The sequence below is a fragment of the Panthera tigris genome, chromosome F2 (assembly GCF_018350195.1).
Source record: "Panthera tigris isolate Pti1 chromosome F2, P.tigris_Pti1_mat1.1, whole genome shotgun sequence".
Lineage (NCBI taxonomy): Eukaryota > Metazoa > Chordata > Mammalia > Carnivora > Felidae > Panthera > Panthera tigris.
The window spans coordinates 46,314,526-46,386,450 of record NC_056676.1 but is presented as its reverse complement, the minus strand read 5'-3'; the positions used below and the strand labels follow the sequence as shown (position 1 = coordinate 46,386,450).

Genomic DNA, 71,925 nt, shown 5'->3' with positions numbered 1-71,925 from the left:
CAAATTATTACCTTGTCCTCATATGCCCCAGTCAGCATACAAAAAGCAAACAGATACTTGTTATAGCGAGTGGCCTTGAGATTACCCCCGGCCAATGGCTGGTTTTCTATAGTCAGAGACCTTGACCTGCGTAATCACATTTCTTTCAGACCTGAGCCATGGGACTTGAGAAATGTCAGGTGTGAAACACCCTCAGCCTCATGGCTTTCCTCAGCACAATTTCCTTCCACTTTCTTGCGCATTTCGGCTGGAGGTGAGGACTTTCCTCTCTCCCACCCAACTATGGACCTCAGGGGCTCAGCTCTTCATTCTAGGTGAGTCACAGCAGCATTGGGAACACACCTTCGCAGAGTCTGTCCCCCCACCCCAGCGTGAAGAGGCTTCCAGAACCATCCAACGAATGGCGCCTCTCCCTGAAGTCACTCCTATCACGTGAGAGCAAGATGGCTCAACAGGCAGACCGGCAGCATGAAGGCTGGGGCAGCAGCAGAAGGGATGGAAAACGAACACAGGAGAGAGAAACTTTTTAGGGAAGGGAATTTTTTAGAAATAATTTGACATTCGATTAATTTCTTAAAGCATCAAAGTGTAAAACAAATAGCCGTGAGTCCATACTGGTACAAATAAATAACTGAAAAAAAATAAATACATGTAGGAGGAAGGACATATCCCCCTTATAAAAAAATTCCTTGTAATCCGTAGAAAGAACGAAGAGAATCGAAAATAACTGTTAGAACACCACGGTAATCATTGCTGCAGGCAATCCACTGATGGATGCTAAAATTAGGCAGAAGTCTGAGGAGAAACAGGAGAAATGCGTAGTCTCAAAGTAGTTTTCTCATCATATTTATTAAATACAAAAAAGAGTCACTTCACAGTCGGGAAATCCAGCAGACACTACCCTATCCAAGTGACCAAGGTTCACGTCACCAGTAAGGCACATCGACACCCATGTACCCCCTGACATTTTGCACCGGGAAAAGTTTTCTTGCCAAAAATGCGCAATTTTAACTCAACCACGAGAAAACATTGAACAACCACCAATTGAGGGGCGTTCAACAATACAACGGATCAGTGTTTCAAAACTGCCGAGGTCGTGAGAGACAAGGAAAGACAAGGACCGTCAGAGATTGGACCCAACTACACCTGGTGACTAAATGCAGCATGGGATTGTCTGGATTGGGTAATGGAATGGGAGGGGGACACTTGTGGAAAACTGGTGAAATCTGAACAAAGTCAGTAGTTTAGGTAATAACATTGTGCTTGTTTTAATTTCTGAATTTTGATCATTATACAGTGGTTATTGCTAGATGTTAACATTCAGGGAAGCCTCGGGGAGAAGCACATAGGGGAAGGCTGTGTATTATTGTGCAACTTCTAAGTCAAACATTATGTCAACATTTTTTTTTTCTTTGAAGCATAAAGTAACAGGACTGTTGTAGGACCTCCTCACGTTGTTGAGTGCTTTGGTATTATATCTTTTTTTTTCTTTTTAAAATGTTTATTTATTTATTTTGAGAGAGAGAGAGAGAGGGAGAGAACATGTGAGCGAGTGGGAGCAGGGGAGGGGCAGAGAGAGAGGGAGAGAGAATTCCCAAGCAGGCTCTGCAGTGTCAGCACAGAGCCTGACTCGGGGCTCAGTCCTACGACCGTGAGCTCACTACCTGAGCTGAAGTCAAGAGCCGGATGCTTAACAGACTGAGCTGCCCAGGCACCCCCGTTTGATATTATTTCCATTGTGAGTTCCATCTTGGGGATGGGGGAGGAAAGATGAGGCACTAAGCTCATTTCTGGGCTCAAGGCCTGGAAATGCTGCTGTGGGCAAATTGATTTTTCCCCCAGAAAGTCACCAGGCAGTTCTATCCCTTACCCAAGCCCATTTCTTCCTTTCCTGGAGACTCAAAGAACTTAGAAACACCTGCTACTGTATTACCACACCCTCTTCCTGGATGGTTCTCAGGGTTTGGGCTCCTGACCCCAGGGCATGGCCATACTTTATGGTGTCAGTCAGGCAATCGCACCAGGATAGACCATTCAACCTTAATTCCAGAGACAGCATGCATACTTGGGGGCAGGGTCATTTCCTTGGAGTAATAATAGAACCTGTTTTGCAGGTTGTAGGAATTAGATGAGATAATCTATGGTACAGCACAGATGGACCTTGAAAGCATTATATTAAGTGAAATAAGCCAGACGCACAAGGATCAGTATTGTGTGATTTCACTTACATGAGGTACCTAAAAGGGGCAAATTCACAGTGGCAGAAAGAATAGTGGTTATCACCAGGGCCTGGGGGAAGGGAGAAATGAAGACTTACTGCTCAGCGGATACAGAGTTTCTCTTGGGATGGTGAAGCTCGGGAGAGGGAGAGCTCTGATGGTTGCACAACATTACGAATGTATGTACTGCGACTGAATTATACACTGAAAAATGGTGAAAGTGGTAATCTTTATGTTTCACGTACCTTACGTAATAAGCACTTTTTTTTTTTTTTTAATTGAAAGAATTAGCTGAGCTGAATGCAAAGCTCCCAGAAAGCCCCGGCCCAGAGTGGGCCCTCAGATACCATTCGTCTTCCTCCTTCACTGAAGTTTTTAAAAGAACTATTACATAGTTGTTCAATGTGATTTGTGACCATGGCGGTCACATACGATTTTTACAACTAACCGCATTCTTCACTCCACTATGGCCTGGTTTTCAAAATTTATTTTTTTACTCTAGGCAATTGAAAGAGGAATTTTTTTAAAAATAGTAGGTTCGAAAATCCTGTAAGAACGTTTCCGTTTAGAACAAAAGGTAAAGCTGAAGTGACCACGTGATTCACAGCGCTGCTATGGGGGCACGTGACCGCGGCTCTCAGTGCAACTTGACCACTATGTTTGCAGCTACACTGCAATTCTGTTGATGAATTAAATCATGTTCCTTCCAAGATTTGCCCGATCACTTCTAACCCTCTCCCCCCCTCCACTGCCACTGTCCCTGCCACCACTTGCAACCAAGGACACCTGAGCCCCCCGGGGAGGTAGTTTCATACCCAGGCTCACAGCCTAGGTTTGGCATTGCTTGTGTGGCCTCTGCAGCCGAACTTGAAAAGCACTCTTAGAGTTAGTGTTTTCATGACATCTTACTGCCGCTGAGCGTGTGGCCAAACTCCACTAATCCGCTGACACACGGCTGGCATTTCATTGCCCTTATCACTCAGCCCCGTTTTCTGACCAGGCTCCCCGCTGCCTGGTGAGACTTTAATGCTCAGCCTTTTGTTAAATGAGGCTTACGTGCAGGGTCCTGGCCTTGGAGGCTGGGGTGAGGCACCGTCTTGCAGAATAGTTCTGTTTTATGGTTTTCTGTGGTGGAAAATTGTATTGTTCCACATTTCAGCTTTGGTTTTGTAATCGCTGATTATATAATGAATTCTGATTCCGTGCCTGCAAAATCCGTCTGCACTGTTAAAGACACAGGAGAGAATATAGCTGCTTTGGAACACACAGAGATGGAGACTCTGCGCCTCCCACCCCTCCACCCTCCCTGTTAATCTCATGAAACATCAGTCTCACGTTGTACTACAGTTTGGGGGTGGGGGCACAGCATGACACCTCCTTCACTTTTGCACAAAGAGTAGCAGATTCCAGGGCGATCTGAAATTTGCCATTTTGTGAAACATACGTTACCTTTAGTCGGGCTCACTCGATCTGCCGAAGTCATCTCCAAGCACTTGAAAGTCTGTCCTTGACCTCAAGATTAGAGTTGCCAGATAAAATGCCCAGCTCCCAGCTAAATTCCAATCGCAGAAAAACAGTGAATCCCTTTTTAGTGTAAGTATGTCCCAGTTATTGTGTGGCACATACTTATGCTGAAAAATGATTCATTATTTATCTGAAATTCAAATTTAGCGAGGCATCCTCTTATTTTATTTGCTAAATCTGGCAACTCTACTTGAGATCAGACTCTCATCATCGTTCTATCCTCCAGGTCTGTCCTTGTGGGACTCTAGTAATTTGTTCTGCCAAGAAGCCTGAGACAGAATGAGGCAAAGGAAGAATCTTAATCACACTTGGCTTTTTGTTCTTATCTAGCTCCAAGTGTCACAGATCTGCATTAAATTCATAAATAAATGAAAACCGTTCACTTGGACAGCTGAGGTTTGGTTCATTTTTATCGTGAAACTTTAGCAAGATTGGATTCCACTGAGAAGGATAATGTGAAGAGGAGAGTGATCTAGAGATCAAGAGACATGGTCAGTTACCCCAGGCGAGTGGCCATGGTGTGGTACTCTCTCTTTAGACTGTTTGAAATCTTAAAGGATTAGATTAAATGACCTCTACGGTCCCTTCCAAGGCCAAAAATGCCATGACTCTAGCTTCAAAAAGTCTGAAACTTCTGAAGTATGTTACTGAAATCACAAGCGTAGACGGAAAAATGTTTAAACATCAGGAATTTTTATTTATGCTGAACATTTTTGTACGTTGCTTACCGAATATCCACCTGGGAAGAGTACAGATCTTGACATCCTCAGAACTCTTGCTATTACATTAAATATTTTGACCCAACTTTTTACTTAGTTAGTATCCAGGTATGAGATTTGCCTGTCAGGATACTCTAATAGAATTTTCCACGTGTCTCACGTCCTTAAATGATTTTGGTAAAACCCAACAAGCTAAATCAAAGCTTTAACATGAACTCAAGTCATTAGGAGTTACTATAAGGAGAGATAAATATGATCTTGGGTAGAAGGAAGACATTTTATGGAAATATTCTTAATATAGGCCCAAAATACATGCTGAGGAAAAAGGCACTTAGGTGAGCATACTATCTGTTCTTTCCAAGCAGACTCAACAAACATTGATTGCTTGGGTCATCCCATACAACCCCTCTGGCTTCCACCCCCGTGTATATGTTTATGGCGTCCAAATCACCATGTCCACATTTCATTTCTCTCCTAAGTTTCAGGATGAAATTTCCAACTCCCTACTAGAAATCTCCACCTAGATGTCTCAGAGGCACCTGAAACTCAGCAAACACAAACCAAAGTTCCTATTATCTTTGCCCCACGACCTGCTCTGTAGGTCTCCTCAAACTTGGTTAATGGTATTCTTATCTACCATCATTATTATTATTATTAGCACAAGCTAGAAATCTGGTAATTACCTCCACCCTGAGTCAACAGGCTACCAGTCTACTCAGTTCTATCTATTACGTGTCTCTGGAATCTATGTCCCCTCTACCCACTCCAAGGCTGTGGTCTAGTTCAAGCCCTCTTGTGTGGACGACTGGAGGTAGTGGTCCTCCGAACCTTTCCCACCCATCTGCACAGAGGCAGAGTGTCAGTTCTCAAGTATGGCTCCAACCATCCTGTCGTAAGATGGCCCCTGATCGTGACAACTGTTCACTGCCTGGAGAAGATGGTTCAACATGTGGCCTTTGGATCTGTGACCACAGCTGACTGCTCCAACTTCATTTCCCTTCTCAGTGCTCTAACACCCATTTGTCATTTCCCTGTACCATTATCTCCTTCTAAGCCTGTACTAATCTCTTTATGCAAATATTCCTCCTTCATCTTCTCCAGCTGGCAAATTCCTACTCATCCTTCGTGACCTTGTTCAAGTGTTACCTTACCTCTGGGCAGGCTCCTCTGCCTAGTCCCCTTCCTTGCTCCACCACACGCCCTGTTAATGACTCCTCTGTGAGAGGCCTCAGCACATTGTTTATACCTTAATTGTACTGCTAACTCTTTGCATTATAATTAGGTGCTTTTCATCTGCTTCCTCTACTCAACTAAGAACCTTTGAAGATGGGGCTGTGATTTATTTGGCTTTGTATCCCTAAAACCTAGCAAAGGGCCTGGTATGAGGCAAGTGCTCCATAAACATTAGTTTGGGGGCAGGGGGATGGAGAAATGAAATAAAGAAGTGGCATTTTTACATAAGTATTGTCCTAGGTGATTTATCTCATTTCTTTCTTAGGACAACTCTATAGAAAAAGATATTACTGTCGCTTTCATTTTATAGATTAAGAAACCAAGAATTTAAGTAACTTGCCAAATCTACATAGTCAGTAAGTGATACAGCCCACAAATGGCTTTTGTTCCTCTAGATTTCTTCCATTCTCAACTATGTGGGGGTATTAATGGGCAGAGGAGAGGTCAAATGTAAAGAGCCCTTAAAAGGCACTATAAGGAACAGGGAGATTCTACAGATTGGATAATCTGTTTCTCAGTTATTAGAAACTCATTATTAATGAAATATTCTGTAAATATTTAATTCCAGGCTTCCTGGTCTTTATTTTGACTTTTTACATTTTTTATTATGAAATATTTGGTATTACAGAAAAAAAAGTACATAAAACATGTATGGATTCAGAATAATCATTACATGTGTAACTTCCACCCATGTCAAGAAGTAGAATTGTAGAGGGACGACGGCTGGGGGTGGGGAGAAAAAAAAAAAAAAAAAAAAGAAGTAGAATTGTCAGGGCCTCTTGTCTGTCTCCCTGAGCACTGGGGAAACCATTATCCTGACTTTGTGAGAATTATTTCCTTGCTTTTATTTGTTGCTTTGCTACATAGATAAATATAGGTATGGATAAGGTATAGATAGGGGCACCTGGGTGACTCAGTTGGTTGAACGACCAATTTGGGCTCAGGTCACAATCTCACAGTTCGTGGGTTTGAGCCTTGCATCAGGCTCTGTGCTGATAGCTCAGAGCCTGGAGCCTGCTTTGGATTCTGTGTCTCCTCCTCTCCCTGTCTTTCTGCCCCTCCTCTGCTTGTGCTCTCTCTTTCTCTCTCAAAAATAAATAAATAAACATTAAAAAAAAGATATAGACATATAGTATATCTTTCAACAGTTCCCTATTGCTGCTATAACAAATTACCACAGATTTAGTGGCTTAAAATCATCTTAAGAGTTCTAGGAGTCCGAAGTCCAGGGGTCTGCAGGTCTGTGTTCCTTCTAGAGGCTCTAGGAAAGAATCTGTTATCTTGCCTTTTCCAACTTCTAGAGGTTGCCTGCATTGCTTGACTTGTAGCCCCTTCCTCTGCCTTCAAAGACAACAACATGGCATCTTTTCTCCTTTCTGCCCTCTGCCTCTGTTTTCATCTGTCTATGACTCTGTCTCTCCTACCTTCCTCTTAAAAAGGACCCTGTGGTTGCATTGGGCTCATTTGGATAATCCAGAATAATCTCCCTATCTCACGATTCTTAGTCACATTTACAAAGTTCCTTTTGCCATGTAAGGCAACATATTTTCAGGTTCCAAGAATTAGGATATGGACATTTTGGGGGGCCATTATTCAGCTTATCACAAACAACCCCTAAATAATTTCCTTTAGTTATGTCTGTTTTTTAACTTTATATGTATGGAATCATATGGTATATATTCCTTTGCTCAGTAATCCATTTACATTTAATATAATTATTTAAAGATTAGAATTTAAAACTGCCATCTCATTTATATTTGTCCCATTTATTATGTGTTGTCTTTTCTTTCTTCTTGGATTGGTAAAAATAAACAAAAACTTTAAGAGAATTATTCCATTCTTTTACTTCTACTAGTATGAAAATTATATACTATTTTTTAGCGATTATCCAATAAGTTAATATACATCCTTAACTTAAAGTCTGAAAATAATCAATACTTTTACCTTTCTCCCACATAATTTAAAGACATTTTTTAACGTTTATTATTTTTGAGAGACAGAGAGAACATAAGTGGGGGAGGGGCAGAGAGAGACGGAGACATAGAATCTGAACCAGGCCCCATGCTCTGAGCTGTCAGCACAGAGCTGACGGTGGGCTCAAACCCATGAACCATGAGATCATGACCTGAACTGAAGTCGGACACTTACCCAATGGAGCTACTCCTAAAGACTGTTAAACATTTTAATTCCATTCACCCTCCCAGATATGTTTTTGTTGTCAGATATTTTAATTCTATCTTGTTTTTATTAGAAGTTTTGTCCTTCCAGACATTATTATCATTATTTTATAAAGTTAATGTTTGCTTAGATATATCCATATGTTTACCATTTTTTTTTTGCTCTTTCCTTCTTCTTTTTCAGGTCTTCCCTTGAGATCACCTTCATTTTACCTAAAGGAAACATCTTAAATTAAAATGTGCTGGTGGCAAACTCTCTCAGCTTTTATCTGCCTAAAAATGACTCTATTTTGACCTATTTCTGAGACATTTTGCCTGGGTATAGAATTCTAGGTTGGCAATTATTTACATGCATTGATGGTTTCATTCCACTTGCTTTTGGCTTCCTTTGTTACTTCCTTTGTTACTACTGAGAAATCAGTTATTGTCTAGTTGCCACTACTTTGAAGATAATCTTTTTCTCTGGTTGATTTTAAGATCTTCTCTGTCTTTGGTTTATTAAAGCCTCACGATGAGTCTAGGTGTATATTTCATTTTATTTTTCATGATTCTTATTCTTGCACCTGTGGATTTATATCTTTGATCTGTTCTGAAAAATTCTGAGCAATTATTTCTTTAAACATTATCTTTATCCAAGCCCTTCTATCCTCTGCTTTTAGGGGTCTCATTAAATGAATGCTACATCTTTTCATTCTGTTCTTCATATCTCCTAATCTCTCTTTGTAAATTTGCTTTGTTGTGTCTCTATACTATATATACTCTTGAATAATTTCTTCTGATCCATATTTTAATTTTCTAATTCTCTCTTCAGTTGTGTCTAAACTGCTTGAGCATATCTGTTGAGGTTTTAACTTTGGTTATTATATTTTTTTACTTTGAGTTCTATTTATTTCTTTTTCAAATCTGCTAAGTCAGTTTATATTGTTTCCTTTTCTGCACATATATTTTCTTTCTTTTTTTTTTTTTAATTTAGTGAGCATAGTTGGTTTTATAGATTCTATCTAGTAATTCCAAAATCTGAAGTGATTAGAGGCCTCTTTATATCCAGTTTTTGTTCTTTGTGGCTTGTCCTTGTAGGCTTAGCTATTTTTGACTATATGCTGCTCATTGTCTTTCAAAATTTATTTCAGGGGGATTGTTTGAAGTCCAGGATGACACAAATTTTCTCCAGGGAAAAAAGGAAAACTTTCATTTGCCTTTAAACTAAATTTACAACTTGAGAGGGTTATATAATTTCTTTTTGTTTTTATTTATTTATTGGTAACCAGAGTGATAAGGACTTGGAAGGAGTAAAATTACTAACTTGCACTTGTTAGAGCATGTTCCCACCATTATCAACTATCCTGCTCTGATCATCATAAAGGCAACTTGTCCTGTGATCTCCTGAGCCTTAGTGGGGGAGTTACATTTACATTTAGCTTCACCCTGCTTCTGAGGGTTTGACCCTTATTAGTGAGGGGAAGGGCTGGCGCTGAGCTTTGATCCTGTCCCCCTTGTCCTGAGAAGCTCTCAAAACCTAAGTTCAAGTTTGCCTAAGTTGGCAAATGCCCTTAGTTCAAAAATAGCTTTAGGGTGCCACTTAACTTTCAGAGATCCTTTGATTTTGGATTTGAGTTTCTTATTAACTTGCCAGATCTTTGATGCTTTTAAACATTTTTTAAATTTGTTTTTTTTTTTTTCCAGTCAGCAGTTTGGGTTGTTTTCTAGTAGGAGGTTGGTTTCATTCCTATCCTGTCTTGTTTCTGCAATGAAAGTCCTTCCCTTATCTTCCTAGGCTTGGTTGAACTGCACGCTTAGAAACTAAAAAACTAACATGACCTGCTCTAAGACAGTTAACATATGGAAAAGCAACCATATGTTTTTTTAAGTCTTTTATACTTCAGGAAAAGAATCACTGCAAGGTTCCCTTAAATAGACTGTAAAAATTGAACTACATAAAATTCTTTGGGGACATATTTAAAATTTTCTAAGAAAAGTTTTCCCCCCAAAAAATTAAATTTTCACTACTAAATTATTTAAAAATTGCAACATTTTATCCAGAAGTTACTTTTCCAGCAAACAGCCACCCAAGAATCCAAGAGTAAATATAAAATGACTACATAGTTCAATTTATTCATCAGAAAGTCCTTAAGGCCTCATTCAGTGTTGATTAACTCTTATTTCCTACACAATTCAAAGAAACCTCATTCTCTGGATTTCTAGCCCATAAACTCTTAGAAGCAATAACTTGAAAGAAAACATTCATTTTGAAAGGTGGGCTCTTTATAAAAGCCAGGAATGGCATCTGATGGCTCCATGAGTAGAGAGTAGATAGGACTATAAAATGTGTCCAAAAGGTCAAGAAAAGGAACAATGGAGACATTTAGCCCAACATTCAACAACAGCTCGTGGGAGGCTCATTGAACCTCTTCACAGCGTTGTGAACAAACATCCATGTTCCCGGTGCTGATCCTGCTGATCCTCGTGAGTGCGAGCCCTGCATCGGACTCTGTGTTGACAGCTCAGAGCCTGCTTGGGATTCTCTGCCTCCCTCTCTCTCTGCCCCTTCCCACTCATTCTCCATCTCTCTCAAAAATAAATAAATAAACATTAAAAAAATCATCAGGGTTCAAAAGGTGCATAAGGAAGGGGAAGTGAAGGGAGTCAAAGGAAAGAAAATTCTCCCAGATGGTCTTGCTTTTGTTTACCTCCCTTTTAGCACAAATAATGCTGCCCTTGCCTCCTGATATTGAAGGCAGGGCTCTCAACTTACACATTGATTTTGGATCCTACTGAAATCCCTGTTTCTGTGGTGTATTAGAATCATTACTTAAAAGGTTTCAGACTTTGCTGATCCCATGAGATGAGAGCCTGAGTTTAGTATCATTTTCATTATTGTATCATTGGTATCATTCTAAGGTCTCAGAAGCTGGAAAACTCAGCTTTTTGCGAGATGCTGGCTACTTCATATCCTTCCAATGTTATTCCCTGTATTTTCCCTGAGTATTTATCATACCTTCTTGACTTTTGAAGTACTTGATTTATATTTGTGAGTTTTCTTTTTTTATTTCACAAAGGCGGTTAACAACTGAACTGTGGTAGAAAGGACTTGTACTTTGTTTAGAATTGGCCAAAAGTTTCATTTTGCAAGCCAATTTTGGTCAATTTGATGGAAGACCATGTGTGTGTGTTTTTTTAAGTTTATTTATTTATTCTGAGAGAGAGAATGTGTGTGTGTGTGTGTGTGTGTGAGTAGGGAAGGGACAGAGAAAGGAGAGAGAGAATCCCAAGCAGGCTCTGCACTGATGGTGCTTGGGGCTTGATCTCACAAACTGTGAGATCACGACCTGAACCAAAATAAAACAGTCAGCCACTTAACAAACTGAGCCACCCAGGTGCCCCTGGAAAACCATGTTTTTGTTTTTGTTTTCTTTTTAATTTTGTTTTTAATTTACATTCAAGTCAGCATATAGTACAACAGTGATTTCAGGAGTAGATAGATTCCTTAATGCCCCTTCCCCATTTAGCCCATCCCCCCTCCCACCACCCCTCCATTAACCCTCTGTTTGTTCTCCATATTTATGAGTCTCTTATGTTTTGTCCCCTCCCTGTTTTTATATTATTTTCATTTCCCTTCCCTTATGTTCATCTGTTTTGTCTCTTAAAGTACTCATATGAGTGAAATCATATGATATTTGTCTTTCTCTGACTGACTAATTTCGCTTAGCATAATACCTTCCAGTTCTATCCATGTAGTTGCAAATGGCAAGATTTCATTCTTTTTGATTGCCGAGTAATACTCCATTGTATATATATATACCACACCTTCTTTCTCCATTCATCCATCGATGGACATTTGGGCTCTTTCCATCCTTTGGCTATTGTTGATAGTGCTGCTATAAACATGGGGATGCATGTGCCCCTTTGAAATAGCACACCTGTATCCCTTGGATAAATACCTAATAGTGTAATTGCTGGGTCATAGGGTAGTTCTATTTTTAGTTTTTTGAGGAACCTCCATACTGTTTTCCAGAGTGGCTGCACCAGCTTGCATTCCCATGGAAAACCATGTTTTAAAGAACATTGAAACTGCTTCCAGGCCCAAGAGGAAAGAGCTCTAAGATCCATTATCAATGTCTGTTCCAACACAGGACAGAGGCTGAAACATGCCTGTCAAATATTTGTCATCCTTGGCTTAGTTCATCAAATATTCATTGAATGTAAGGTGCAGGTTCTTTATTTGTTTTCTATTGTCTTTTGTTTTCAATAAAGGAGACATGGTTTCTGACTTTACAAAGTTGTAATAAATGGCAGACACATGAACAAACAACGAAAAGACAGTGGGAAATAGCCAATAATGAAACTGTACCAGCGGGGAGAGAGGAAGAAGTGAGATGGGGGCATCAAGGGAGAGGTCTAAAGCAAGGTCAGATGTCAGCAGTTTCAGAAGACTGGATGGTCTCACTTTTGGTCTGGATGTACCCCTTCTTACCTCAGTCACTTCCAAATGGTAGACCACCAGGATATTGCCAGTTTCCGGCAAGTCTTCCAATAGACATTCTAATAAGTAGCCCACACAGTCTTCTCTGTGTTGTCCATAGCCTTCCTCTCATTATTACTGAATACTGGCCGAATGTCACAAGGCTATGCCCTGTGAGCATGTGAAGGAGTCAAGGTTGGACTGCACAGAGAGTACCCCAAAGAGCTCAAGCTGTTAAAGTACACATACTAACAATGACAGGTATGGCCCATAACCGAGAACAATTAACTTTATTATTTTTAATTTTTTATTGAAGTATAACTAACACACAGTGATATATTAGTTTCAGGTGTATGACATATTGACTCAACGATTCCGTATATTACTCAGTGCTCAACACAAGAAGGGTAGTCACCATCTGTAACCATACAATATTATTACAGTATATTGACTATATTCCCTATGCTGTACTTTTTACCTCCATGATTTATTTGTTTGATAACTGGAAGCTTGTAGCTCTTAATCCCTTCATCTATTTTGCCCATCCCCCTATCCACCTCCCCTCTGACAACCAACAGTTTGTTCCCTGTATTTAATTTTTTGTCTGTTCATTTTGTTTTGCTTTTTAGATTCCATATATAGGTGAAATCATATGGGAGTTGTCTTTCTCTGGCACTTGACATAATACCTTCTAGGTTCATCCATGTTGTCACAAATGGCAGGACCTCATTCCTTTTTATGGCTGAGTAATATTCCATTGTGTGTATATACACATCCACACATACCACATCTTCTTTATTCATTCACAAGAGAATAATTTTTAAAAGACACCTGCTTGGTGAGCAGTTCAGGAAGATTAAAATCCAGGATAATATGAGGTTTATGAGAAATGCTAAACAAAAGGCTTTTTACAAGCCATATTTAGATTAAAACCACCAACGAGATAAGACTGTGATCAATTCAGGCACCTGGGTGGCTCAGTTGGTTAAGCGTCCAACTCTTGATTTAGGCTCAGGCCATGATGTCACGGTGGTGAGACTGAGCTATGTGTCAAGCTCTGTGCTGAACCTGGAGTTTGCCTAAGATTCTCTCTCTCCCTCTTCTTCCACCCCTACCCCCTCTTAAGAAAAAAAAAAATACTACCATCACTTCTTGGGAGAGATATGTAACACTAACATATATAAGAACGTAAGAACATTGTATAAGACCATTACAAGAAAAATCATAATTACCGAATAACTTCCCATAATTTTTCACTATGTAAGGTGTTTCTACAAGGTGGTGCATCAGAATGTTTGTTAAAATGTGTACTCCCTGATCCCACCTTAGAGGTACTAAGCCTAAATCTCTGGGAACAGCCTGTGAATATGCATTTCCAATAGACCCTGCTTCCTCCAAGCCATTGTGATTATGCTCTAAAGATTTAAACCACTACTCTTATGGACAGAACGACAGCAGTTATAAGGAAATGACATCCAAGATAAATGAGGAGATGATAAGAGAGTACCAGCTGCCTCAAATGGGTTTAATTCTGTAAATCTGACGGAATTCATCTAGGATAATAAAATAACTTGCAGATGTGATCATACAAACATCAACATCAATCTTTAAGCAGTCCTAGAGAATGGCAGAATCACTAGAAACTTGGAGATAGGTAAATACTGGTTGCCATTAGGTGGCAAAAAGAGGGATTTAAGAAAATATAGAATTGTCAGTTTTATATGGATTCGCAGCAAAACTTTGGAAATAACAGTGTTATTAACAGTGTTTGTAAGCACTTAAAAATGCAGTGTTGATTATTAAGAGTCACCAGGAGTCACTACAAATGAATCTATATGTGGCCTTTTATTTTTAACTGCATCAATCCCTTGTTGAAAATAGTCAAGTTATAAATTATTAAAAAAACTACACATACTAAACTGGTCTATTTCCTTTTTCTTTTTTCTTTTCTTTTTCTTTCTTCCTTTCTTTCTTTCTTTCTTTCTTCTTTCTTTCTGAGTCTGCTAAAACAGTGGAATGATGAAGTTAGTTTATATTGAGTTTTTCCTAGGCATTTGGCAAAGTGTCTCATGATATGCATTGAGCAAGACTGAGAAATCTGAGAAAATTGATAGAATCATTATCATTTTTTGAGAGCCCACTATATGTCAGGAACTGTGCTAAGCATTTTGTGACTATTAATTCATTTAATACTCAACCCATCCCTATAAAGTAAAAAAAAAAAAAAAAAAACACATAAGGAAACTAAGCAGAGATTTATCAGGTAATTTTCTCAGGATCACGTAACTAGGGTTTAAGGGGTCTACTCTGAGATCAAAGCTTGGGCACCTAACAATTGCACTATATTTCAGAAGGGTGGACTTACAACTGGGTAAAATGCCTGTACAGAAAGAGTTGATCTGTATATTCACGCCAACCTGAGGGAATCACTAATGCCTGCCATGAATCTACAAAATTGTACCAGACTTGCTCAACATTTTTATTAATGACTTGGATAAAGGATAGAAGTTGTGCTTATCAAATTTACAGATGTCAGAAAGCTAGAGAGAAGATAGCTAATGCTGTAAATGAGAGAATCATGATCTAGAATGATCTTGGCAGATGGGAATAACAGGCCAGAGCCAGCAAGAGGAAATTTAATAAGGATCCTGGTAAAATCCTACATTCTGGCTACAAAGGTAAGTACAATGAGGAACACCCTGCTTAAGGGCATAATACAAAATGTGGAAAGCTAGGAAAATCATTAGATCCATTGATATAGTCAGTCTCCTACAGACTGAGTTCAATGTGATAAATATGCAACAATGGCCAAATGACCTCATGTACTTCTCTCACTGGCTCTCTGACCTCTACCTCTTCAAAGCTGAAACTAGCCTATTTCATCTAATCTGAGATGCCATTGATTACAAGATGCACCAGGACTTAGAACCACTGAGAAGTGTGGAGGGAATGCCATCAATAGAACTAGGACACAGTGCTTTCAGATCACCTCGCACTTTTATTTTATAATCATTGAAAGAACTTTTGAACTTTAATAGCTCTTTGAGGGAGATGTAGGGGGGTTGTTGCAGCTCCCGACTTACAGCTGTTAGCTCTTACCCAGGAACAGGCTTTTGGGGGTTTTGTTGTTGTTGTTGTTTGTTTGTTTTGTTTTTGTTTTTTTAATTCTCAAGTTCGTTAACGTACAGTGTAGTCTTGGCTTCAGGAGGTTTTTAAGGACACCAGAAAGACACCCATGGAGCCAGAGAGGGGGATTCATGGAATTAGAGTCTCACTAACCAGCCTCAACAGAAAGCCCCCTGCAGAAGTGTCAGCAGACTTGTTTGGAGGCGTAAAGGAAAAGAACCTCCAAGTGAAAGGACTTAGTCTTCCACCAAGACTCTTAGGATCACTACGAGAAAAATTCCTCATGCTGCAGGGTCTAGGACTTGGGATGATTTCCAGATGGGAATCCACAAGTGACCATGGACTTGGCTATTTCTTCCAAAATTGTTCAGCAGATTACTTCCATCAGTATAGAGCCAGGAATGCAGGTTGAAGTCACTATTGCTGATGCTGAAATTAGCTTTTTGAATTAGTTGATTATGAGTTACTAAGAAAGAGGCTTAATAGATTTTATCACATCAATTGTGCCTAGCACAGAAGGAAAATATAAGAGAAATAAATAGGTTAAACTGTTCTCCCAAATGTCTCCTTTGGAGTCCGATCTTCTGAAATGCGTTGCACTTCAAAGTTGGGGTATATATGTCTTGTTTTTCCAAGCACAATGGTCCTCTGTGCCACCAGGAACATCAGTGAGGCAGCATTTATTTAAACGGTTCCTTCAAGGATTTTCTTCAAGCCAATGGCTCCACCCTCTACCCCCCCATTTTAATACAGGTTCTTTATCTTTTTAGAAGGTGTCAGCAGAGGATTTCAGAAAACAACCGGGATTTTATTACTTCCTGAAACGGTCCTTAAATTGTTTGTTGAATGAAAAGTTGATGAGTTGCTGTTGTCCATTTGTGCCATTAGAAATACAAAGCAGGTTGGTACATGTGCAGGCAGCTGGTGCTACATCATGTCTGGTGCAGCAATTCTAGAATACCATGGATCAGAAGATGCATCTTAATTTCAGAGATGTTAAATGTGACAAGATGCGTATCTAAGAATCAATAAATTTCGGTAATTATGTTCTACCTGCAGGTTGGACCTCTTCCAAACTTTGGGATCTTTACTGTCCCATGACAAGGGAAATTCAAAAGACTCTTACATTCATGAATTTAATAGTCACAGTTATGCCTACTTGGTGCAACTTAATCTAATAACCCATCATTTTGCTAAGAGAAGAAGTTGAATCCTCAGCTTCGAGGCAGGGGCATAAGTCAGTTACCCAGGTGGAGAGTGACTTTGGGTGACAATCAGTAGCCCACCTCAGTGTTCCTTCCCAGTCCTTTGCACCTCACGGAATGGGCAGTAATCATCACATACTCAACGACGATCTTTCTTGAAATGTGTGGTGATGAAGCTGGGATTTCCAGATAACAGGATGCCTCTCATAAATATTACAGTGAAAAGCAAAAAAATTGAACTCAGGCTGACTTGGGTTCTATTCTGACACTTACTGGATGTATGATCTTGGCTGAGTTCATCTTGCTAAGCTTCAATGTCCCTGTTGGTACAATACCCCATTGGTATCATCATAATTATCATTATTAAATAAGGTAACATATGTAAAATGCTGCACGTTGTGCCTGGCACATACAGTGAATGAACAATAAGTGGTGTATCAGAATGAATTTCAGATGGATCAAAGATTTAAATGTAAAAAGTGAAATAATAAAAATAGTTGAAGATGATGTGGGAGATGGTTTTTATAATGTCGGAATGGAGAAGGCTTTTCTAAATAGGATATATGTGAAGGAGGAGAAGGAGCAGAAAAAAAGCCAAAAATGAAAAGATGGATACATTTGACCACTCAGAAAAGAAAACTTTCTACATAGAAAAATATACCACAAGCAGGGACACCTGGGTGGCTCAGTCGGTTAAGCATCCGGCTTCCGCTCAGGTCACCATCTCGTGGCTGGTGAGTTCAAGCCCCGTGTTGGGCTCTGTGCTGACAGCTTAGAGCCTGGAGCCTGCTTCGGATTCTGTGTCTCCCTCTCTCTCTGCCCCTCCCCCACCCTCTCTCTCAAAAACAAACATTAAAAAAAATTGTTTAAATACCATAAACAAAGGAAAGAGCCAAATGACCAACTGGAAAAAAGTAGTTGTACCATATAGCACAAAGGGTTAATTTCCTTAATATATAAAGATCTTCTAATTAAGTAGAAAAGTCAGAACTACAACAGGCTATTTGGTTTCTGCACCCTTCCTCTAATAGTGTGTTTTACTCACCTGCCAGGACCTCTGCCCACCACCAAGGACAGGTTCTTCCTCATACTGCTGCTCTTCACCTTGGACTCCCTTTCTTGCCTCCTTCTAGAAATCCCCACTGAATGTAAGCCCACTGAGGAAGGAAAGCCTTGCCCCTCCACTGGCCCCAGGACCTCCCCCTAGCTTCCAGGTTCTGAAGATGCTAGATTGGCTCTCCCCAGTGAGGGCTGAGCTCCAATTAGGATAGAGTTTAAACTTTTGTTTTGGGGCGCCCGGGGGGGCTCAGTCGGTTAAGCATTCAACTCTTGGTTTCAGCTCAGGTCACGATCTCTCCGTTCATGAGTTCAAGCCCCATATCAGGCTCCATGCTAGCTGTGCGGAGCCTGCTTGGGATTCTCTCTCTCAGCTCCTCCCCCACTCATGCTGTCTGTCTGTCTCTCTGTCTCTCTCTCTCTCAAAATAAATAAATAAAACTTAAAATGTGTTTTGTTTTGCTTTGATATAGTATTGCGATCATATTCAGGGAGCAATACTCTGGAATATTCTGCATGGATCAACTCACATTCCTTTCTTAGATAAAGGGCAGTGCATTGAAAGGAAGGCAGTCATCTGGGGGTAGGAATGAAAACTATGTCATTCAAGAAGCAGCTGAAGGAACTAAGGATGTTAGGGTTTGGGGGAAGCTGCTTCAAGGAAACACAACTGTCCTTGAGCAGGTGAGGGGCTATCTGTCCTAGGAGGTGGGTTAGGCTTGCCGGGTATAGTAACTAACTGAAGGCAGAACTCAGGGCAAAGGGTAGAAGTCACGGGAGAGGATTCAATAAACTTCAGAACAATTAGAGCTTGCTAAAAATGAAATGAATGCCTTCTAAGGGAATGACCTCTTTGTAGCTAGACATATATAAGCAAATGGTGGATGGCAGACTTTTGAGGGAGAAATCCTTTTCAGAGAGACTACCACTGGCCAACCTAATACCTGTCTCTGTCTCTCTCATACACACACACACACACACACACACACACACATCCTCTGCCTCCCCTTCTGCACTTTATTTTTTCTCCATAGCATATAGCAACACCCAACATCCTATATATTTTGCTTTTTTATCTTGCTTACTGTTAATCTTCCTCAGCTAGAATAGAATCTCTTGGAGATGAAGAATTTGGTCCATTCTGTTTGTTGCTATAACCCCATTATTTGGGACATGCTTGGCACATAGCAGGTGGTCATTGCTGAATGAATGAATGAATGAATGAATGGTCATTGTAGGAGATGCTGCCTGGGGTGAGTAGAGGGTCTGACTATCTCTGGGTGCTTTCTAGCTCTAGAATCTTGAGAGTTTATGTATCCTATGAAGTGTGCCCTGTGGTTCCAGACATTTGGAGCCACCCTTGGCTAGAGAGGCATGTGACTGAGAGGATCATCAAGGCCATGTGGGAAGATTTCTCAATAGGTGCAGAATGTGTGTGGCTAGTGGAGAGCAGGGACAGGTGTGACTGTTGGGTGGGGGGTGGGTAGTCTTCAATGAAGGGAGTGATTTGAGACATGAGCTACAGAGAGGCAGGCTTAGGTTTTGGATGGCAGCCTCAGCCTTTGAGCAAGTTACTTAATGTCTCCAAGGCTCAATTTCCTCATTTTCAAAAACCTCGTAGGATCGTTGTGAAAACGAGATGTGAGTCACTGGGCCCTAGGCCAATCGCAGAAGTTTGTTGTTCAGAAAGTGCTTGCTTCCCTTATGGTGATTCCTGTTGTGCTATTTAACTTGAGTTTTGATCGGGGGAGACTTTCTAAATAGAGATGTGTAAAAAGGACTTGCAAAGTAGAGGACAGGACCTCTGCCAAGGCTTGCGTGCAGGAAAGCAACAATTATATTGGAGCACCAAGGTCAGAAGCAGTGAGTCTAGACCCAGACTGTCTGGGTTCAGATCCTGGCCCTCACTTGCTAACTGGATGACCTTGGGTAAACTCCTTAACCTCTCTGCGCTTCAAATCCTCATCTGTAAAATGGGGCCAACAACAGTATTACAGGTTGTTGTGCGGATTGAAGGAGTTACTGTACGTAAAACTTGGAACAGTGACTCAGAACAGTGACACTGTGAGCACTCTACATGTGTTTGCTTTAGGATTCTCACGTACCCTGAAGAAAGTCTACCCACATCTGTGTGGTTGAAGGGGATGAGAGAAAACATGGGAAGGCGGGAAGGTAGGGGTACACCCAATATGGGTGTCGTGGGAGTGTGAGCTCTGCCAGAACTCACATGTGTTAAGTCCGGGCCCACATTCACCGCCCAGCCTGTATTGCCCATCTACTTCCCACAGAAAACATCTCCCAACTGGAGATTGGTGCTTTCCATGTACGTTTCCATGTACTGCATTGTATGATCATGTATGTGTTCATATTCTGCCTCACCAACTCAACTGTGAATTCATTGAGGAAGAAAAGAAAACACCTGTCCTAGGCCTAAGTTAATCCAGTCTCTTTTCACTATATTCTGCCATGAGTGTAAGAGGGATGTGTGGGTGGGTAAGAACAGCCTTGGGATCAGGCGGTCCTGCGTTTTAATCCTAGCTCTCTTACTTCCCGAATATATGACCTGGCCAAATCGGTTCATCTTACTAGATCTGTTTCACTATCTATAAAACTGAGACAGTTTTATCACCTACCTCATCGGGCTGCCGTAAAGATCGAGATGATGCAAAAAAGCATTTAGCACAGAGCCTGTGGTCATAGTAAACATTGGGTAAGTGGTAGCTTTGATTATGCTCGAGACAAAAGAGAACATGGCTAAACGTGATCCTATCAGAAGCACAGTCTGTGATTTACAGTGGATTGGAGCAAAGGTGGCAAGGTGAGGCCCCCACTGCGACAGTCCAGCATTGAAGTGAATTTTGATCTGTTATCTTTGGTCCAGGGCACCCCATCCCCCAAGGTGGAAGCACCGTTCATTTAACCCCGTGAAAATGACTCTCTTGGTTTCAGTCGCAAAACGATAAGTACCTACTATGAACTGTATCAATACCAATTTCCTGGTTGGGATATTGTGCTACAGTAATGCAAGAAGTTGCCTTTGAGGGAAACTGGGGGAAGGCTATATGGGATCTCTATTATTTCTTCTAACTGAATATAAATGTACAACAATCTCAAAAATTATTTAAGAATGAGTACCTAAATTAACTCTTATTTTTCACACCCACTCTTTTGTGGCCTTCTTTCTCCCTAATTCCTTTTCCATAGGTCTTGATTATCCCCGTGTCTTGCACACAACAGCACTTAAATTGAATAATATTGAGGTCCCACCAAAAATACAGTGAGAAAAAAAAAACAATGGACCATAATTGAGTGTTTGGTACCTGCCAGAATGGTTCAGAATACTTTATATATAATAACTCTTTTAATCTTTATAATAGCCCTTGAAGTTTTTATAATCCTCATCCTACAAACGAGAAAAATCAGGCTTTGAAAAATTAAGTAACTTGTTCAAGGTCGTGCCTCAGAGCCAAGACTCCAAGTTTACTGGGCTCCAAAGCCTCATTGGCCACTGTGCTTTGCAGATCTCATAAAATCTGAGAGTTCAGTCATTCAAAACAACATTTTAAGATGTATTTTTGATAACCATTGGGGTTTCCTTTATCTGTGCTCAACAGATTCTATAGACTGGCCCCCAGGAATCAAACATTAAGGAATGGCAAACCAAATCTCTCGCCTCTGTCAAGCCTTTGCCCAAATGTCTCCTTGTCCGTGAGACCTTCTGTGACCACCATATTGAATGCCTGCCACCCACCCCCCTGCAACCTCCCCTGCACACACGTACCCCTGCTAGGTGACCACTTGTCCCGGTCTGCCAGGAACTGAAGGGGTTCCTGGGATATGGGGCTTTTCACCTTTAAAGTCACTACAGTCCATGGAAAACCTGGAGGAGCAAGTCCCCCTACCTTGCTAAGCCTACCTTATCTCCCTGCCCTGCAAGTCAGGCAGACATCTGGGAACAGAACATTCCAAGCAGAGACAATAGCTAGTCCAAGGCCTTGAGGCAAAACATGTTTGGTAAATCAAAGAAAGAGCAAGGAGGTGAATGTGGCTGGAGTGGAGTAAATGGGAGAGAGCATGGTAGGAAATTATGACTGAGAGTGAGGGGAGGAGGCAGATCACGTGGTACCTTATAGTCTCAGTAACGACTTCAGATTCTAATTTGATTGAGAACAGAAGCCATCGGAGCGTTCAAGAAAAGCACTAACATGCTCAGACTTACATTTAAAAAGTATCCCTATGTTGATAATACATTGGGGTGGTGGGAAGGCAGGGGGCAGGGTAAGGGCAGACGCGGGATGAAGAGTTTGGAGGCCATCGCAATCATCCAGGTTGAAAGATGGTGACTTGGACCAGGAGGATGGCAGTGGATAGAGTGACAAATGGTTAGAATCAGGGTAGCTTCAAAGGCAGAGTTGGATTTGCCGATGGGTTGGATGTGCGGTATAAAAGAAAGAGGGGAGCCGACAGTGATTCTTAGGTTTTTGGCCTGAGCAACTGGTGGAAAGGAGCCGCCACGTGAAGAAGACCAGGGGAAGAGCAGGTTCCAGGGCGCAAGTCAAGAGTTCAGTGTGGGAAGTGTAAGTCTGAGTCGCCTAGTAGAACACAAGTGAAATGCTATGTGCCGGTTTTAGATAGGCCAGTCTGGGGCTCCTCAGAGGGGCCAGAGACATAGAATCAGAGCCATCACCGCCTATGGGCTACATGCCATGTGGCGTCCTGTACGGGGTCAAACAGAAACCGAACGTTACTGGCGAACCCCTAAGAGTGCAGCAAATAGTGACGTACCGATGTTAGTTTCTTGGTTTTGACAACGTGCCGTAATAATATAAAATGTTGACATTAGAAGTAACCGGGTAGGGGATTTTGGGGGGGTTCTCTGTCTTACCTTTGCAACTTTTGTGTAAATACAAAAGTATTCCAAACCAAAGAGGTGGGGGAGGGAGGGGCGGAGGGAGCTAGAGAAAATGGAGAGTGAGCCATGAAAAGGACTAACAAATACAGACACTTCTCTCAAGACAGTACAGTTTGTCTGTGGATGGTTGTTGGGCTTTGCTGAAATTCTACCACTACCACTTTCAACTTTCAACGGTTTGGCAAAGACTATTTCCCTACTTTTAAAGCAAATACTCCTGGGGCGCTTGGGTGGCTCCGTCAGTTAAGCATCCGACTTCGGCTCAGGTCATAATATTGCGGTTCCTGCATTGGAGCCCCACGTTGGGCTGTGTGCTGACAGCTTGGAGCCTGGAGCCTGCTTCAGATTCTGTGTCTGCTTCTCACTCTCCCCTCCCCCACTCATGCTCTTTCTCTCTCTCTCTCTCAAAAATAAATATTCTAAAAAATTAAAAATAAATAAAGCAAATACCCCTATAGAAGGTAATCCATTAATCATTGTTAGTCATTTATACTTTAGTATAAATGAGTTCATCAGATACTTTTCTGAAAGCAAGTAGAGGAAGAAGGCAGGAAGTCGGGGTTTGCTTCCTTCATAATTTAATCTAGGACTAGGCATCTTGGGTGAGGCACTTTATGCATGTTTTAGTTTTGCTTTCATTCTTTATATTACCCAAGTATAAATTCATCATTCTTAAGCCTGTTTCTTTTCTTTCTTTCTTTCTTTCTTTTTTTTTTAATAGTTGCTTGCAAAATTGGGGGCAGAAACTTATTTCTCCCTTGGTTACGAGTGCTTTTAGGAAGTTACATTTTTACTACTTTGCTTCTGGCAGTAACCCAAGGGTAATTCACTTTAGAAAACCGTATCTGAAGCCCCAGATGGCATTGCCTAGCCAGAGGATGATGGTGGGAATGGCAGTCTCTCTGAAAATTGCATGTTCTTGCCTTATCTCACTGTCACAGATCCTAAAACTTTTTACTTCTCCTGTTATTTAGGCAGAGTGTATGGGGTTCCTGGGAGTAGGAGAAAAACTCATAACAAGGTGAGAAGATCTTATATTTAAAGAAACAATTCTCTGCATCCTTTTTTTCTGAGTCACATACCATATTTGGAACTTTGTCATCCAACATTAATAAATGTCTTGTGAATGAAAGCAGTAAATATATTTTGAACTACCTGTATCTTAAATAAGAAAGTTCATAGTTTCTTAAATAAGAAAGTTCATAGTGTTGCAAACTAAAACTTTGTTTGTTTGTTGCAAACAAAACTTTGACTTTTCAAGGATGATGAAATCATACTTAAATAATCTTGTTTTAGTTTATCAAAGCAAAAACTTGAACTTCCAAAGGCAGAGGGAGATATATACTAGCCAATTAGGAACCATGAAATGTCTACTAAACTTTAAAATACAACTGAGTTTGGTGTGCCTGGGTGACTCAGTCGGTTAAGCATCCAACTCTTGGTTTTGGCTCAAATCATGATCTCGTGGTTTTGTGAGTTCAAGCCCTGCATCTGGCCCTGTGCTGACAGTGCAGAGCCTGCTTGGGATTCTCTCTCTCTCCCTCTCTCTCTCTGTCCCTCCCCTACTTGTGCTGTCGCTCTCAAAATAAATAAGTAAACTTAAAAAAATTTTTTAATATAAAATATAATTGAGTTCATTATTTCATGTGAACTCATTTCCATAAGATGTGCATTGGTTTTTTTTTATTAGAAAAAAAAATCCTACCGTAGTATCCTTTTTCAATTTATAATGTTGTAATGGGGCCTTTTTGATCTTTGAACACCAAAATTCTCCTCAGCTTACGAGGCCTGTCATTGCCTTCAGGGCCAATTTATAGAAAAATGAGAACCTGCCCAAAACCTCATTAAAGAGAAACACAAAACCTTTTATGTTGATTGGATATTCAGCCTAAAATCACAGTGCTTGTGGAACCAAGGATCCTTGTGTCAAGTGTAATTTAAAATACTGTGTTTTTACCTGGAAAGGAAAGGGGGTCCTTAGCTTGCCTTACACACTGATCAGAAGGTTCCTTTGGCTTGGGTGGTTAGGAAGGACCCCTCTGGAAAAATGACATTTAAGCTGAGACTGAGCTTATTTCCATTTTGCACGGGGCTCCGCGAGTTATGTAGCCAGTTCCGCTTGATATAGACTAGCGCTTTGTGGAATATTTGCTCAGGGGATGACAAGAAGGAGCCAGCCGTGCAGATGGATGTGCCAGGCAGAAGGTCCAGCAAGTAGCAAGCCCTTGCAGTGGGAAAGAGCTCAGCGTGTGTAAGCTGGGCTGCCAGGGGCATCATCCACCCTGCAGCCCACTGAAGAGCCCTCCTGGAGTTACACAGTGCACAACCTCCGCATCTGTACATGGTAGCCTTGTGTTTGAGAAACGGAAAACTCAGTGTGGATAGATCACTGTGAGGTGGAGGAGAGCCAGTGTAGACAGACTATTACAAGGGGGAGGACAGACTATTACAAGGAGATGGAACAGTCAGGCAGGGGCCAGATCACATAGGGCCGCATAGACCATGGTAATGAGCTTGGATTTTATTCTGAGATGAGAAGGAACCCAGGTAAGTTTTAAGCAGATAAATGACATGATCCAATTTACTTACGAGATGACCCCAGGTTCAGCATAGACAATTGTTGGAGGGGGTCAAAATAAAAGCAGGGAGACTGGCTAATAGCCCAGGTCAGTGACAGTGTCATGACGGCTTGGACTTTGGTGATAGCAGCACAAAGTTAAGTGTGAGCTGATTCAGTATATATTTTAGAACCAGTAAGGAGCATTTACTGGTAGCATTTATGCCTGGTTTCTGCTGACAGCTACTAACCTTTGTTCTATGTCATAGGAAATCACTAAATTCTCAATCAAGGTCATCCCACGTGTCCAAGTTGACAGAGTCCTGTCTGTTTCACCTGTTACGAGAGTGCGCAGCTGCATCACAGATCCGGGTTTATTCAATCTGGATCATAAAGTTATGGTCTTACATGAAACAAGGGATGCGGGATTTGTGAACGTGTTTGGTTTGGGTTATCAAGAGTCTATTTCCTGTCAATAGGAAATGAAATCATAAAAAATAAAACTACCGATAGGACTCAACACGGGAACTGCTGTATCATAATGACCGTGTTCCCATGGTGATCTCACAAGATATGCAAACACCCGGGGCCACTTTACCATCAGCACACGACTTAGGAGTGACACTGAGCCCGTTGGTAGATGGTCGGCGTCTGCCTGTAGCCTCAGAGGCCTGCCGACAACCAAAAACATTTACCAGGAGCAGGATGCTGGAAGCTGCCATAGTATTCCACTAACTTGAAAGCCACCCTGACGCGTGATTGTCAAAGATTTAGGAATATAAAAGAAAAGTCAAATTGAGCACTTTGGAGGTAAGCAACTTTGGTGCCAACTCCACGCTCAACCTCAAGACCCATGGGCAGCCTAGAGGACAAAGTCACATTGGTGGACCTTGTCCTTGATTCAGGTGTCTGGTGCCTCCAGCAAATCAAGCTGCCCGCGCTTTAAAAATCTGTGGAAGGTAGCATCAGCCGTGCCACGGACTTGAACTTGAGTCAGGCCTGCTCGTCACGAGGCTCCTCTTTCCAGCGGAGCATGGTGGGTGGAGGCGTGCGACGGTGACTTCGCTTTGCTCTGAAGTTGGGACGCAGGCACAGCATACCATAAAGACGACAGGCAACATGACGGTGGAATGTTCGGGAAGAAGAAGAAAGCCTGGAAGCCAACCTGCTGTGTCCCGATTAGACTCCGGGTGGGTCGGCTCAAGCAAACGGGAGGCAGAAAGGACCTCGATCATTTTGGAAACCCGTGCTACCGACGGACAGAGGGCCATCATCCAGAGGACAATTTTTATAGCCCGGTCTGGTGTCAGGGAGAATGCTGAGCCTTTCTGTGTAGGCATGGTCTTAGAGGAGAGCAACCGTGGCTGACGGGGCACCTTCTAATGAGAAGATTAGAAACAGAACACACAGCTCGTCCTGGCTGTGCCTCCAGCTGTGGAACCCGGGGCACGCCCTTAAGTCGAATTTTGGTTTTTCTCCGGTGTCACCAAAGATCACTCCTGAGTGTCCGTCCTATGTGTCGCTCGCTGCTGCAGCATTTGATACTGGTACCTGTCCCGAGCCTAAAACTCCTTCCTATCTGGTTCGAATGCAGATTCTGAATCCGTGGGACTGGGGGTGGGGCCCGAGATTCTGTATTTCTACCAAGTTTCCAGGGAAGGCAGGTGCTGGTGGTCCGTGGACCACGCTTGTAGTAGCACGGCCCTCACCTAGTTCCTGGCCCTTCGAGGCACGCGGTGGCATTTACCTCTCCCCGCCCGTCTCTGCTCCTCCCTCTTGGTGCCTTTGACGTCTTCTCATACCACTTGCACATGGCTCCCCGCACCACGCTTTAGTTAGCTGCTGTCTCCGTGTCTCCCACGAGACTGCGAGCGGTTTGGGGGTAGAAACTACCCAGCCTTCCTTTCAATGTCATCCGTGCCCTGCGTTGGACCAGGTATATAAAAAAAGGATCAATCAATGTTTGATGAACTAAGCCTGTAAATGGGAAATCAGAACATCAGTGCTGCCTGCCTCGACGAGTTGTTGTCGTGAGCAAACGCGGTAATTTGGGAGAGAGAGCGTGGAAACGGATCGTACGGTACAAACATAAAGTGTTATTATCAATCAGCTTTCTACTCTGCAGCAGTTCAGACCCCTGTAGCTGAAGCATGTTGGTTGTGGCATTCGCTCGGGCTCTGATGATTATAAAAACTCAGATGCATCTATGATTTAAAAATAAACCACATTCTCTCCAGGCTAACAAGGGTGGCAGTCTCTGCCCATGGTAAGCAAAGTCATTAGAATGATGTAAATGAAAAGGGTGTATCTTTCACCAATCAATCAGTCGACGAATCAGTTAATCGTGAAGCAGGTGCCTCTCCCCAAGTGGCAGCTGGGCTTTCTTATCTACCTCCCTGAAATGAGCAAGTGATGTCAATCAGCCTTATGCCTGTTTGGAGGTGGGGAGGCTGACGGGGGAGGGTGAGGTCAGAGGGTAGATGTGAGAGCAGTTCAGAACGAGGCTGGAGACCAAGAGGAAAACACCCACGTCTCTCTTCGGGAGGGGCCTGGGCCATGAGGTGGGGGTATTCCAAGTGGCTTTACAGCCACAGGCACCACCCTGCCTGTGCCATTAGCAGAGGTTCCCAGGAGGGTTGGGAGGGCGCGTGCCTGAAAACTAGTCACTTGGATGGAATTCCTCCCTGGAAAAAAGTTACACTTGAGAGCTCCTGCTGCGATTCATCTGAAACCCATTCGGGTATGTTTTCCTTTTGTGTTGCAGATGATGATGATGGGAGCCAAGAGCTCTCCCAGGCTCGCCCTGCTTTTTGGTAGGGGTGGGTGGGTGACAGTGACGGCAGGCAGGGTGGTGGCACAAGGGGGCCGGGATGAGAAGGCTCTTTGTAATCCTTAGGTTTCTCTGGGCAAGTGTGGGATTCCAGCCAGTTATTTCTAAGTAGGGATGGGAGGGGAAGAAAGTTAACGTGGAGGCCAAGTTCCTAAAAGCCAGCAACCTGGGGACCTTTAGCAAGGGGTGGCTAGTGTGACAGTTTGATGTAGATCGAGAATGAATGCCTACACACCGATAAAATAATATTGTAAAAATGATTTCGGCGATAATGAGGTTGAGTTCGTGGCAAAGAAAAATTGTAAGAAACCAAAATACAAAGCAAGCCATGTATTAAGAATGTTCAAAGTAAGTGGACTATGTATGTATGTATCATTCACAGAAGTATTAATTCTGGTTATACGCGGGTGATTTTAATTTTCATGTTTACTTTTTCTGTATTTTTCCTAACATGTATTATTTTATTCCGTGGGAAAATCTTTTCCTCAGAAAAACATTTAGGGGCACCTGAGTGGCTCAGCTGGTTAAGCATCCAACTCTTCATTTTGGCTCAGGTCATGATCTCACAGTTCATGAGTTCAAGCCCCACCTTGGGCTCTCTACACTGACAGCACGAAGACTGCTTGGGATTCTCTCTCTCTCTCTCTCTCTCTCTCTCTCTCAAAAATAAGTAACTTTAAGAATAATTTGCTTAAGTTTAGAAATAAATGAACAAACCAAAAGATTAATAGTAATTGTGAATTATGGAGTCATGAATATCTGATATTTCTTAATTTTACTTTTAAAAAATGTTTGCCATTTGCATCCACGTGGATGGAACTGGAGGGTATTATGCTAAGTGAAATTAGTCAGTGAGAGAAAGACAAATATCGTATGACTTCACTCTTGTGAGGACTTTAAGAGACACAACAGATGAACATAAGGGAAGGGAGACAAAAATAATATAAAAACAGGGAGGGGGACAAAACAGAAGAGACTCTTAAGTGTGGAGAACAAACAGAGGGTTACCGGAGGGCTTGTGGGAGGGGGATGGGCTAAATGGGTAAGGGGCACTAAGGAATCTCCTCCTGAAATCATTGTTGCACTATGTGCTAACTAACTTGGATGTAAATTAAAAAAATAAAATAAAATTAAGAAAATAAAATAAAATGTAAAAAAATGAATTAAAAAAAATTTTAAATGTTTATTTATTTGTTTGGGGGGTGGGGGAGGAGCAGAGAGAGAGGGAGAGAGAATTCCAAGTAGGCTCTGTGCTGTCACCACAGAGCCTGACATGGGGCTCGATCTCATGAATGGTAAAATCATGACCTGAACTGAAATCAAGAGTTGGACACTTAACCGACTGAGCCACTCAGGTGCCCCTTAATTTTACTTTCTGTATGTTCATGATGTTCAACATGAATACATACTGCATTTGTAATTTAAAATTTTAAGTTTTCTTTAAAAAAAATTTTTTTTAATGTTTATTTAGTTTTGAGAGAGAGAGACACAGAGCATGACAGGGGAGGGGCAGAGAGAGAGGGAGACACAGAATCTGAAACAGGCTCCAGGCTCTGAGCTGTCAGCACAGAGCCCGATGCAGGGCTTGAACCACGAACTGTGAGATCATGACCTGAGCCGAAGTTGGACGCTTAACCGACTGAGCCACCCAGGCACCCCAGATTTTAAGTTTTCTTAAAGTATATAATAGCAGAAGCAAATAAAGAACAGTCCACATTGCCCAGTTCTAAACCTCAAAATGATCCCTGATTCCTTCCCCTTTTACAACCTGCACTTTCCTTATCAGCAAACTGTGTTAACTCTGTTTCCAGAATCTCACCATTTCTCCCCTTCCGCCTCTTGCCCAGCCCCTGACTTATACTGTGGTAACCTCCTGATATCTCTGATTCCATTCTCTGCCCTCTACAATCTCTTCTCCACATTGTAGCCAAAGAGAGCTATCGACCCATAAATAGGGTCACGTCTATCTTCTGCCTAGAACCTTCAATGGCTCCCCATTGCCCTTAGAGTAAAATCCAGACTCTTCACCCTGGCTAGAGCCATCTCTCCAACCTCTTCCCCTTGCTCATTTCACTCCAGCCATTGTCTTTCTTGCTGTTTCTCAGCTTAGGAAGAGCTTGCCTTTGTGGTTCCCTCTCCCTTAGAATGCTCATCCCACAGACCTTCAAATGCTGCTTCCTTCCACTGAAGAAGAACAGAACCTCCCACACAGGAGGTGCCGATAGTTTAGAATAAATTAGAGGTGGGGTGGCTAATGGAATTCCAAGTCTATCCTCATCAAGGCAAAGGAAAGCAAAATTCTTTCTTCTGGCCCATTCTGAGGGGCTTCATGGAAAAGATAGAACATATGGGGAGGTATATAATTCCCACAAACTGGTCCCAACCTACCCTTTCAGCCATCGTTTCTAAAATGTCCACTCTCTTTGAAACCTTTCCCCGGAGTATCCTTACTCTCTCTTTTTTCTTATTGCTGGATACCTCCATTTCCATCATCAACCCTTCAATCTCTTGATCGCTGGTCTAACTTCAGGAGCAAGTCTATATAAGGACCATAGAAGCCCATAAGCCTGCTTCCCCTTCCACGGTTCAGCTCTGGAACGCTCATGGTTCCAAAAGAAAACTTCAGATTTCTTCCTTGCACCACTTTTCCCCTGCTGCTCCGTAGAGGCAGTGCTGAGGTTGGTGTAGTCTGGGCTGTAAATCATGGGCCCTGGGGTGATATCTGACTGCTCTTCTAGAAACTGTGTGTAAGGAGAACTATGGCAGGGGAAAGTCCTGCCTTTTGGTAGTATTACCTGAGGACTTTGCATTTAATAGCTAAGTCCGTGCCCTCGTGCAGACATATGATTTTAAATGTATTAGATTCAATAATATATGTACATAGACCAGGATCCCCTGGATGATCTCCTACCTTTTTCCTTTTTTTTTTTTTTAAACTTTTTTTTTTAAATTTTTTTTTTAACGTTTATTTATTTTTGAGACAGAGAGAGACAGAGCATGAACGGGGGAGGGGCAGAGAGAGAGGGAGACACAGAATCTGAAACAGGCTCCAGGCTCTGAGCCGTCAGCCCAGAGCCCGACGCGGGGCTCGAACTCGCGGACCACGAGGTCATGACCTGAGCCGAAGTCAGACGCTTAACCAACTGAGCCACCCAGGCGCCCCACTCCTACCTTTTTCCTACGTGAGGCCACTGTTACCAGTTTGAGAGATGATCGTTTAATTCATGAGATTTAGTTATGGTTACTAGTTAAGGATCTCCAGGACTGCAAATGTTTTCTCTCCCCTCCCCACATGTTCCACTATCACAAAGACTCTCTGTAATAAGTATAGAATACAAAACCTGGAGATGGTTTGCTGATGTTTAATTCAAATTCTAACCAGGCTCTTGCCCGAACCTTTGAGGCCCTAACCGAGCCCGTGCTGTGTGCTGCCATTGGACAGACTTCTAGACAAACTAAAATCCAGAACTAGATTGTATTCTCTAGATTCCATTCGCTGCCCTCTACCATCTCTTCTGGATTTCTCCAGATCTCGGGGGCGATATTAGGGGGCAGCGAATCTTCTAGTCTCTGAAATCACCACAGGGGTGTTATCTGTCCCCTGGTATATCACCCACATGGGCTTTCTGCAACAGGCACAAACTCCTACTTTGTCCTGAGGCACAGTGAGGGTAACGTAGGGTCCTCTAAAGAGCATGTGTTCACCAGGCCTGGATTCAAAGCCCAGGTCTACTTGTACACTCTGTGCCCTCGGCCATGTCGCTGAACTCCCCGGAAGCTTCTTCCTCCCGTGTAAAATCAAAACAATATCTACCTCTAAGGGTTGTTGTAATGATTAAATGTAATGATGTGAAGGAACAGCTCTCCCCCAGTAGGCATTCCCCAGTTTGTGAAGGAACTGAGGGTCCATTCAAAATTCAGACGGCCTCCTCCAAGGGTATCTCATGTGCCTGGGTCCACCTGACTCTATGTAACATCAGCGATGGCTGGTTTCTCCAAGAAGGAGTCTCTCTTCCTGTTTGCGGCCAGCTCCTCTGGGAGCCATCCCGTCGCCCATCCCCTCCTAGCTCCTCCAGGACCTGCTTCCATCATTAACTTTTTCTCTCCTGTGTCTCGAGTCTCTCTAGTCCACTGGCCCTTTGCTGTCGGGCTTGTTCACGCCTTTCACGCTAAAAACAAAAGGTCCATCAGTGAATCTGGTGTTCTTTACCATCTCCCGCTCATTTACCTTCTCTCCTAACAGACAGACTTGAAGAGGAGCCTGGGTAAGAGGTCATACCCTGCAGGCCGGAATAGACTTTCAGAATCTGCTCAAAGCTATAGGCTAAGTAAACCTCCCTTTTCTCTCCATGTTGGTGGTTAAATGGGGAAGCCTTTGGATCCCACTTGCGGCCTGGAGCAGGGAAGGGAGGAAAGAGGCCCACGTCGTCTTCCTTCTTCCCTGCTCTTAAGAGCCCAGGGGGATTCCAGGTGGAAAAGCAGCCTTCCTTCCGAAGAATCATACAGACCATTTTAATTGAGTTCAAATGCCTGTGGTCTACACCAGCATCTCGATGGAGAAGCTCAGCAAGCCATGTGAAAGGATGGTCCACACTGTCTTCACCTCTTCCCCATTGATTCACTCCCGCCACACCCCGTGGACCGTCATCCCCAGGGTTACCGAAGACTCCCTTTGTGCCGAATCCAATGGACACTTTAAAGTCCTTATTTCCCGGATGTCTCTTGGGAGATCATCCTCTCCTCGAAACTTTCTCTTGGCTCCTGAAACTCTTTGATTCTGCTTCTCCTTCTCTGGTATCAGGACCTTTGTTCCTCTTCCTGGGCTCTTCCTCTGCCTATCCACTAAAAGTTGCTGCCTGGAAATTTTTCCTTGGACCATGGTCCTTGGTTGCCTGGGCAACCTCATCCAGTCTCAGACCTTACCCACCACGTCTATGTGGAGACCTTACGAATCTTAAGTCTGGCCCTGGCTTCCCCTCTTGAGAACCCAGAAACTACATAAAACTGAATGCTGAACATCTCCACTTGGAGATCTCACACGTACCTCCAGATTGGCATTTTCAAAACTGGCATTGTTTTCACCCTACTTAATCCCACACCCCTCAGATTCTACAAAACAAACCCTGGGATGCCCTCCCCTCTGTTCCATATACGAGTTCATGGCACTGCCATCTACTTGGATACACAAACTGGGACCCAGGTGTCGTCCTAGCCTTCTGTCTCCCTTATGCTTCCTTTTGACATTTTGTGTCCAGATATTAAATCCTGTGGGTATCTGCTTCTGAAATGTTTTTTTGGATTATAATAATTCACAACTATCTTTTCCTTTAGACAATAACCTCCTAACTGCCTCCGGACTAGCTGCTCCTTAAAATCATACTGTACCCTAGAGCTAGAGTGGTAAAAACAAATTTGCCCTGTCATTCTCTTGCTTAAAAAGCTCAAGGGGCGCCTGGGTGGCTCAGTCAGTTGAGTGTCCAACTCTTGATTTCAGCTCAGGTTATGATCTCACGGTTTGTGGGTTCGGGCCCTGCATTGGGCTCTGTGCTGGCAGTATGGAGCTTGCTTGGGATTCTCTCTCTCCCTCTCTCTCTCTCTGCCCCTCCCCTGCTTGCGTGCTCTCTCTCTTTCTCTCTCTCTCTCTCCCCTCTCTCTCTCCCTCTCTCTCTCAAAATAAATAAATAAATTTAAAAAAAATTCAAATGGGGTGCCTGAGGGGCTCAGTCGGTTAAGCATCCGACTTTGGCTCAGGTCATGATCTCAAGGTTCGTGGGTTCAAGCCCCAGTAGGGCTCTGTGCTGACAGCTCAGAGCCTGGAGCCTGCTTCAGATTCTGTGTCTCCCTCTCTCTGCAACCCACCCCCCACCCCCCCGCCAATCCCCGGCTCTCTCTCAAAAACAAACATTAAAAAATTAAAAAAAATCCTCAAATGATTGTTTCCCCATGAGATTCAAGAGGCTCCTTGATTTAACCCCTCTTTCTCCAGTCATCTTTCAACTTAAATTTGTTATTCCTGCAACTCACCATGCTAGTTCTGTTCTCTGTGCCCTGGATTATGCTGAGAATGCTCTGCCCATCCCTGTTTATCTGCAAACCCTTGCTCAGTCTTTCAAGATATAACTCGGATGTTATATCTGAGTTCAAAGGACCCTTCTTTGAACCCTCAGGGCGGGCTGTGGCTCCGTATCGTCATAGCCTGTCACCATGTGTCCTGGGGAATAATGGGGAAGACTGGTAGTCTCCTGAGATGTTCCCTTGGTGAATGTACCAGTCTGGGCTCTGCTAGGAGTACTCAACCTGCCAGATCCAGAAACCTGATTTCATCAGCATGTTGAGAACAGAGCCACGTCTTAGCGGCTAACTCAAATTAACTAACTTCCTGAAAAATGTACAAAGTCAAAATATCAACAGATTAATTACAATAATTACTAGAACTTTCCTAAGGACTGTTTTCTTGGAGTGTGAGAGACCAGTGTGTTCTTGGAAAGCAACCTACCCCTGGAGGTGAATGAGGATCAGAACAAGGGCAGCTAGATAAATCAAGCAACTCATGGAATCAGGCTAAAGAAATGTGATGCCCTCATCCCCCCATCAGGAATGGGCTTGCCAATGGCACCATATTAGAAATCTGTTCACCAATGTTCCTTCTCCCCCGGCCAAAGCGCAGGTAGTCACTGCCCAGGCTAGCCTCTGTAATTCCCTTTCGACTTCCCTGGCTGACCAAACCCCCCTACCTCCTGGCCTGGGTGCTCCTTCTCATTAATCTTTTAATGAAGTTACTGATGAGACCTGTTGGCAAAGGCCATCCTTTCAGCTTTTGCGTTGATCCTCTAAGTGTGGATTTCAGACTTTAAGAACCCGACCTTATTTCCAGGTACTTGAGGGAGGCCTCTCTGTAGCAGCCAAATAGACACGGGAAACTTGTATCTGTCATGGGGAGAAGCAAGGGCTGGGGCGCGGCAGGGGCTGGGGGGACTGGGGAGAGGTTTCGAATGGATCCCCTCCTCCACCTCCCTTCCAGCACAATGTTCAGAAGCAGCAGGCTTTCAGACAGGGTTTTGGAGTTAGAAGCTGTGACTGCAGTGGTTCACGTTGTGGGGAGAAGACTAGGGGGCACGAGGCAGAACCCCGGTGGTCAGACCTGGAGACCCCTAGAGCAGGAAGGAACACAGGTTTCTCTGCACTCTTATACCTCCAGCCCCACACCACCAGCAGCCTAGGGCAGTGGTTCTCCTTGCAGTCCGGGAACCAGCAGCATGGGCGTCACCCGGAGCTTGTCAGAAATGCAGATTCTCAGGCCCCACCCTGACCTGCGGAATCAGACTCTAGGGGTGTGGCCCAGGAATCTGTGTTTTAACAAGCCCTCAGAGTGAGCGTGATGTGCCATAAAATTTGAGAACTGCTGTCCTGTGGCCCTCCCACCGAGGCCCCACCTCCCCCTCCCAACCCATACCCAGGCCGGCCTGTTTCCCAGCAGATTCCCCCTGTATCAGGAAGTAGCTTTACCTGGGACAGCCTCAGCCATCTTGTTTTCCTGCTGTCTGTCTTCTGCGGGTCTGGCACACTGAAGACGTGTCACGCGTGGCTGACCAACTAAACTGAATTAGATGTGTTGGGATAATTGCATTTATTCTCAGGTCTCTACGATCTGGCCCTCTCCGAGATCTCCTCTCTTTCATGCCATTTCTTTCCATTTTCCTCAGAGGTTCCTTCTCCCGTCCGCATCTCCCTAATTCAAATGGGCAGAGCTCTTGAAGTCCTGTGATGCACAGTCTGTTCTTTCCTCCCCAAGTTCAATCCCTCGGAAGCATTTACACTGTTTCAGACACCACTGCTGTGCCATTGCCTCCAGCCATAGAACTCGCCAGAAGGGTCCAACGCCTCATACTCAACATGGCTACCCCCTGCCCTCTACCCTCTTCATTCCTTCCTGCCCAGCCCACCCCCAATTGTCTGACTTCGTTCCTTCTGTGAATGGTCTCACTGGCCTCTCTCAATTTGGCTCCCACTCCTATTGATACTCTCTCTTCCATCTGAGGCTTCCGCTCCTTTACCAGTCAACACCTCACTAGTATTTAAAGTCTCAATTCCTAGACAGTTGTGATTAACCCCCAACTCTACCTCCAGTCTCTCTTAGCTCTGATCCAACCACACCTCAGCACTGTCAGGTTAATTTTCCTAGGACGGCACTACGGTCCTGACAGACAAGGGAACACCGACTGTTCCCCAAGAACATCACGTCTCCCTGTCCCAATGGTCCAGGCACCATTCCCATCAACAGGGAATTTTCATAGGCCCCTCCTTGCAGGGTCCATCCACCCACCTTGTCCTTACACCCTTGAGCTCAGCTCCTCTGTCTCCTCATTTGCTCTAATTTTTCTCCTCTTCTCTCTCATTCTGCTGTCTGGAACTCAAAGTTTATTCTTCATCATGCCAAGCCCTTTGACTCGTAACTTATCCCCTTAGGACTACCTTTTGACAATCAAAAGGCCTGAGAAGGTGTTGTGCTAAGTCAAGTTCTTTAGCTAGAGGCAGTTTTTTCTCCTAAAGGGAATTCTGTTGACTGCTTTTAATCTTAGCTGTGTATTTTTTCTTCCCACTACAGGGTGATGAAGGATCAAAGAGGTTCAGACTACAGTGGGTTATCAAGGAGACTCGACCTGGTCCAGGCCTATGTAGGCAGCAGTTTAGGCCTCCAGAGGCTCCCTGAGTACAGTGGGATCCTGAGAGAGGGAAGGCACCAGCTTTTAAGCAGGTGACAAGAAGAAAGTACAGAACTGGAATCCCTTCTAGAGGGAAAGCTGAACCCTGCCTTTAGAGAGAAGCAAGAGAGAGAGAACCACTAGAGAGAAGGCAAAAATTGAAGACCCAGAGGCCAAGAGACACTCTGATCATGCAGAAACCTCCTAGCTAAGAAGGTAAACCCAGCCATTTCTTGGGAAGGTGTTCCTAAATTTGCTTCAGCTGACATAATTGTTGTCTAAGTAAATATGCATCCCTCCGTCCTGCAAAGATTTAGAATTAAAGAGAGCTACGGTGAAGGAAATCACACCTCATGGTGTTATATTTTTATAGTAAAGAATCTACCTAGTTGGTATTTTAAATGCCTCTAATGTTTAAGGTTTTAAACACTCACATTTAATAGAAATATTTTAATTTTAATAAAGTATCTGAAAATGAACTTTGCAATGCTGATTTAAAGTGTATAACTGACTGGGGCACCTGCGTAGCTCAGTAGGTTAAGTGTCCAACTCTTGATTTCAGCTGTGCTTTTCTCTCCCTCTCTGCCCCTCCCCCAACTTGTGTATGCATTTTCTCTCTCTGTCTCTCTCTCTCTCAAAATAAATAAATAGGGACGCCTGGGTGGTTCAGTCGGTTAAGTGTCTGACTTCGGCTCAGGGCATGATCTCACAGTGTGTGAGTTTGAGCCCCGCATCAGGCTTTGTGCTGACAGCTCAGAGCCTGGAGCCTGCTTCGGATTCTGTGTCTCGCTCTCTCTCTGACCCTCCCCCACTCGTACTCGGTGGGTCTTTCACTCTAAAAAATAAACATTAAAAAAAGTTGAAAATAAAAAAATAAAAATAATAAAGTGTGTAACTAATTATTAAGGCTTTTGATTTTAAGTTAGAAATCTTTTAAAAGTGTATATACTATATTGGAATTTTTAAGAAAACACCATATGTGTTTATCAGTTTTATGAGAATGACTTAAGAATTTGCGAGAGTTTGTTAATCAGAAAATTGATGTGTTTGAAAAACTATTCAAATTATTAAATTAATGAATGCAGTTTAAAACGATTAACCAAGTGAAGCGGACATCAATTTACTAGATTTATAAATTGAATAATAAAATAGATATATTTAATGTAAAAGCTTCACCACAAATTTTTAATTCGAAGGTAACAAATATTAAACTTAAAAAACCAAAGTAACTTTTAACATATATATACATTTTTAAATGTTTATTCATTTGTCAGAGACAGAGAGAGACAGAGCATGAGCAGGGGAGGGGCAGAGAGAGAGGGAGACATAGAATCGGGAACAGGCTCCAGTCTCTGGGCTGTCAGCATAGAGCCCAACCAGAAGCTTGAACCCACGATCCATGAGATCATGACATGAGCCAAAGTCAGATGCTTAACCGACTGAGCCACCCGGGCACCCCCAAAGTAACTTCTAAATAATCATTTCAGGGTAAAAAGTCTTACTGCATTTTTAAAATCCTTTCCTTTTCCTTTTTTTTTTCATTTAAAAAAAAAGATTTTATTTAAAAAAATTTTTTTAATTTATTTTTATTTATTTTTTAATTAACACCAAGTTAGTTAGCATATAGTACAACAATGATTTCAGGAGTAGATTCCTTAATGCCCCTTCCCCATTTAGCCCATCCCCCCTCCCACAACCCCTCAGCAACCCTCTGTTTGTTCTCTATATTTAAGAGTCTGTTATGTTTTGCCCCCCTCCCTATTTTTATATTATTTTTGCTTCCTTTCCCTTATGTTCATCTGTTTTGTCTCTTAAAGTCCTCATATGAATGAAGTCCTATGATATTTGCCTTTCTCTGAGTGACTAGTTTCACTTAGCATAATACCCTCTAGTTCCATCCACGTAGTTGTAAATGGCAAAATTTCATTCTTTTTGATTGCCGAGTAATACTCCATTGTATATATATACCACACCTTCTTTCTCCATTCACCCATCGATGGACATTTGGGCTCTTTCCATACTTTGGCTATTGTTGATAGTGTTGCTATAAACATTGAGATGCATGTGCCCCTTCAAAACAGCACACCCATATCCCTTGGATAAACACCTACTAGTGCAACTCCTGGGTCGTAGGGTAGTTCTATTTTTAATTTTTTGAGGAAGCTCCATACAGTTTTCCAGAATAGCTGCACCAGCTTGCACTGCCACCAGCAGTGCAGAAGAGATCTTCTGTCTCCGCATCCTCGCCAACATCTGTTGTTGCCTGAGTTGTTCATGTTAGCCATTCTGACAGGTGTGAGGTGGTATCTCATTGTGGTTTTGATTTGTATTTCCCTGATGATGAGTGATGTTGAGCATTTTTTCATGTGTCAGTTGGCCATTTGGATGTCTTCTTTGGAGAAGTGTCTATTCATGACTTTTGCCCATTTCTTCACTGGAGTATTTGTTTTTTGGATGTTGAGTTTGATCAGTTCTTTATAGATTGTGGATACTAATCCTTTATCTGATATGTCACTTGCAAATATCTTCTCCCATTCTATCGGTTGCCTTTTAGTTTTGCTGATTGTTTCCTTCGCTGTGCAGAAGCTTTTTATTTTGATGAGGTCCCAGCAGCTTGTTCATTTTTGCTTTTGTTTCACTTGCCTCTGGAGACGTGTTAAGTAAGAAGTTGCTGTGGCCGAGGTCAAAGAGGTTTTGCCTGTTTTCTCCTCTAGGATTTTGATGGCTTCCTGTCTTACAGTTAGGTCTTTCATCCATTTTGAGTTATTTTTGTGTATGGTGTAAGAAAGTGGTCCATGGTCATTCTTCTGCATGTCGCTGTTCAAGTTTTCCCAGCACCATTTGCTGAAGCGACTGTCTTCATTCCATTGGATATTCTTTCCTGCTTTGTCAAAGATTAGTTGGCCATATGTTTGTGGGTCCATTTCTTGGTTCTCTATTCCGTTCCATTGATCTGGTGTCTGTTTTTGTGCCAGTACCATACTGTCTTGATGATTACAGCTTTGTAATACAGTTTGAAGTCTGGGATTGTGATGCCTATAGCTTTGGTTTTCTTTTTCAAGATTGCTCAGGCTATTTGGGTCTTTTCTGGTTCCATACACATTTTAGGATTGTTTGTTCCAACTCTGTGAAGAACGCTGGTGTTATTTTGGTAGGGATTGCTCCTTTTCCTTTTCTTATGATACCATAGAGAAAGTTCACAAGGAAATTTTCCAACCTATAAAAGTGAACTCTTCTCAACAGCGAATTGCCAAGAAAAGGGCACTTGAGGCTGTGTGGGTAGGCAGCCTGGGTGCATTTAGCAAAAATGACACAACATACATCCTGACTTCTCACCCTCTTGCCAGACTGGTTTCTTGTTTTGCTTACAGGCCTTCAGCTAAATATCCTTGCATCATCTTAGACTTGCATTTCACAAACTTAGTTCATCCCTTCTTTATCCTCACTTGTCTGCTCTTGGCCTCAGCTGAAAGGCTTCCCTGCAGAAATAACGTGTTTATTGCACCTATCAGCCCAGCTCAGCAGGCTGGAAACCCCGTAGTGGTTTCGCACTCTTCCCTCTCCTTCCCCGCTCCTCTAATCCATCATTCTCCATGAGCCTTTCTCTGCAAGGTCCACCTTCCTTCCCGTTTCCTCAGTCACCACTGCAGTCTCTGGCTGTGTCACCTTGCATCAGGATTACTACCCTGGCCTTCGGTCAGTTTCCCCTGCCGCAATTCTCTACACAAAGCTGCCAGAAGAGTCATCAAGATTTATTTTCATCTCGAATATTTTATTTGCATGAGCTTGTGCCAGCTTCTCAATATCTGTCAAATAAAACCCAAGTTCTCCTTGACATCTAACGTCTTCGAACAACTAGGGGTACTCCACATCTTAGCATCCTCAGCTTTCATGATTTCTTGATGGAGCCCCTTATTTTTGTCAAGCTAATTTGCTTGTCATGTTGTCCACACAACACTGTGTCTACATGCACGTCTTTGCATACATAGCTCATTGCCTCTGAATGGAAGGCTCAGATCCCTCTTGTTTCCGGCCCTGTGAACCTGATGTCTTCCTCTTCCTCCAAATCCTGTAGCACCCACCCAAATACAATTCATAATCTCCTTGGCATCTGTATACATTTCCATAACTAATTTCCATGTCTCTATATTACCCTCTAAAAATTCTTCAGTTTTGCATTATATCATTTTCTTTTCTTTTTTAAATTTTTTTTTAAATGTTTGTTTATTTTTGAGAGACAGAGCATGAGCAGGGGAGGGGCAGAGAGAGAAGGGGACACAAAATCCGAAGCAGGCTCCAGGCTCTGAGATGTCAGCATAGAGTCCGACCCGGAGCTTGAACCATGATCCGTGAGATCATGACCTGAGCCGAAGTCGGACGCTCAACCGATTGAGCCACTTGGGTGCACCTGTATACCATTTTCTTAAAGAGACTATATAAGTTCTTCAGGGAAGGAATTTTACCAGCCTTGTCAACCACAGAGGATGAAATGAGATGGTTTATGTGGAAGTACTTTGTAAACTACCAAGTTTTATCAAACAGGAGTGTTAGAATACCTGTGGTGTGGCCAAAAAAGCCAAAGATTTGAACTTAGGAGTTTGGCTTGGGAGAGTTGAGTTCACTTATGAGCTCTATTTTTTACCAGTTATGTTGTTTTAAGCAAGATTTAATCTTTCCTGAGTTCCAGTAACCTCACCAGTAAAATAGCCATATGATGTCTTACAGGGTAGAGGTATTTGTAAAAGATCAAATGAGTTGACAGCCATAAAAAACTTTTTACAAACTTCAAAGCACCGCATGAATGTATATTTTTCAGGAATGACGAGATAAGCACTTGACTAACAAATGTTGACATAATGACCAACACATGTTGACATAATGACTCTAAAAGATTGCAAGATGAGAAGCACATACCATTATGGCCTCAGCAGCCACACTTCATAGATGACATATCACAGCACATGCAAGTAGCTTTTGTGATTCAAACATAGTAAACACCTCTGGCTTACAAAAGAAATGAATAGGACTACAGATAGACGTTAGTGGAAGCAAAAGCATATAAAAACCACATTTCTTTTAGAGTAATTTACTATGATTATTCAATTATGAGGGACTATTTGAAAGGCATGGAACTTGTCCAAAGGGCCTCAAGTTCCGGGCGCTGTGTGTGAAATGCATTCAGTATTTGCTCACTCAACATTTTTTGTCTTGGCAAATATTAATTGTATGCCAACTGTATGGCCCTCTACTGTTGCAGGTCCTGGAGCTATATCAGTGAAGACGGTTCAAGTTCCTGCTCTCAGGAATCTTACATTCTAATAGTAGATAAAATGTAAATAAACAAAATAACTATAGATTATAATAAGTGTTATGAAGAAAGTAATGTTGGGGTGGGGGTGGAGTGCTATGGATGGATGGCCCATGGAGAAAAGACATCAGGAAGACAGTGACACTTAAGCTGAGGTTGAAGAATGAAGTAGAGAGTGACAGAAAGACCCCAGGAAAGAGCAAAGTAGATTGAGGGAAGAGGGGGTACCAAGGCCCTGAGGCAGGAAAGGGCTGGCTCTGTTAAGAGGCCTATGTGGTTGGAGCCTAGTGATTAAGAAGTCTGGAGTCCAATCACACAAAGCCTGGTGGGTCTTGGTGAGGAGTTTGATTTTATTCTACGTGCAATGGAGAGCCACTAGAGAAGCTTACATATTATTAAAATTGTAATCATACTATTTTTTAAAAAAAATCACAGTCCGTGTTACCATAATATGACACCTTGGGTCATTTCACAAAAGTTAGCATGATTTGGTTCAAAATATAAGTTTAAAAGAAAAGGACTAGGTATTTTAAAGTTGGGGCCTCCTCTATATGGGGGGGGGGTCCACTGGGTAGGAGTGCCATAGATTCCACCTGCTGCTGTCCTCACCTGTGTTGTGACATTAAGATTCTTCACATGCTACATGCAAGCTATCTCATCAGTCGTCAAGATAGTAGACAGGCCACCTTCTGGGACCCTTTCAAATAGATTGTTAGGACTATGTAGTCATAAGGATAAAGGAGACTGTTGATGCGCTGATACAGAGTGACCCCTAAAATATGTTAAGAAGGAAAAGCCTTGTATACATTAAGGGTGTGCTCTCATTACTTGTGTATACGTAAGGTGTCTGGTAGGATGCATAAGAAATCCCACATTTTTTTTTCCATATAGAGACTTACCTTAAAGAAAATGGGCAATGTTCCAGGATTGGTGAGAAAGAATGTATGTTGTTGATTAAACCTAAAGTTATTCTCCATGATAACTACGAGGAAATTTAAAACCTAGACCTATGCTGTCCAGTGCAGTAGTCACGGGCCTATTTAATTTTAAATTTATATTAATTTAAATAAAATCAACTTGCACATTCAGTTCCTTGGTTACACTAGCCACAATTCGAGTGCTCAGTAGACATTCGCTGCAGGTGACTAATGGCTGTCATCTGGATAGCACAGACATAAAACGTTTTCACATCATGGAAAGTTCTATCAGCCAGACTGCTGTAGAGTTATGCAAAATACCACCAGGGCTATGAACTAGCTCTTAAAACTTAGCTGATCAATACAAAGAGACTCAGGAGTACAATAATACAAATATATTCCAACACTGGTTTCTCCAAGATGACTCACTAGAACAATATTTAGAGGTCAGTCGGAAGTCCCAGCATTAGATTTCTAAGGCAGGTCGGTATATAATTTTGTCATTGCAAAAAATCAGTCTGCACTAGTATAGCAGACTAGATTAAGTAAGCAGGTTAGATTAAGTAAAACTAACAGAGTTGATAACTTACTGAATTCGATATTCTGCACTGATTCAATAAATGAGTCAATAGTGCTAACACGGCAAGGCTGAGTAATGAGATTCAATTATGTTCAACTTCTTTAGTACAATTTGTCAACCTTTATCATTTGTGCTGTCATTAATGAACCCAGCTTTTCACAAATTAACACATTTGAACTAACCACCGTTATCATTTTGCTTTTTATACTCAAATGGACAGAATAAAGCCGGCGAGTGGTCCTTTAAATCGGCCTCTGTGTTCTTCTGTGGGGCACCATTGCTTTTTTTAAAGCACAGATACTGCTTTCCGCCCCAATAAAATATTCCAAGACTTACCTATATCTTCCCAGGCCCAGACACGAATCAGCCGTTTTTCTGAGACATATTGTGTTTCCTTCAATTGAAAAATAATATTAGACCCAAAACTGTAGGCATGAGAAGTGTATATCCTCAGGCTCATGTGGGGGAGTAATATTATTCCTTGACCATTTCACTGAACAGAGCTGGAAAAGACCTATTTTATGATATGTTATTAGTTTATATTAATATTTCCAACTTAGTTCTCACATTCCAATATGCCTATTTCAATTTTTTAAAATCTTCATTCAAATTATATTTCCCTTTTTTACAATTCAATGAAGAATTATCACTGTAAATAAGAATGTTGGATTCTTGACAAAGTTAGCATCATCAGTCATTTCTTTTGCCTGATGATAAAAGGATCGAATAGTAATATAAATATTAGCACTAACAGTGAAACTACCACACAACATTCAATTGTTTCTCTGCTTTTCTCTTCGAATGCATCTCACTAAAGCTATCCAGATCAATTACTTTGCCACTCAGTGAGACTTCATGCTGCATGCTCAGATGATACGTAGGAATTTTTGGTTCTGTCCTCTTGTCTTCATCCACAGACAGGCAGACAACTGACCCTTCTGAGTTCTGGGATAGAGTGGCTTCCAGCTTCTTAAGTTTTCTTCCTGAGGATTTTGCTTTGAAATGCAAATGAGTTTATCAACAGTTAAATGGCAGATAGGCTATTTTCATCTGATCTTTTAAAAATTAGTTTTTGTATGGAAAGGAATGGACAGTGTTCCAAAACTATTAGTGAAAAGGAAACGGTATCACCTGGTAAACCTAAAGTAATTCTAACTGATTAAAAGTAGGCTTGGGGTGGGGCACCTGGGTAGCTCAGTCCATTGAGTGTCTGAGTTCGGCTCAGGTCATGATCTCACGCACGGTTCATGGGTTCGAGCCCTGCATCGGGCTCTATGCTGAATGCCTGCTCGGAGCCTGGAGCCTGCTTCAGATTCTGTGTCTCCTCTCTCTGCCCCTCCTCCACTCATGTTCTATCTCATTCTGCCTCTCAAAAATAAGTAAATGTAAATAAAAAAAGATAAATAAAAGTAGGCATGGGGTGATTGGGTGGCTCTGTCCGTTGAGCGTCAGACTCTTGATTTCTGCTCAGGTCATGATCCCAGGTTCGTGGGATCAAGCCCTGTGTTGTGCTAAGCACTGAGCATGGAGCCTACTTGAGTTTCTCCCTCTCTCTCTCTCTCTCTCTCTCCCTCTGGCCCTCTCCCCTACTTGCTCTCTCACTCTCTCTCTAAAATAAAGTTAGATTTTTAAAAAAGGCTTAAAATCCAGACCCTACAACTACAGGTTTCCCAGCCAGAGACACATTGGACAGGTGACTACACTCATGATTCTTTAACTACAATCATTCAAAGTACACTTGTAAGGACATGAGCAGTTATCCATCATCATTTAGCTCAAGTATATTTTCTTCTAGAAAGAAGTTCATACCTGATTGATATCCTTAAAGAAGAAGCAAAATAAACCAGTGAACCACAGTTATAGGATATGCCTAATAATTAATAATAACCTAATAACCTATATGCCTCATAATTACCAATACAAAACCAGAGTTGAGTTTCTTCATTTAATCTGACAGGTAGGTGACTTATGACTCGGGAGAGCTGCCACAGGGCTCTCTATCAGGGCCTAACCCCGAGAAACTGTCACCATCACCAAGTGCATCTCTTGTAGGCCTGGACCTGGGTTTAGCTGTGTCCTCTGGGCTTCACTTTGTTCTTCCCGTGAGCCGTGTGTTGAGTAAATGGGCTTGATAAATGGTGGCTGATATTAAATTAGGGAAACCCAGCCTGATTGCTCCTTTCACCTCTAGCCCCAAGCACCCAAAGTTGAATTCAATGCACCTGCCTGTGTATCCAGAATACCCTATGCTCAGCCTACGACTATATACCATGTATTGTGTTGCATTGTAATTGTTGGCAATCATGTCTGTCACCCCATTAGACTATCTGCATCTTTCATGTAATACTTGACAATTATAGAGGTCTCCAGAAAGTATACTTGTTCAATTGGAGGTTGCTTTGGTCTCTCATTAGTCACAACAAATAGGCCTCTTAATATTAGACTTAAAGGCCTCATGAACTCTGATTTGTCTTATATAATGAGATATAAGTTATTCTAGGTATATCCTAGAGAACAGTACCTTGAAGTTATTTATAAATCTCTAAGAAAGTTCAAATAGTCAAGTTTTCTAGAGAAACTCACAATCCATTCACTAAGGTTAAAAATATATCCACACACACAGATGAAGTCAATGATATTAAAGTCATCACATATTCTTTAACGTAGAGATTGTCTTGCACATTTCTCTTTCTTTCTTCTTCCTTCCTTCCCTCCCACCTTTCTTTCTTTCTTTCTTTCTTCTTTCTTTCTTTCTTTCTTTCTTTCTTTCTTTCTTTCTTTCTTTCTTTCTTCTTTCTTTCAGTAGACTCCTTGCCCAAAGTAGAGCCCAATGCGGGGCTTGAATTCATGACCCCAAGATCAAGACCTGAGCTGAGATTAAGATATGAGCTGAGGTCAGGAGTCGGACACTGAACCGACTGAGCCACCCAGGAGCCTCTTTTCTTGCCCATTTCTATACCTGCAGTGTTTCAAGGTTCTTAACATATCACTCAGTAAATATATACTGAATGAGTAAAGTTCATATATGTAAATATATATATACCTTTTTAATTTTGTTTTAATGTTTATTTATTTTGGGGACAGAGAGAGACAGAGCATGAATGGGGGAGGGGCAGAGAGAGAGGGAGACACAGAATCCGAAGCAGGCTCCAGGCTCTGAGCCATCAGCCCAGAGCCTGACGTGGGGCTCCAACTCACGGACCGCGGGATCGTAACCTGAGCTGAAGTCGGACGCTTAACCGACTGAGCCACCCAGGCGCCCCTATATATACCTTTTTAATCACCAATCCAGAGTACTTGTCCTTTAGTCACTGACCAGAGACCTCAGTTTGAAAGTGACTTCAATCTACCTTCTTAAAAAGCCTATTGATATAAGAAATATGTTGCCTCAAGGCTACCTGATCCTCAGTTTCTAGAGATTTGGTAAGCTTTATGTCAAATTTGGCTCTCGACAGAAATAACTTTGCCGGATTGTAATTAGCCATTATTAAGACTTGACAAAAGAAAAACATCCACATGAAAATTGTTCCTGCAGTTTTGTAAAGTCACTAAGACAGTTGCCCAATTTTCTAGAAAGTAAGCTCTGTGAGGGCAGAGACTTTACTAGTTTTAATATGTTATATGCAGTACTTTAAATAATACCTGCTATAGGCCTAAATGAATATTTGGTTTGTAGCGGATGAAGGAATGAATGCATGAATTCTATAATTTGATGGCTTTTATATAAAGAGTCATACAATAAAGCTTTTTTTCAGGTTTGCTACAGTAAAAAATTTGTCTTCCTGAATAAACTGGTGTGCTTCTTTTTGTTAGAGCTTCTTTTTGTTAGACAGTAAGAATGTGTTTTCTTTGACTTCACTTCCAGGAAGATTAATCCAGAACACTTCCAAGAATATCTTAATTGATCTTCCTTTGTCTCTCCTCTTTCTTTTTTTTTTTTAATTTTTTTTTTTTTTTTTTTACATTTAGTTATTTTTGAGAGAGCACAAGTGGGGAGGGGCAGAGAGAGAGAAGGAGACACAGAATTAAGGCTCCAAGCTGTCAGCACAGAGCCCGACACAGGGCTCGAACCCACAAACCATGAGATCATGACCTGAGCCGAAGTCGGATGCTTAACCAACTGAACCACCCAGGCGCCCCTGTCTCTCCTCTTTCAAATTTAATGTCTTTACTCCACCACCAGGATTGCCTTCTCATAAACCAGAGGCCACAAGATTGGATCCTGTGCTCCCTTTTCATGTAAGCCCCCGTGTTTTCTTCCTTGGGCTTGCTCCCCTCTCTCACGCTTTCACTTGCCTTTACCCCATTGTGCCTGCCATATTTCAACCATGGGATTTTGTCAGGGCCTAAACACGTCTGGCTTATTCCACCTCATGACGTTCCTGATGTTATTTCCTCCACCTTATAGTGCCCCTTCCTCTCATTATCCCAAGTGCTGGCCTTCTTATTTTTTTTTTTTTAATGTTTTTATTTATTTTTGAGACAGAGAGAGGCAGAGCATGAGCAAGGGAGGGGCAGAGAGAGAGGGAGACACAGAATCCGAAGCAGGCTCCAGGCTCCGAGCTGTCAGCACAGAGCCCGACGCAGGGCTCGAACTCACAGACCATGAGATCATGACCTGAGCCAAAGTCGGACGCTTAACTGACTGAGCCACCCAGGCGCCCCTGTGCTGGCCTTCTTAAATCCCACTGCCTGTGTTTGAATCAAACTTGTTCTTTAAGCCTTGATTTCCTCATTGGCAGTATTGCAGCTTCATACCTGATAGGGTTACTGTGAGGGGGCATGTAAATGCTCAATAAATATTAGTGCTTAGTATTAACATAATTTCTTCTATTTTCCTGAAATGTATTTGTCTCATAGTTTATACTTGAACTTATGCAATTAGGCTATTTGGACCTTAGGAACCATTGTCCTAGAGTGTAAGCCATTCAAAGTTCTCACATTGACCCTTCCCACTCAATCCACAACCTCGAGAGGCAATTGACTTAGGAGTTTTTGGTTGCTCGTCTAATACTTATCATGGTCTCAATGTAGCCGTTGCATTTTGCTGTTCTCTACATTAGTTTAGGACAGTGACCGTTGGAGCTTTTGTAGGTCTACGTGTGTCTGTCTCTGTTGAATAGCTATACTTGCAGGAGTGCCTGGGTGGCTCAGTCAGTTAAGTATCAGACTCTTGATTTCGGCTCAGGTCACGATCTCTGGGTTGCGAGATCAAGCCCTACAACGGGCCACGCTGTCAGCATGGAGCCTGATGTCCCTCGCTCTCTACTCCTCCCCCACTCGTGATTTCTCCCTCCCTCTCTCTCTCTCTCTCAAAACAAGTAAACACTTTGAAAAGTTATATTTATAGAAATAGGAGTTGCTCAAAAATGGCAGCCCTATACATTATGTAATTTAGACGTATAAATAATATCTTACTCAGGTCTCATCATAATCCTGCTGGGTAGGTAGTGGCTTTGCTGTTGTAGCACTAAGCCTGTTGTCAGCGCTGTAACAAGAACACTGGCCTAACACAGATGGCAATGCCGCTGAAGAGCACTTTGTAAGGAAACCTAAATATTCTGAGGCTTCTCTGCGTTTCTTATTCTTTTCTACAACAAAGCCGTTAATTGTTTTTCTCTCCCAATATTGTTTGTGTTTATGAGCCTGTGTTTATGACCCTTAGGATCCTGTTTCGGGATCTCCTTTCTTGGCAGCCATTTCCTCACAACAAATGTCATGTCATGTTACATCATCGGACACACAATGTTAGAGACCGTTTCAAAGGCTTTTATAAGTCTTTTTCTTTGTTCTTGATGTGAGGAAAATATGTCATGCGTGTGGAAGAAAAGACAAAATCTGAACAGGACCCTGGTCGTAGGAATTCCGACCATGGGCGTGACCATTTACAAATTTGAGTAGGTGTGGTGTTCCTCACCAACCGAGCAAACCAAGGAAGCAGATAGCTAATCTTCTTAAACATTCTATACTTGGGTATTGTTATGGACATTATTTAATATTGTTCTATTTCAAGGATCTACAGAAAGTTTCTCTCTTCAGGTGGGAGAGGGCTGCTATATTTCATTATTATTCATCTCAACGAAATCTCACGGTAATACCTAAAGGTCTTATAAGGTCAGTCAACTTTTATTTGTCATACATTACATGAAATACTATAAATTATTCTAGATATATTCTGAATATATCTGGATATTGCTGAAAATCATTTATAAATCTCTGGTGAAGTTCCAGTGAACAAGTTCTCTGGAATACTTTACATTTTATTTTATTTTTATAGGTTAATTGAATGATGTTGATGTCATTAGACATTCTCAGGCATCCACAGTGAGATGCTGCACATATAAAGACATTATTCTGCCCCACAGCTTGCAATCTAAAATTAGATATACACAGGCAAGCCAGATAAACATAGCACATTTTTTTAAGACCAAAAAGAAATGATGGGAGAGAAAAAAGAGGAGTGAATCAAAAAGTCGAAGGGAATTGACAAATATTCTGTTTTCTGCCTTTTATTCGTAGCCTTGACTTCCTCTAACAGAAGTGATCGTACTGTGAAAAGTCAGTCATACTGTATAATGTCCTCAGCTTTGGAGGTCCAGAAAGTTCTTTCCCCCAGCAGTCATTGTCCCTGCTTGCTTGACTCTGGATACTCAAAGTCTACTACCTTTAAGCTCAGCCAGTATGTTAGGAAATACTCCCTTCAGCAGCCTATGGAGTTTGAAAGTGGTACAGCAGGCCAAAAGATCTGGAGTTGAACAAGCCCTAGGTGCCCATCCCATGTGGACTTCAGGTTGAGATCTCCCTATTCACCCCTATGTGCTCCGTCCACAAGCCCATCTGGCCTGGTCCCTGAAGTTAGGATATAAAAAAAAAGTCACCTCCAACGTGCCTGGCTTCACGCTCCCCGGTAGGAATATAGATAAATAGGACATTGGCTGTCTTTTAGACCTTACAACTTATTTTGGAGTTTACCACTATCTGGGGAGATAGCTCATAAATAGACTCTCTTAATATAACAGGGTAAATGTAGTGGCAGAGAGGTGGTCAGGCTAAAGCCCAAAGGAAGGGTACCCAGCCCAATCTCGTGGTCAGGGAAGGGTGATGAGACGAGGGATAGTCTGAGAGCTGGACAGAACCAGGAGAGTTGTAGCTCAGAAGCCAAGAGAGTAGGTTTCAAAAAACAGAAGGAGCAAAACAGGGTCAGATCCTACAAATGTCGAGCAAATGGACCTCAAGAGAATCCACTGGATTTGTCAAAGAGAGGAGGGATCATTGGCAGGGCAGATTGAGTGAGTGTGGACATGGAGGTGAGAGACATATCCTAGTTGGTTGAGGAATTAAGGAGAAACAAGACGTGGAAATAAGAAGCTTGGCGTCTTAGAGAGGAATATGTCATTAAGGGAAAGTTTGATTAAAAAAATTTTTTAATGTTTATTTTTGAGAGAGAGAGAGAGAGAGAGATGGAGCATGAGTGGGGGAGGGGCAGAGAGAGAGGGAGACACAGAATGTGAAGCAGGCTCCAGGCTCAGAGCTGTCAGCACAGAGCCTGACACGGGGGGCTGGAACTCACAGACCCCGAGATCATGACCTGAGCCGAAGTTGGATGCTCACCAACTGAGCCACCCAGGTGCCCCTAGTTTGATTTTTTGATCAGAAAGACGGGTTTCTAATCTGAGAGAGAGGAGCTCGTTGGAAATAAAGAGAAATAGGTGATCGGTGGATCAATGGAACAGGTTCTTGGTTCCAATTCCAGATCCCACTCCTGTTTCCTCTTGAAATAGGATCTGACTCCCTCTCTCGATTCTAGTGGTTCCCTCCCCTCAGGGGTGGACTTTGCTTGTAATCTCCCTTGCAAACACTCAACTCTACCTCCCTAAAATAGGACGACATCCACTGGTTGTCACGAACGACAGTTGCACAGAAGTCCTGATTGACCAGCTTCCTTCCCAAAGTGCTTTTTAATCCACAAAGAGTTGATATATTTTTCCAGTGATTACAATACTTTTGTCTACCATGTAGGGCATCCATTTCCTGTGTCAAGGTGCCCTGGAGGCTCAACTGTTAATTGGACTTATCAATTAGTAAGTTGCTTATTCAAAATGGCTTTGTAACAGAGAAGTCTTTTGGCAGTTATCTATTTTAAGAGAGAGCGCATGCGAGGAGCAGAGAGGGAGGAGCAGGGTGAAGGGGGAGAGAGGATCCCAAGCAGGTTCCATGCTATCAGTGCAGAGCCCATGATGGGGCTCACTCTCACAAACCACAAGATCATGACCTGAGCCAAAATCAAGAGTCGGACGCTCACCCACTTAACCAATTTAGCCACCCAAGGGCCCATCTTGTGAGATTTAATCCAGGTTCTAGTGAAACCTGAGCGTGAGCTCTTTCCAATGACTGAAGTACAAACTTCACCCTTGTCAAACTCTTGCTCTCTGAAAAAATTTTCTAGACTCTAAGGAGACCTTTTTTTTCATCCTTGTTATTTACAATCATCTTTTAGTCGAGGTCCACCAAGCTGTACCCTCATCTTCCTTTACCAGAAATATATGTAAAAGCCCCCAGATAATCTGAATAATTGTATATGGTTTTGGGTAGTTTTAATTCTTGCTGTAGACCAATTTCCAAGTTTTTGGAGGTGACCTCCCTTCACCCTCCTTTATTGAGGACACCTCTTCTTTTATCCCTGTTTTCTATTATCTGTTTTAGTAATTTAATAGAAATATTAAAATGAAGTTATGTTTTCTTTCAAAGTACAATAATGGAATTTCCACTCTCATTTAAGAAAAACAAATTTAGAATCTAATAGAAAATTGTCACAGGCAGACAAAATGCTGGGATTGGATGTTTATTGTACTGATTTTAACACTGATATTTACAATTACTGAAGAGCTCTTCATAAACTTCTTGAGGACAGGAATTTGTCTTTATCTGTCATGTATCTTCCTTATTTACAGATACAGTACTCTCCACTCAGTAGGCGTTCAATAAATATATTGATGGATTGATTTAACCAGAGTTCTAATAGATTGAATGGTAATAGACGTGTCTCCCTAATGCACAATCCAAAGTTTTGCTCTTTTGCCTAATAAGGCACATGAGGCAGCATGTTTTTCAAACATATTATCTTCTTCCTACCAAGATAGGGGCAAAATACCACTCATGCAGGATTCTGCTGGTTTAAATTTTAATTGAAAATAAAGCACCCAGTCCACACCTGGCAATGTATCTGGCATGCATTAGAGTTTATTGAATTAAAGAATAAATTGGGCAATCATTTAACATGAGATTGTTCCCTTAACAGTAAAATAAAATTATTACTACGTGCTCCACCACCCACACAAGATTGCTGTAGGGAACAAATGATAGGATGTTTATGCAAGTGCTTTAAAAACTGTAAAGTACGTTACTACTTTAAAGTGGGAATTTGAATGTTGACCTAATGTCATTCCTATAAACTGGTATTTTTTTATGGCCATCAATTTATTAAATTTGGCATTTCTATTAAAGTCCAAAACTAATGTATAAAATTGTTTTAAACATTTGCAATACTGCATTGAAACGATTCCTAATGTTGCCTGCTTGAGGGTCTGTGCTATGTACGAATGTGAGACTCCTACTGTACGGAAAAACATTAATTTTTCTTGAGTCCTGTATTCTACCCCAAAGAAATTTCAACTAGAAATAGCACGAATCAATGATTCCAACCCAGCAACTCAAGTTAATAGTGATCACGATTCTTTAAAAAGGGAAGCGGACAAAGACACCGAAACAGTTTTCCCAGATTAAAGCCACTTTGACTAACGGCAGCGTCCGGTGGCGACCGAGGTGAGTCCAGGACTCGGAAACCAGGGGACGAGAAGCCCAAAGACCCCTCCCCTCCCCTCCCCCCCCCCCCCCCCCCCCCGCCTCTACTGGAAGCACCGCGGGGCGGCGACCGGGATCCAGCGCCAGGACCGTTGGGGGTCCCCGAGCGGGCGGCCAGGACCCGCGGCCAGTTGGGAGTCAGCGAGCGCCTCGGCCGTTGGGGACTCCAGCTCCCAGCAGGCACCGCTTCCGCGGCCGACGCGCGTGGCGGCGCTGCCCGCTGGGACTCGTAGTGCGGTCCGGGTAGGAGAAAGGGGAGCCAGCCCCGGCTCCTTTCACGCACGTTTCAGAAACTGGGTCTGGAAGGGGCCACGCCGGCCCACCTGCGCCCGGCGTCCCTCCGCGGCGGGGGCGAGCGGAACAGGGCGGGCCACGGCGGGAAAGGCCCTGACGGCCGTGCACGTGAGGGGTGGTTAGCGCCTAGGAACCCGGAAGCCCCGCGCACCGCCCACCGCCGCAGTGACGGGTTAACGCTTCTCCGGGGTGGAGGTGGGGGCGGGTGTGTGGAAAGAGAGGCCGTCCCAACCCGACTCCTCTGAGAGCCGCTCGCGAGCCAGCCCTCCCCTCCCCCGCGAACCCTACGCAGCACAGGCCCCGCCCCTCGGCCGCGGCGCGTGCGCAGAAGCCCCGCCCCTCCGCCCCAGCCCCACCCCCACGCCCGCAGCAGCCGCCGCCGCCACCTCTCCCTTCCTCTCTGCTCTTTCCTCCTCCTGTTTTCTTTTCCCTCCTCCCCCTCGCCTCCTTTTCTCCTCCTCCTCCGGCGCTGACGCTCGCGTAGGGCCCTGGCGTCAGACGCGCGGGGGCGGGGCGAGTGCGGCGGGGGGTATAAGTAGAGGGTGCAGGAGGCGGTGCTTCCCCTTCTCCCCGGCGGTTAGTGCTGAGAGTGCGGAGTGTGTGCTCCGGGCTCGGAACACACATTTATTATTAAAAAAACCCAAAAAAAATCTAAAAAAATCTTTTAAAAAACCCAAAAAAAATTAACAAAAAATCCGCGTCTCCCCCGCCGGAGACTTTTATTTTTTTTTCTTCCTCTTTTATAAAATAACCCGGTGAAGCAGCCGAGACCGACCCGCCCGCCCGCCCGCGGCCCCGCAGCAGCTCCAAGAAGGAACCAAGAGACCGAGGCCTTCCCGCTGCCTGGACCCGACACCGCCACCCTCGCTCCTCAGCCGGCAGCCAGCAGCCAGCAGCCAGCGGCAGCCGATCGACCCCGTTCTGCGGCCGTTGAGTAGTTTTCGATTCCGGTTGATTTTTGTCCCTCTGCGCTTGCCCCCGCTCCCCTCCCCCCGGCTCCGGCCCCCGGCCCCAGCACTCGCTCTCCTCCTCTCACGGAAAGGTCGCGGCCTGTGGCCCTGCGGGCAGCCGTGCCGAGATGAACCCCAGCGCCCCCAGCTACCCCATGGCCTCGCTCTACGTGGGGGACCTACACCCCGACGTGACCGAGGCGATGCTCTACGAGAAGTTCAGCCCGGCCGGGCCCATCCTCTCCATCCGGGTCTGCAGGGACATGATCACCCGCCGCTCCTTGGGCTACGCGTATGTGAACTTCCAGCAGCCGGCGGACGGTGAGAGCCGGGCCCGGCGGGCGGGCGGGCGGCCATGAGGCGCAGGCGGCGGCGGGCTGGCTAGGCCGACGGGCCCGGGGGAGGGGGGCGGGAGGGCATGTCAGCCCCCCACGGCCGGCGGGGAGAGGCTCGGGCGCCGGGACCCCCGCTCCCGGTGCCCGCGGGGACCCGCGCTGCCGGCAGCCCCACGCCTGGCCACTTCCTCCTTTGCGACCATTTTCTCGGCCTCAGCCGCTCTCAAACTTTAGGGTGATGACGCGCCGGGAGGTTGGGTGAGATTGGGTTCTTCCATCGCGCTCCCGCCAGTAGCTGCGGGATTCTGGGGCGTCGGGAGTCGAGTCCCCTTCTCCGGTAATAGGTGAAGGCGCTCCCACCACCCGGGCTCTTGCCGGCGCCCCAGGACCCGCAGGAAGTGCGATTCGGTGCTCGAAAAATACCACGTGTTGAACCCTGTAACCTCACAGGCCCGAGGCCTGTTTCTGCTACTGGCCCAATCGCCTGGGGGAGCCACAGGGCCTTAGAATAAAGTTAATTTGGTGATGTGGTGGTCCTTGGGTTTCTGAATCCGTTCTTAATCACTTGTCAGTGACCGGTGGCTCTAGAGATGTAAATTACCAGATGAGACACGCGTTTGGGGGTTTCCCCGAGTTCAAGCATTTCTCACTCTAATACGAACAGCAGAATGGTAGAAGCAGAGGTTGCGGAGTATGGCCCTTTTGAAATCAACTGCTCAAGCAGTGTGGGTCATTTTGAATGTTTTATCCAAATTAGTTTCATAATAGTAATTTGTTCAGAATGTTTTTTCCTTCCTGTGCTTTTGAGAGGTTTTCCTTAAAACGTTTTCACCAATTTTGGCTGTGAACTGTTTACTTACAAGTGTAGTGTGGACTGGACCATTATACTTAGTAGCATTCAGGTAGTAAAGGTTTGTTTTTTAAAGTGGTCCAGAACATCCGTACATTATGGGAAATTGCACAAAATAACAGATGAGAATAAGATTGAAATTCATGGAGAGAAATGTGGCTAACCTTGTATTTTTATTTTGAAGTTAAACCATTCACAAAAACAATTTGGCAAACCGGTAAGATAATGTGGCGTGGTGATGAGTTACCAGGATTTTCTTTCGTATCTGGATGTATGACTTCTAAAAGTTGACTTCTAAAAGTCAGCTTCAGTTGACTTTATGGCCCAATTTGTTTTTTTTCCCCAAGCTGCTTGGATACATGTTAAGTAATACAAATTACAGGGAGTTGGCTTCTAAATTTTTATTTTATTCACTCAGAACTGAAGTTACTTAACGATCAGCTGTTTACCAAGTGAAGGTAATAGCGAGATTTGAGGTAGGCATATTATGGAGTGACCCAGAGCCAGAAGTTGTAAAACTGCACTGCAGCTTTCCTGCCCTTTGGCTCTGTAAGCAGGAGCTCCAAATACCCCTCCATAACAATTCTTCCCAACCCTGGACAAGGTTTGCCACTGAATGAAAGATAAAAATTAGGGGAAATAACTTTGGGGCAGGTAATCACAATTTAGAGTCGATAGAGAAAACTTGAATAAACCCTAAAGACCGTAAAATGTAAGTTTTGGAAATGGCTGTTACTCGGTCTCAGTTTAACAATTTTAAAACAAAAAGACCCACTTTTTAGAATTTCTTGTGATTTGAAAAGTTGAACTTCAGGTTACCATGGTTACAGTACACTGCCTGTATTCTCAGTCTATTCCATAGACCAGTACCGTAACTGCTCAAAAGAAAATAGCATTTTTTTCATCTTCCATTTATTTAGTTTCAGTACAAATTACCGTCTTTCTAGTTATTCCAGTGGTTTTCTCTTTCTTTTCCTATTTACTGCAACACTGATGAACTTGTAGAATAGCTTCCAAAAGTGACCAGTTTCCAATTTAACAGGAAGAGGTGACTCATTCGAAAGACGCTCAAGCAAAGTCAGCTAAAAAACTAGGGGAGCTGAGTAGGTGTGGTCAATTGATAATGAGCTGACAGCTGATTGTCACTATCTTCTAGAAACTGGAGCTTTCATTTATAAAAAGAAGTGGCCGGAAAATTTGTCCTCTCAATAATTTTACAGTTACATTGGCATGGAATTTGTAGAAACTGGTGTTTCAGGACTTCAGATGGACTATGTTTTTTCCTTTAGGACTAATTTTTTTTTTTTTTTACTTAGAATACATTTTTCCATGGAAAGTCTCGATAAGTGCTTCATGGTAGAGGTGGACATAATTCAGTCCTTCAAAGACCCTGAGATCATAGGGTAGATTTTGAAATATTCTAGCACTATCTAGGAATAATGGATTAAATGATTAGTAAATAAATCGGTGACTAAAGAAAGAATTGGTTTTATGTGTCAAAGTGTTAGTGAATTGTGAATATTGTAGACCTGGTATTTCAAAAATTCTGTATTCAGTATAGAGCTAAGTATGCCCAACATCGGATTAGTTTTTGAAAGATGGATTCAAATCTGGATCTGAATGGATGTAGCTTTTTTTTTTTAATATGGCAATAGGTTGGGCCGTGATTTCCTGAAATCACACCTACCCCCCCCCCCCAATCCAGGAATTTTTTTTTTTTTTTTTTGATGGACTAATTTTTATATAATATTGGCTGTGGTAAGCAATGAAAAGATTGATTTTGACAATAAGGGAAGGCATTGAAATGCTTGAAAATCTAGAAACTGTTGAGTCTGGATAATTTATAATTGCCTAATATCTTTTATATTGCTTATTAAGTAGATTGTATGCGGAGGTATCCTGGTTTTATATTGAGTAGGAACAAAAAGGTGATTTTAAATTATGGCAGTTAAAAATTGTTTCAGAAATACCGTATTAGTGATAGGTCATCTATTAACATGGGAGATGGGAAATTTCCGATAATTCTTTTTTTTGCCTTACACAATTTAAATCTAGACCAGGGTGAGGTAAGGTCCAGCCATCCTGAAGTTTAAAGAAGTAGAGGCACTGCCCCCCCCCCTCCCCCAATGATTTATATAATTTTTAGTAGCCTGAAAATGTTTCGAAGTAATATTCACTCTGAACATGTCTTTCCTGCAGCGGAGCGTGCTTTGGACACCATGAATTTTGATGTTATAAAGGGCAAGCCAGTACGCATCATGTGGTCTCAGCGTGATCCATCACTTCGCAAAAGTGGAGTGGGCAACATATTCATTAAAAATTTGGACAAATCCATTGATAATAAAGCACTGTATGATACATTTTCTGCTTTTGGTAACATCCTTTCATGTAAGGTAAGCCAAACTGACAGGTAAACATTTACAGTGTTTTAGCTTCTTGTAGTTTATTCCTTAAAAGAGCAACCATACTACATAGGTAGCTTTATTTCCCAAATAACCCAGGCTAGGAGGCTGACAAGTTCTCTCTGAACACTGGGGAAAAAAATGCTAAATCAATAGCAAGTAATGAAAAATTGGTATCCGTTTTTCCCTAGGTGGTTTGTGATGAAAATGGTTCCAAAGGTTATGGATTTGTACATTTTGAGACACAGGAAGCAGCTGAAAGAGCTATTGAAAAAATGAATGGGATGCTTCTAAATGATCGCAAAGTGTAAGTATAAATAGTTAATCATATTTCAAATCCGTTTTTAATAGTTCAATTCATCTTACAAGTTAGTATATTTGTGTTCTTAAAGAGCTAGAGCTGGAGTGAAAGTTAATAAACCACATCTTGGTAGGTTTTGTAATTGTCTTTTTTGATTTGTTGTAACATACAAATAACGGTGAATTAATGTGATTGGTCAGCATTCAAGCCAAAAAGAAAATGAAGATAGGTATACTGAGATAAGAGACTTTTTCAGAATAAGTGCATAGTTAAAAAACTAGGAATCCAAATAGAAACTTAATCATAATTCCTGAGGTGATCATTGACCCATTTTACATTTGAGGAAACTGAGGCTGAAATAATTTGCCTGTGTTAACCTGCTGGTTTGACAGATGAGCTGGGATACAAACCCAGTGGTCTAAATTCAGAGCTTAAGTTGGCTCTTTACTTGGCCTTACTACTACAATTTATTGATGAAGTTTAAGGGTTTGGGTTTTGGGGGGCTTTTTGGTTTGTTTTTTTAACCTTGTGACCCCCCCCCCCCCCCACCCATTTAAAGATAAAGTGGAATTAAACCAGAAATCTTCATAACTAATCATTCCTGAAAATAAACTTGTTTATTTAAAAAGTTGCTAACTTTTTATACAATGGCACTGATAAAACCTCTGAGACTATTTTTGCTGCAGGTTAAAATTGCAGATTTTGTGAGCCCAAAGAAATTACATCTTAAATTTTTTATCCTCCACGCCAGTCAATTATGTTTAATTATCCAGGCAAATTCAACTGTAAGGCCATACTGTAAATGATCTGAGTTCATGTTGCTGTGTAAACTGCAGTGATAGCATGCATATTGGGTCTGGTTGTTCTTAGAACACCTTAAACTGCATCACTCTTAAAATGTGGTCACCTCGTCAAGTGGTATGGTCAGTCTGTACGTGAAGGGATCATGCACGTGATGCACATGGTGTTACCTATTTGAATTTTGTGTCCCTGCATGATTAAGGAAAGACTTTGTAAGGTATAAAGAACCCATGTAAGTCTAAGAAACCAGCAGTTGCTCGATATGAACAATTTACAAAGGCTAAGTCTTAGAAGTAGCGCATCATTATTTATTTTTGAATAAGAACATCTTTAAATGAGAGAAATATTTAGCATCATTAGTATTAGACGATAAAAATCTTACAGTTTGTCCACATGCTTGGGGTGGGAAGAAGAATGTCCAGCATCGGTGGGGGTCTAGATTACATAATTTATTGCTCTTTTGAGTGTGAAGTAATCCTTTTGGAAAACCGTTTGTGTATGTAAACTTAAGGTCACTTATAGGCTTTTTGAACTACTGCGATTGCTGCAAATCTATCCTAAGAAATAACAGAAAGGCTCATTAAGTTCCAGCATTATTTACAAAAGCAGAAAGTTGTGATGTCCTCAGTGGAGTATTATGCTCCTGTTGGGAGTGTTTGTAAAACTGATAGCATGGAGAAGCACTGCCGAATGAGTGGGGTGGGGAAGGTTAAGGAACAAAGTCACAGGTATGTCCATTAAAACAAAAGGACTTAGGGACTAAGTCAGTCATGATTTGGGTGGTATTAATGGGAGATGGCTTTTTACTTTGGTGTCTATTACAATATTCTTTAAGGACATGCCCTACTTTTAGGGAAAACTAAAATTTTAAGACATTTAGTCGATAATGCTGCAAAGAAAATTTGCGAAGGTGTTAGGTGTTAAGAGTACAAAATTCAGAAGTACAAATTTTCCATTTTAGGAGATTACAAAAAACGCGCAGGGGCCACTTGGAAATAGCATTGACGAAAGGTTTTAGGGCTTTTCCTTGGTGTGGTGCATGTGTTACCCCCCACTCCTTTATATTGCTAGGCATGATCTCCTTAACCCTGGGTTAGCTAGAAGGAAGGGAGAGGAGTGTGTGTGAAGAAAAATGCTTCCTTTTTTATTGTAGTTAAGAGGTTTGTTCTTTTATGCTTCCATTTTTTTTCACTTAAGGCACTTCTTGTTTTATCGTGTGCTCTTTATTAGAGATTCTGAAATTATCAGTAACAATTACAAAATCAACCATCAGGCTTAATTAATCTGAACTTAATAAAATAGAACCTAATTTTATAGTCCTTACATATTTTATTAGATTTGTTGGACGATTTAAGTCTCGTAAAGAACGAGAAGCAGAACTCGGAGCTAGGGCAAAAGAGTTCACCAATGTTTACATCAAGAATTTTGGAGAAGATATGGATGATGAGCGCCTTAAGGATCTCTTTGGCAAGTTTGGTAATGTGTCTGAATTAAATTTTTACACTCAAAGTTCTGAGTAATTGCTCAACATTAGTTTTGGCTAATACTTTATACTAAAGTAAATGAAATGAAACTTAATATGGTACTTAAAAATAACTGTCATTATGTGGATCAAACTACTGATAGTCCATTATACTACAAAGTAGTATATAAATAAAGGTTAATAGTGTTGTTATTAGCGCAGTAAGGTGTGACTGCATAATTGGAACAGAGTTTAAAAGGTTATGCTACAGTAAGAAGTTGTGCTGGATTTATGCACGTACAGATCCCATCTCATCAGAGGCATGCACACGACACAGCCAACTTAGGTCAGAATGCAGTCCTTAGTTAGGGGACAGGAAAGCTGGCCAGCTTTAGGGTATTTGGCCAGTCTTAAAAGCCTCGTGTTTGAGCAATTTGAAACCATGACATTCAAAGACAAAGCCAGAGATCCTGATTTTCCCGTGATATCTCCTTGGGATGGCCTTCTGAATCCATGGGATCTTAAACTGTTTGTTCCTCGCATTTCAAAATTAACTTCATTAAATTTTAAGTCAGCGAAGTGTAACCAGCCTCACTTTAGATAGTTGTGTGACCGATCAGAGGATGGACTTTAAATTGAATGCTTTTGCAGGTGATTTGCTTTTCCTTATCATTTGTTGAACTTATTAAATAGGTGGCTTTTTTTTTTGAGCACCTCAAATGATACAGAATTAGGAAATGTAATTTTTTATTGCCGATCTAGCATGCCACATTGAACCCACTGCTCCTTTGAGCAAAAAACTTGTCCTTTTGCACAAAGGTAAATTGTGTCTTGCATCTTTAAATTCTCTTTAGTGAATGGTTTTGTATGTTTCATCTGTCGTTTTTAATTAGAAGCTGTTTCTTAAGTTGGATATTATTAACCAGTTATGCCAAATTAATGTGAGGTGACCACCAATACGTAAATTTGTCAAATAATTTTCTTGGCTATTTCTCAAAGCAGAGATTGGAAGTACAGCATTAGGACCAGAGGTACCTTAAAGGAAACAATCTACCTGTGCCCGTAGCTGTTCCATATTCTCTGTAATCAGATGAGATTTTAAACCTTTTTTTGGCCCCATCTCCCAGGCTGAGATAACACCCACCTCAGTTAAGTGTCTTTCACTTGGGTGGACGGGGGCCATGTGTCATCAAAAATGTGCCACCTTCTCCCAAGTGATTTCTGTCTTTCCAAAGGTTCCTGTATTCCCTCCACTCCCAGTTGAAAGTCAAGTGGGCCAAGGGTTGAGAAAAACCAATTGTTGGCTTAAAAAAAAAAAACAAAAACAAATCTGTTTTGAACAAAATAAAATCTCTCTCATTTACAATTGCCTAAAACGTAACCTCCTTAAATGGAAGGAGGAATGAGTGTTTCAGGGAATAGAGTACTTAGCTTTTTAGTACAAATAAAAGGTCTTTGAAGAGACTTTTTTTTTTTTAATTTTTATTTTTTTCATGGCTTTGTTTTTGTGTGTTAAAATTTGAAATGTATAAATGTGTGAAATACCTTTGAATCATCTAAAAACTTTTTTTAGGACCTGCCTTAAGTGTGAAAGTAATGACTGATGAAAGTGGAAAATCCAAAGGTTTTGGATTTGTAAGCTTCGAAAGGCATGAAGATGCACAGAAAGTAAGACTCAAATAATACTAACTAACGACAGTGTGGGTTTCCCGTATTTTGTAGTAAGAAGGGAGATGACACATTTCCTTGCTCTGCTGCTGAAATTTACATGCGTTCTGGTGGCTATTTTACATGTATTGTTTTCAGTTACTTGGATTTGATTAGTTTTGAGGGTATAAATTGGGAACTGATATTTCCCCAAACAAAACTTAGTTTTTGTGACAGATCCACCTTTAGCTTTCATAACCTAACATTTTCCGTATTGTTAAAGAACTTGTTTCTCCGTTGCAAGTTAGTAATTAAAGTTTTTGTGATTTCTGTAAGGCTGTGGATGAGATGAACGGGAAGGAGCTCAATGGAAAACAAATTTACGTTGGTCGAGCTCAGAAAAAAGTGGAACGGCAGACGGAACTTAAGCGCAAATTTGAACAGATGAAGCAAGATAGGATCACCAGATACCAGGTTCATTTTTAATTGACAAGCAAAATAAGACAGGGATGAGCAAACCTAGTTTATGTTCATGTCAGTTACTGCCAGGTAACTGGAGGGTTTGAGAGGGGGGAAGGGAGAAGAAACATGGGGTAAAATACTAGGAAGTGTGCTTCAGTACCACTGTGGTTTTCTTTTTTCTTTTCCTTCAGTTCTCTTTTCTTTTTTTTAGGGTGTTAACCTTTATGTGAAAAATCTTGATGATGGTATTGATGATGAACGTCTCCGGAAAGAGTTTTCTCCTTTTGGTACAATCACTAGTGCAAAGGTAAAGCATAGGGATACTTTTTTACCATTTAGGGAAAATCCATGCATGTGGATATGTATATATAAATTTCACATTAATACACCTACTGGAATTTTTGTCTTACTTTGTAAACGAATAGTCAAATAGGGGGTTTTTTTCTTCCAAAAAAAAAAACAGGCTTTCATTTTTCTGGAAATCAGGTTTGTCTCATTGCTTCAAAAATATATTCAAATTTGAAGTAGATGTAGCCTTGATGGTTTGTTTTTTTGCAGGTGGTGAGTTCTGAATGCTTCCTGGGGAAGGCTACATTTGTTGACCATAGTTCATGATTGATCCTCACATAATTAATACACGTAGTTCTATATACTCTGTTCAACTCGTTATTTTCCTGGTTAAAGAAGGCAGTTTAGGGGCACCGGGACCTTTGTGGCTCAGTCGGTTAAGCGCCTGACTCTTGATTTCTGCTCGGGTTGAGCCCCCTCACCACGCTCCACACTGACAGCACGGAGCCTGCCTAGGACTCTCTCTCCCTTCCTCTGCATACATGCCTTCTCAGGCTCTATCTTTTTAAAAGCAATTTATTAGGAAACTATAATTGTTATGGGGAAATATGTATTCATTAACGTTTCATTCTGGGGAGTCCAGTTTCAAGCCCCCAAGCAGTAAAGATTGATGAACTCAGAAATTAAGAATTACAGCAATATGTAATATGTGGTTTTAATCTAAATTCTGGGATTTTAAGAACCTCTGCTCCAGGTGTTTTTTTTCTGATGTCAGTGATCCAAGAATTCCTGTGTGTAAAGTTCTGTGCATCTGTATTTTGGGATGTAGGAGGAGTGTCAAAAACTTAGATTGGTTGTCTTTTGATTTAGAGAGAATTTTATGTCAGCTCTTTGTTTTATAGTGCAAATATTCTCTCCAGTCTTTCACTTACTTAGGACTTTGGGTTCTTTTGTCATCTTGTTTTCCCTATAGTTTACATTTTATGTTCAGAATCTGGCAGTTTGATTTTTCAGTGTGACGTGAATTAAGAGTTGTGACTTAATTCTTCTCATTTCTCTCAATGTACCATGTATTGAATAACGCAAGGTCCATTTTTTCATTATTTTAAAATGTTAACCTTGACACACTAAATTCCCATAATTGCATGGGTAGGTTTCAGGATCTTGTTTTAGGTAGAATTGACATATATTAAGTACACAACATAATGACGATGTTTGTGTATGTTGTGAAACGGTCATAATAAATCTAGTTAATATTTGTCACTATACATAATTCTTTTTCCTCTCGTGATGAGAACTTTTGAGATCTACTCTCAGGAACTTTCAAATGTGTAACATAGAACTATTGACTGTAGTCCCCCATGCTGTACATTAATTGTATCCCCAGGACTTATTTTATAGCTGGGAGTTCATACTTTTTAAAACCTCTTCGTTTCATTTCCTCTACCCCCACCTCTCTGCTTCTAGCAACCATGAGCTCAGTTTTTTTGTTTGCTTGTTTCTTGGTGTTTTGCTTTTATTCCCCTTACGTGTGAGATCCTTGGACTGTGTTCCTACGCTACCCCATGCTGCTCAATGTAGTTGTAGAACGTGTTTATTGCTGGGCTAAGGAGGAGTTCTTTGCGTCTCCTCGTTGCTCCTTGCAGTGTTTGGAAGCTTCCTTCTAGCCAATATTTATGGCCCTTTTGGTCTTGAATATGAAATTTTTATTTGAAATTGTGAATTGGGGCTATTTCTAAGATTCAGCTGCTTCTCCACCCCACCCAAAGAATAGTAAAGCATGTTGTCCACTTGAATTGCTGAGTCAAATGTTAATGATGCTAGAGTTAAATTTAGCAGGCCCTGAATGTATTACTCAGATATTTAAACCTTAATATTTAAGGTCTAATACTTAATTGACTATCTAAAATCCTACCGCATTTGCTGGCCTACCTCCACCTCTTTACTTCCTGTTTTGTTTGGCTGAGGTGTACCACGGGTGTAGCTTGCCCTGAATATTTAGGTATTAAGGAAACATTGTAGAAAACAATGAAAGCATTAACAGTGTTTACTTGAATCAGTAGCTGTAATTGACAAGTTAGTAATGCTTTTTTCTTAGCGTCCTGTTCTATCCTTGAATTAACTTTTTCTTAAATCTTTTTGTCTTCTAATAGGTCATGATGGAGGGTGGTCGCAGCAAAGGGTTTGGTTTTGTATGTTTCTCCTCCCCAGAAGAAGCCACAAAAGCAGTTACAGAAATGAATGGTAGAATTGTGGCCACCAAGCCATTGTATGTAGCTTTAGCTCAGCGCAAAGAAGAGCGCCAGGCTCACCTCACTAACCAGTATATGCAGAGAATGGCAAGTGTCCGAGCTGTGCCCAACCCTGTAATCAACCCCTACCAGCCAGCACCTCCTTCAGGTTACTTCATGGCAGCTATCCCACAGGTAAGTTTCAGAAGAGAACAAAAACCTAATGCAGGTTTTCATATTTGGTCACGTTTAGTGTCTTTGCCCTAAATAAAGGCATGTGAATTACGATTACGTTTGGAAAAAAAACGCTTAGAGCGTAAGGACTTGCTGTTTATTATAGAGTGTCGAGCTCGCTGCGTCCCTTGCTTGCTTCTTTACCGGACGCGTGTGTTTGCTTTCTGCAGACTCAGAACCGTGCTGCGTACTACCCTCCTAGCCAGATTGCTCAACTCAGACCAAGTCCTCGCTGGACTGCTCAGGGTGCCAGACCTCATCGTAAGCCTTTTCCTTTTAAGTATGGTTGTGAATTGTTTGGACTAAAAATGTGAGACAAATAAGCTGTTCTGTTTCAATGGTATATTGACTTTTTTTATAATTTAGGGTTATGGGTGTTCGTTTTGGGGATCCTAGCGCTTTTTGTTTCTTGTTTTTTTAAGCGAAATCCTAAAATGCCTCCCCCTTCCTGTCTTACGGAGGCAGTAAATTCTGTGCTGATTTGATTTTCCTTTATGACAAGTTTGGGAATGGATCCAACTCTTAATTTCACATTTGGTTAGGCAGTAATTTTAAAAGACCTTGTTCCAATGTGCGAGGATCAGCGTCCTGGCATTTTGAGCCTTGCCCTGTGGACCAGGGCTGCATCGCAGGAGCACTTGGAACCAGGTTTGTGTATCACGTTCAGGTAGTAGTAAGTACTTATTCTTCCATGAATGAATTTTTTTATGGACTCATTCTCCGGGCAAGTGGCAGGTGAGAGACCATGCTTTAAAACACGGTAGTTCTGTTTAGTCATTTTTATCCTTTGGTTCAAACCTCAACTCTAAAACGTGAGTTTTTTAATGCTTTCGGTGAGTTTTTTCCCAGTTAACGTGTGTCTGTATCTTCAAATGCAGCATTCCAAAATATGCCCGGTGCTATCCGCCCAGCCGCTCCTAGACCACCATTTAGTACTATGAGACCAGCTTCTTCACAGGTTCCACGAGTCATGTCCACACAGCGTGTTGGTAAGTCGGAACACTTCCCGTAAAAATGGATTTCCGCTTTGAAAGCACGGTCAAAGTGCAGACCCGCATGTTCATTTTTTAGCTAACACGTCAACACAGACGATGGGTCCACGTCCTGCAGCTGCTGCCGCTGCAGCCACTCCTGCGGTCCGCACCGTTCCACAGTATAAGTACGCCGCCGGGGTCCGCAATCCGCAGCAGCATCTGAATGCACAGCCGCAAGTTACCATGCAGCAGGTGGGTCTTCGAGTTCTTCCCGAGAGGACGGGCCTTGGTTGCAGTTAAAGAAATAGGACAGCTGGATCATGAGAGCTTGAGGTGTCCGGAATGTCTTGTTAATTGGTGTCCCGTTAATTGGCCGTGTGAAAAAACGTCTTATTTGCCCTATACTGTGGGAGTTAGACAAGCATTCAGCATCCCTTATCCTGACCCACTTGTGTGGTTTGAGAGCTTTGTTAGGCATGGTCCTGAGGGAGAAAAGGCGAAATAAAGATTGGTCTGTGAGATTTGGCTCACCCCCTTTTTTCGACCCTGAGACAAAAATTGTCAACTGTCATTGAATGTAATAGAAACAGAGCTCAAAAGAATGTTCCAGGTAGAGAAGGAAGTATCCTGTGTGGTTATAATACTTGGGCTGTATTGCTGATTCACTCAGCCTCTCCTATTCATGCTTAGAATGCAGTCTTCATCATTTTGGGATTTTCTGGTGATCAGTGTTTTTATGTGCCATCACTTCTGTACTTTAAATTCGGAATTTTCCTGTTTTTCTAGCCTGCTGTCCATGTACAAGGTCAGGAGCCTTTGACTGCTTCCATGTTGGCATCTGCCCCTCCTCAAGAGCAAAAGCAAATGTTGGGTAAGTGCCTTTGTCCCACTTAGTCAGTGACAGAAAGAGTGGCTAGAAAAGAGGAGGGAGATACTCAGAGACCTGCTTTGCACCTAAAAATGGCAGTGAAGGTGGTGGGATTGGTTTGACTTGGTGTGTCTACCAAACTTCTTGATAGCTTTCCAGGCTTTTAATTAAGTATTTGCTTTTGATGAATAGGATAATAGGGTATTATTACTTGCCATGGATCCCATGACATTTTGGGGACAGGGAATTTGAACTAAATGGAAAAAAAACTGAGCACACATTTAACAACTTAATTGCCTGGGGTAGAGCTTGATCTGTTTGATAACAGTATCAAAATGGTGGGTTTGGGGTTAGCATTTATTTGCTGTATCCAGAAGTAAGGTTCTTCAACCCAGTTTTAATATTGGCAGATGGCTTTATTCTTCTGATGAAAGGAATTTATGTTTTTGTTCCTAGGTGAGCGGCTCTTTCCTCTAATTCAAGCCATGCACCCTACTCTTGCTGGTAAAATCACTGGCATGTTGTTGGAGATTGATAATTCAGAACTTCTTCATATGCTTGAGTCTCCAGAGTCTCTCCGTTCTAAAGTAATTTAAATTCATCATTTATCTAGCAGCTTCTTATACAGTGTATTCCAGGGCTTTTTATAGCAACTTGAACATTAATAATAAGTGCTTTATACAAGCCATGCACAGTTCTAAGTTTTATTACAAATGTAAATCCTGATAACCACCTGTGGTTCCGTTATCCCCATTTTTACTGTACATGGGGAAACAGTTTGGAAATTTCGCCCTTTGTTCACACAGCTAGTCCATGGCAGAGCTTGGGTTCACGTCCAGCATCCATGCTCTCTGGGCTGTGCTGTTTTCTTAGTGAAGAAAGACACGTTTGCCAATGTTTCTCAACTTTGGGGGAGTTTTGGTGAGGAGAGCGTGAGAAGCGCAAGAGGGTTCATGATTCCAGGACGGTGGTGGATTGTAACCCCAAAGGATATGGACACGGTTGAAATGTGTTCTGGAAAGCAGTTCCTTCCACTTTCCTCTGAGGAAGAGTTTGGTTTGCCTTTGGACGTTTACGTGTTGTGAATTGGAACTTCTTCCAGTGACTCCTTCACAGAGCCAATTTGTTCTTTAGGTTGACGAAGCTGTAGCCGTACTACAAGCCCACCAAGCGAAAGAGGCTGCCCAGAAAGCAGTTAACAGTGCCACTGGTGTTCCAACTGTTTAAAGTGAGCATTACTCCCTGGGGAGTTTCATACGGATTTCCTTACCTCTTACCAGTTTGAGTAGGTTTTGAAACGTCGCAAAAATTTATTTTTACCAGTAATCCACACCTATTGCTGACTTTTTAAAGAGAAGTAGAAATAGAAACTAAAGGAGATTTTAGTTTACTTGTTAGCCTGGTATTGACTTGAATTTTTTCAAACACTGTCAGTGTGTATTTGAATTACTGACTGAATGGGCTGGGCTTGCTGTGTACTTACTCGCAGAGGACTTTTCACAGCTTACACCTTTTCTTGAGTTGCAGCAAGGACAGTTGCCCCCGGCCTCTACTAGTGCCCTTCTTTACTTTAAGAAACAGGGTGATGTAGCTGTGTAGCCCAGACCGGAGATTGACGGACCTTTTCCTGTAAAGGACCAGAAAGGAAATATTTTAGGCCTCGTGGGCCATGTTGTCTGTTGCAGTTACTCTGTTAGGGTGTTAATGTGAAAGAGATCGTAGACCTGATGTAAACAGATAGTTGCAGCTGTGTTCCAACAAGACTTTACAGAAACAGGCTGCACACTGAAGTTGGCCGTGGGCTTTCAATTTGCTGTTGACAGGTACCAGTAGTGGTTATCTTCTTTTGTTGCTGGTATTTGCCATTAGCATGCTGTGTACTTTAAATTTGCACAGTGCTACATTTGGTACATTTGCATACTGGAATAGAATCGCAATAACTAGCAGCTATTATCACTTTATGTAAGGATTGTTTACTTTTATTTTAGCAACTGGAATCATTAAATACTAGCTTGGCAAGTCTGATGATCATAATTTTTTTTTCCCTGCATTCACAGATTGATCAGGGACCACGAAAAGAAACTCGTGCTTCACCGAAGAAAAATATCTAAACATCGAAAAACTTAAACATTATGGAAAAAAAACATTGCAAAATAGAAAATAAATAAAAAAAGGAAAGGAAACTTTGAACCTTATGTACCGAGCAAATGCCAGGTCTAGCAAACATAATGCTAGTCCTAGATTACTTATTGATTTAAAAACAACAACAAAAAAAAAAACACAAAAAAATAGTAAAATATAAAAACAAATTAATGTTTTATAGACCCTGGGAAAAAGAATTTTCAGCAAAGTACAAAAATTTAAAGCATTCCTTTCTTTAATTTTGTAATTCTTTACTGTGGAATAGCTCAGAATGTCACTTCTGTTTTAAATAACAGAATTGATAACTGAGCAAGGAAACGTAATTTGGATTATAAAATTCTTGCTTTAATAAAAATTCCTTAAACAGTGCACAGTGGTGTTATGCTATTTTATTTCTTTGTAATTGGCAGAAGAACCTCTTCCGTGAAAAAGGTGCTGTTCAGTTCAAGGGTTATCCTAGTTTTACGAGAAAGAGCCAGAAGAATATCCCTAATGTGTTTTTACATTTCCATGTGAATTCTTGAGCCAACGTATGTCTGTCATTAAATGACGAACATTTTTTGAGATGATGCCAGTTTATGACTATTAAGGTGTCTAAGCTGGAAAGATAATTAGCTTAAACCCTCATTTATATGGTGTAAAACAGCAACGGCAGTGACAAAGTGAGGGTAACTTTTAAGCCTTAATCTCAAAAAGATCTTTGTTAAGTTGCTGATTGTGACTTCATGCCTTAGACTCTTGTCACCTAAAGTACTTGTGGAAAATCAGTATTTGGGGGTTCTACCTCTGGGGGATGGGTTTAGAAGATGGGGGCCAGGACCCCCGGTCAACCTGCATAAAAAAAGACCCTGGCAGTTTAAATACACTTTTGAGAATGGTCTAGTTTTAATCTCTATTCCATTCTCTACACATACTTCTGCCAAAGTTCGCTTTCTAAGTTGCACATCTGACGATCTGAATCTCAACACCAGCTCTTCGGGAGCAAATAAATGAATCCAAATAAAAACCATGGTTATGACAGTGTCTTTTGCATGATGAAGCTTTGAAGGCTTTTCACCTCAGCTGCTTTTGAAACTCGATACACACATTAACCCCTGCCTACTCCCATGGCGTAAATACATACACCCAGGAGGCATTCTCATTATTCTATTTTGCCTGACCATACACTTACCGAGGCTGGATAGTTCATTTAGATTCTGAGTTGCCACGAAAGCTGTTTTCAAAGCTTTAGGAAGAGAGAAATACATACCTTTGTTAAATTTGAAAACAGAATGGTCAAGTTTTGAGATTTAAAAGAGCAGACTTTAGAGACACCTTAGAAGTTGTATCTATAAAAATCCCACACTTACCCATTCCAAAATCTAAAGTAGCAGATATTTGCATAGACCGTAGCTTTCTTTGTATATTGCGTAGTTGGAATTTCTTGTGCGACAAGATCTCCCCATCTGTTTTTGAAAGGTCTCAGATGTCCTGACGAGACAGAAACCAACGAAAGTGTAGACATTTTTGATCTGCTTGTAGGAATTAGGAAAAAATAATAGTTGATCGTTATTCCGTTAGGTATTTATTTGCAAATATCATGTACTAACGGTTACTTGTAGCCCAAAAAATCAACTCCTGTGCTTTCAGTCATTTGCCAACATGGCCATGAAAATTGTTTGAGTTATCTGAAACATATTCCCAGCTGAGGTTGAATAAGCCTTCTTTTTATCAACTTTCATACCATAAACAGGTCTGCTTTTTGAGGTCTATTTAGTGCCCGGTTACTGACACTTTTGTGCTTATTGGTGATTTTGCTGTTTAAATGGCCCCTAAGCATAGTGGTGAGGTGCTGTCTGGTGTCCTTAAGTACAGGAAGGTAGGTAAGCTTTATAAGTTACAGAGCCATTGTCTGTGAGTTCAAGGTTAACTATATATTAAACGAAATGTCTTAAAGCAGGAACACATAACAAGGATCTATTGATTGATAAAAATGCGGCTGGCTTACAGGTGCCTATCTCCCCTAGGAGCACTGATTCAGTATTTGCTAATACACTGTTAGTGACACTTTATAGAACCTCCTAACTGCCACGATTAATGAAGGTTAGTTGCATCTGACAAAGGTATAGCCCATAATTGACAATAGTCTATTTTAAAGAACCTACTTTCATGTAGGATTTGAAGTGAAGCAGAATAAGATGGCTGACACTGCTGTATGGCTTTCTAAGATGTGTGGCTGCTGCTTTGGAAATTTTAAGACAAATTGATATGTGACGTTTTTCTGTGGCTACTACGATGTACAATTTAGGCTTCTTTGAAA

The 71,925-nt window shown here is 42.0% G+C and overlaps 1 protein-coding gene and 1 pseudogene across 4 annotated transcripts; both read left to right on the top strand.

Annotated features, from left to right (window-relative positions):
* The first annotated feature begins 14,919 nt into the window (after window positions 1-14,919).
* Window positions 14,920-15,909, top strand: LOC107179234 (annotated as a pseudogene).
* A 38,176-nt stretch (window positions 15,910-54,085) lies between these two features.
* On the top strand, window positions 54,086-69,995 carry PABPC1 (poly(A) binding protein cytoplasmic 1). 4 transcript variants are annotated; one of them, XM_042972982.1, is made up of 16 exons: window positions 54,087-54,608; window positions 54,722-54,950; window positions 58,014-58,207; window positions 58,408-58,523; window positions 60,655-60,794; window positions 62,354-62,448; window positions 62,764-62,901; window positions 63,101-63,196; window positions 65,331-65,603; window positions 65,813-65,903; window positions 66,521-66,631; window positions 66,714-66,868; window positions 67,403-67,487; window positions 67,941-68,071; window positions 68,619-68,712; window positions 69,542-69,995. In XM_042972982.1, the coding sequence occupies exons 2-15, from the start codon at window positions 54,758-54,760 to the stop codon at window positions 68,709-68,711; spliced, it is 1,911 nt and encodes a 636-aa protein (XP_042828916.1). In that variant the 5' UTR covers window positions 54,087-54,608; window positions 54,722-54,757; the 3' UTR covers window position 68,712; window positions 69,542-69,995. The 4 variants fall into 4 exon arrangements, with proteins under 4 accessions (XP_042828918.1, XP_042828916.1, XP_042828917.1 ...); XM_042972983.1 differs by having other exon boundaries at window positions 54,087-54,613; XM_042972984.1 differs by having other exon boundaries at window positions 54,086-54,950; window positions 60,655-60,785.
* Window positions 69,996-71,925: the final 1,930 nt, after the last annotated feature.

What these genes read in the sequence shown, in the direction of transcription:
- PABPC1 (XM_042972982.1), top strand. Translation starts at nt 54,758, where the DNA reads ATGAACCCCAGCGCCCCCAGCTACCCCATGGCCTCGCTCTACGTGGGG. An exon ending in TCAGGGTGCCAGACCTCATC is followed by an intron (nt 65,904 to 66,520) that starts GTAAGCCTTTTC and finishes CTTCAAATGCAG; the next exon opens with CATTCCAAAATATGCCCGGT. An exon ending in CAGAGTCTCTCCGTTCTAAA is followed by an intron (nt 68,072 to 68,618) that starts GTAATTTAAATT and finishes TTTGTTCTTTAG; the next exon opens with GTTGACGAAGCTGTAGCCGT.